Source organism: Hemicordylus capensis, chromosome 6, assembly GCF_027244095.1.
Source record: "Hemicordylus capensis ecotype Gifberg chromosome 6, rHemCap1.1.pri, whole genome shotgun sequence".
In the NCBI taxonomy this organism is placed as follows: domain Eukaryota; kingdom Metazoa; phylum Chordata; class Lepidosauria; order Squamata; family Cordylidae; genus Hemicordylus; species Hemicordylus capensis.
The window spans coordinates 33,827,952-33,898,704 of NC_069662.1; the positions used below are offsets into that span (position 1 = coordinate 33,827,952).

Consider the following 70,753-nt stretch of genomic DNA (forward strand, 5'->3'; position numbering starts at 1 on the left):
CATTAACTGCCCCCTTTACTAAGCAGGCTCTGCCCTAGTTGCATTTGAATGGGAGACGACATGTGAGAGAGATTGGGGCTGCTCTGGGAAGAGCATCCTGCATGCAGAGGGTTCCCAGTTCCCTCCCTGGCATCTCCAAGATGGAGCGGAGAGAGACTCCAGCCTGCAACCTTGGAGGAGCTGCTGACAGCCTGTGTAGACAGTACTGAGCTAGATCTTCCTATGTTCCATACTTATTCTGCCCATGTTGTTGTTTAGCATGTTTGTATATCACCCCAAGCTTTCCCAAGCTTTCCCAAGCATTGTATATCGCCCCAAGCTTTCCCAAGCTTCAGGCAGACAACAGAAATGGCATCTTGTTGGAAATTGCTGGAAAGTTTCGATGGACAGATCTGTCTTGGCAATCCTTCTGAAAGCTGTCAGAGATGGGGAGGCTCTTGTTTCCGCAGGGAGTGCATTCCCAAGCCTCAGGCTGACAACAGAAATGGCTTCTTGTTGGAAATTGCAGTGGGGTTTCTAAAACTGTGCCTGGGTTCCTGGAAGCCCCATTGACCTAGAACTCTTTCCATCAAATGCTGGGTGGGTGGACAGGATGTGAGAAAAGTGCACTTTACAGATGCTTGGAGGAACTGTTGCTCTTATGCCCTCGCATCGAGCAGTGCCATTCCAAAGATGAAACCTCAGGATGGATGGGAGAAAGATGGGCCAAAATAAGGCCTGTGCCTTTAAGAGCTGTGGCAGTGGGCACCAGTGCTGAACCTCTAAATCTAGGAGATAAGTGCCTTCTAAGCCACCTTAAGTGGCACAGTGGGGAAATGCTTGACTAACAAGCAGAAGGTTGCCAGTTCAAATCCCTGCTGGTACTATATTGGGCAGCAGTGATATAGGAAGATGCTGAAAGGCATCATCTCACACTGTGCAGGAGGAGGCAATGGTAAACCCCTCCTGTATTCTACCAAAGAAAACTACAGGGCTCTGTGGGCTCCGGGAGTCGAAATCAACTTGACGGCACACTTTACTTTAAGTGCTTTCTGCCATGGAAACCTTTCGGTGTGTGGGGGAGATGCATGGAGAGAATGGATAAGGTTTCTATGGCCCTATTCAGACATGCTGTAAGTGCATACAGGTTCTGGACACATGCATATTTTTGGTGTGAATAATTATGCGTGCATTTATTTTAATTGTCAATCTTTATTAGTCATTGACCAAAGAAAAAAATAAAAGGACAAATAGAAGAAATGTAAAACAAGCAAAGTAATAAAGTAATATAAAAATTCAGAGTAAAATAGTGCACTTCAGTTCAGTGCTTCTGAATATGCCTGCACATTGTCATTTTATCAGCAGTGAGTGAGCAAGAAAATTCAGCTTCCACAAGCAGCCAATATGGCTCCTAGGGCAAGCAATAATGCTTGTAAGTAGACTGACACCCAGAGTACTCTTTGGTGAGTTGGGGCATGGGGGAGCACTTCTGGAATATCTTGATCATCCTAGATAGTGAGCCAGAATCAAATGAACTTTTGTCTTCTCACCACACCGTTTCTGACATTTCCACTTCGTGGATTGTAGCTCCTGTTATTGATACCCTTGTTTTCTGTTTTCATTTCAGTCCCGCTTCCCTGTGTTTTCCCATTTATTTACCAACAAAAATCTTACTCCTCTTGTACTGGGATCAACAGTGAGAAACTATGGTGTGCCACAACTGCTAATTATGATGTGTCTCCCCAGTGGAAATATTGTTCCAGTGTCGGTAAGATGTGCAATACCTCTTTACAGTTCTATCCTGCCAGGTTCCATGGGCTGAGGATGACTGACGTTTTGACTGATATAAAGTAAAAAGGACCTCCATCATAATGTCTTGGAGTCAGCGTGGTGTAGTGGTTAGCAGGACCAGCCCAAGGATTTTTGGCGTTCCAGGTGAAGCCTTGCTGCCCCCGTCCCCATAGCCTGGCTGCAGACTGGATGTCCCAATGCCCACTGCCCCCATCCCTGCACTCATAGCTGCCCCATCTCTTCTGCCACCCCAACCTCCCCATCCCCACGCCCAATGCTGTACCCACCACCCCATCCCTCTCCCTGTGCCAGCCGCCCCATCTGCCCCTCTGTGCCCACCACCCCATCCCTGCACCTGCCACCATGCCCACCACCCCAATCCTCGTACCCACTGCACCATCCCTGTCCCCATTGCTGCACCTGCATCCCCACCAGCTGCATCTCCAGCCTCTTCTGCCTGCTGGCTGGTTTTGCTGCAGTCGGTGAAGCCTCTAATTGACACAGCACATTGTACTCAGGTTATTACCATGCGCCATGGCAGTTAGAAGCCTCGCTGACAGCAGAAGTAGGCAGAAGAGGAGGTGGTGGCAGGCATTCAGGCACAGCGGTGGAAGCAGCAGAAAGCACAGCGGGGACCCAGGCCATCGGTGCCCATTCCCCCTAGTCCTGCTAGTGGACAGCTGGCCCTGGCGGTTAGAGTACTGGACAAGGACCAGGGAGACCCGAGTTCAAATCCCTGTCCAGTCCTAGAACTCGCTGGATGACTGGACCAGACACTTATCTCTCAGCTGAATCTGCCTCATAGGGTTGTTGCAGGGATCAGCATAACCATGTGCACTGCTCTGGGCTCCTTGGTGGAAAAGTGGGATATAAATAAATAAAAATCAGCTGCATAGAAACAAAATGTAAAATAGGAGTTGCAATATGCATTTTCTCCGCTCTCTGCATTCTATAAGAATTTTCATTTGATGAGCCCCTGGTGGCGCAGTAGTAAAACTGCCACCCTGTAACCAGAAGGTTGCGAGTTCGATCCTGACCAGGGGCTCAAGGTTGACTCAGCCTTCCATCCTTCCGAGGTCGGTAAAATGAGTACCCAGAATGTTGGGGGCAATATGCTAAATCATTGTAAACCACTTAGAGAGCTTCCAGCTATAGAGCGGTATATAAATGTAAGTACCATTGCTATTGCTATTTCTTCAAGGTGGGCATGCTACTGTGTGCCAGCTACCTTCCTTCCCCCGGCATCACCCCCTTTCCATTACGGGGATGTGGCTGGATGCGGGGAACAAATGCATGGCAGCCCCTTGCCTTCTCCCGTCGGTGCAGTGCTTTCTCTGGCAGCTGGATGCTTCCTTCTTCTCCACCTCTCCCTCAGACAATTTGGAAGTAGAGCAGAAGTGGCCGCTTTACATATATGGGCCGCACATGACACGTCTGCAGCAGCTAGTCCCGGACAGCGGAACACTCCATCACGGACATTCTGTAACTGTCACTACAGCTACTGTACCTTTCAGAGAACATCATAGCAACTCAAGGCGGAAGCCAAAACATCTGGCACATTATATTTCTGTTTGTTAATCAACTATAAGTGTGTGTCTGTATGTGTATCGATATCGATATGGATATCTATAGCTCATCAAGCCCAAGGTAGGGAAATCAGGTTCGGGGGCACAGCACAAGGCAAGGGGGCTCTTCTGTAAGGCCATGTGAGGTGACAGCACCACAGGGTGGAAAGTGCAGGCACCCCATCCATTGCCACAAGTGTCACCCTGTAAGGGTTAAAGTTCATTATACAGGTGAAACTCGGAAAATTAGAATATCGTGCAAAAGTCCATTAATGTCACTAATGCAAATTAAAAGGTAAAACTGATATATGAGACAGACGCATTACATGCAAAACGAGATAAGTCAAGCCTTAATTTGTTATAATTGTGATGATCATGGCGTACAGCTCATGAAAACCCCAAATCCACAATCCCAGGAAATTAGAATATTACATGGAACCAAGAAGACAAGGATTGAAGAATAGAACAATATCGGACCTCTGAAAAGTATAAGCATGCATATGTATTCAGTACTTGGTTTGGGCCCCTTTTGCAGCAATTACTGCCTCAATGCGGCGTGGCATCGATGCTATCAGCCTGTGGCACTGATGAGGTATTATGGAAGACCAGGATGCTTCATTAGCAGCCTTCAGCTCTTCTGCATTGTTTGGTCTCATGTCTCTCATCCTTCTCTTGGCAATGCCCAATAGATTCTCTATGGGGTCAGGTCAGGTGAGTTTGCTGGCCAATCAAGCACAGTACACTGTATACTTTTCAGAGGTCCGATATTGTTCTATTCTTCAATCCTTGTCTTATTGGTTCCATTTAATATTCTAATTTTCTGGCATTGTGGGTTTGGGGGTTTCATGAGCTGTACGCCATGATCATCACAATTATAACAAATTAAGGCTTGACTTATCTCGCTTTGCATGTAATGCATCTGTCTCATATATCAGTTTCACCTTTTAATTTGCATTACTGACATTAATGGACTTTTGCACGATATTCTAATTTTCCGAGTTTCACCTGTAATAGGCTTTTAATTCCATTAAGTGTAATGGGTGGTTCAAGTGAGCTTGGCTCTGCTCAAGTGAAGATCCAGTTTAGGATTTGTAGATTCTATTTGGGTAATTTTCTTTCATTGACCTCAGGCAGTGATAAGACTTGGTAAGCTGTTCCCCCCAAAATACTCAAGAAAGAAACTTGGGAATATTTCTGCTAAGGCTTTATATCTATCTTGCCACCTTTCAAGTGTACAGAGCAAGACAGCTTTACAAACAACTGGGACTGACATATCCTATGTTGGAGATCCAGTCAGACCCTGAAGAATGTCATACAATCCATTTTATACCTTCCCCACAAACAGCTTGATGACAACAACAATTGCGTATCATATTGCAATTAGCAGTGCTTCTGATCATGTACTGTACACATTATGATCACGCACGTCACCATGATCATGAAAGCCCTATGAGTTATTCATGCCCAGTTTCTCACACATAATGCCTGCAGTTCAGATGTCTTCCTGTTTTTCTGTCCCATGTTGAAACCCTTCTAATGTTTCTACCTTTGGCATATGTTAATTTCCCACTTAGACAGCTTCTGACTCACAAACATCTGTGAGGTCACTCTTGAGGACAAGAGGCCTGCTGCTAAAGTTTGATTAAGTTTATATCTATATATTTAATTCTCTAAGGTATACCCATGGCTAGTCCCATGTGTGGCAACTCTTGCAAGAGTTCATGAGCAAAAGCACCTGATTGGGCAGTGGGGATTCCATATGCAGATAGGGAGGAGGAGCCTGTGACTATTAAAGTCAGTTGGAATGCAACTGTTACTGGTTGGAAGTTGTTAGTGGGCAGGGGTCTGCGAAGGGAGGGGTTGCGCTGGAGGAAAGAGCCCCTTCAGGAGAAGGAGGCTGCCGTTGTGTGAGTTAGATGAGGAAACAAGATCTGTTAACTCAGAAAGGGACAGAGAGAGAGAAAGGAGGGGAAGACAGACAGAGGGGGAAAGTGATTGGAGGGGAGAGAAAGGGAGGGGAATAGAGAAAGAAGGAAGGGCAAGTGATAGGCCCCGAGCCTGTCAGCGGCCAGAGGGGAAAGAGCGGCCATGGCAGCATCAGAAAGGAAGGGCCCAGTCAACCACTGCTGCTGTTTGGGCCATTGGCGGAAGGAGGCAGGCAGGCAGGCAAAGGATGAGCCCGGGCCCTTCAGCGGCCTGAGGGGAACGAGCGGCCATGGCGGTGGTGGCAGCGAGGAATGGCCTGGTCAACTGCTGCTGCTGCTCCTGTGAGGAGGAGCAGGGCTCCCCGAGGGTGGGGAGGTCTTTGGGGATAGGGGGCTACAGCTTGGCCAATAGGTGCCAGCAACGCTGCAGCTGCGGCCAAGAGGGGTGAGGGGGATGGAAGCAACCGGATGGAGGAGGAGCAGCAGGAGTGCAGCTCAGGGGAGGGTGGAGAGATCTCTGAGGTGAGGGGAGCTGTGGCAGGGGGTGAGGGGAGCAATAAAGTACTAGCGTTCAGATGCTCTGCATGGGTTAAGCTAGTTGATAACTATTGCCATTATGGATTAACGTAGAAATTGCACAGGAGAAAATCTAACTGTACCTGCTTGATGCCACCACCTCTCTACGTCCGCTGCATGTTTTCTGGACCTTTGCCTCTCTTTTCACTCACTCACTCTCTTTCCACTCACTTTCCACTCACCTCTTTTCCACTCACTCATCATCCATGCTCCTAGACCAGAGCTTGGCACTGATGCCACCCCTCTTCACCCTTGCTACCCTAATCTCCATTCCAGAGGACAGGGTGGGCCCAGCGATAGGGTAAGGGGTGACACGTTGCATTTGCCAGAAGTGGTGAGAGACACCAAGCAGCACCGGTTAACACTTTGCACCTGTGCCATTTTCACATTGACACACAGTCCCTGCAACTTCTATTCACCCTGAAAGCATCTGTATGCTGTGCTGGCCACATAACATTCTCCTTCTAAATGGTTATAGAAGAGTGAAGTAGATTGTATATGTCAGTACCATTAAGCTCTGTCTCAAACTCTTTCTAGAGTATGGCGGTAATTCCGGTGGACAAGCCTGTGTCTTCCCCTTCTCTTACAAGAGCCAGACATTCTACACCTGCACCAATGAAGATGCTGCCCAAGGGAGATTCTGGTGTGCCACAACCGGGAGTTACGATAAGGATGAGCAGTGGAGCTACTGTGCCGACACAAGTAAGCTAAAGTTCTGCCCTGCAACTTCCCCACCGGAATGTTGTTAACCTGCAAAACCATGCTGCCCAGCTTTCTGTCTCCAGCTGTGGTGTATAAAATGCAAGCAGAGAACCTGTGAAGAAAGCATTCAGGTTTTCTGAGCGCCACAGTCAATTGACAGCACCAGACAGGGAAGCACTCTTGTCATAAAAGCTGTCCATCTCTGTCTCCCTCTCTTTCCCCCACCCCTTCTAGGGCTAAGTTCAAGTCCGACAGGGCCGTGCATCTTCCCCTTCACCTACAAGGGCAACTCCTACTCATCTTGCACAACAGATGGAACACGTGATGGAAAGCCCTGGTGCTCTCTCACCAAGAACTATGATGTGGATCCAAAATGGACATACTGCGACCCCTCAGGTGCCAAAAAAGAGAAAGAAAGGGCAGGGAAAAAAGTACTAGGAAGTTGGTGTAGCCATTGATCCTGAGGGATCCTGATCATTGGGTGTAGGGGGCAAACATGTGCATGGCCACTGGTCTGTATTGGCTACTGCTCTGTATCTATGTGCATTCACAGATTTCAGTGGTTTTTAAACTGTAGGGTTTAATTCTGGAGAAATTGTGACCCCGGGAGGGTGCAGAGTTCTGGGTGTGGTCCTTTGGTACAGAGACACACCATATGACTACGAGAAATATTTATATACCACTTTTCAACAAAGGTTAACAAAGCAGTTTACACAGATATAAATAAATAAATATAATGTCTCCCTGTCCCCAAAGGTCTCATGATCTAAAAAAGAAACATAAGAGAGACACCACAGCAGCCTCTCTCTCTTTCTGTCTCCCCTCCTGGGTAGCCCCAGGTTTTAAGTGGGAGGCTGAGATTCCCTTTTCTTGTCCTCCTTAATACTCATCCTCCTTAATCCTATCACTGTCCCAGTGCAGAGATCCATATGCTCAGCTATGGGTTGCAAATTTTATTTTATTTATTTTATTTTATTTAGCACATTTACATACCACCCAAAACGTCTCTGGGTGTTTGACAGAAAATGGTGTGCATTCCCCTGCTTAAATTACAGTTGTCCGAGGATTTAAGGCGCTCAGGAGAAAGCACCCATTCCAAAGGAGGGCTGAGTGTTTCTCAAACGTTTCCCAAAAAAGGCCCCCTTTATCTCCTGAGCCCCCTAGATGCACATGATCATAGGATTTGCACACTGCTTTGTAGGGATCTGGGATATGGTCCTTAAAGGTGTCTAGTATATTCTTTCTCTTGGCATAATACAGTTGGACCTGGACCCCAGACCTTTTTCCTCCAACTACACCATTTCCAAGCGCTATTCCTAATATATTTTCTTTTCATTTCCCTTCCCCCCCTCCCCTGCCAATACTTCTGTTACCTCCTTAGAACCCCTCCCCTGCATTTTCCCTTTCATATTCCAGGGGAAATCCTACTCTGCATGCACCAAAGAAGGCGCTGCTGAGAACCAACTGTGGTGTGCCGTAACTGCTGATTATGACAAGGATAGTAAATGGAAGGCATGTGCAAGCCAAGGTAGGAGGCCTGGCAGTGGCCAGAATCTAAGTAGTGATGTGCCCAGACCGGTCCGGAGGCCATTCTACAGGCCTCCAAACCGGTCCGGGGACGTGCGGTTTGGGTTCGGATGGATTGGGGTGGGGGTTTCCATTAAGGGCAGGGGAGGGTTTACTTACCCCTCCCACTGCTTTCCACCTTTGGTGCCGTATTTTCTGTAGCGATGGGGTGGCAGGATACCTCCCTGCCGCCCCTTTCCCCGCTTGACTGCTCGCCTCTGTCCTGTAGCAATGGGGCGGCAGGATACCTCCCTGCCGCCCCTATCCCCGCTTGACTGCAAAAGGCTTTAACAAGCTTTTTGCGTGTGCGTGCTCAAATACCGACCTTTGTGCATGCGGGCGCATGCAAAAGGCTTGTTAAAGCCTTGGTGGGCCAAAACAGACTGTGATTTGGTGTGTGGGGGCCAAGGTCAAATTTAAAACAAGCAAAAAATTTAAATAATTAATCAATATCTAATAGTTTAATCATGTAAAATAATTTTGATTTGATTTTAAAATTTAATTTACATGATTTCTAGCTAGGGGAGGGTGGGCCTGTACTTCCCCTCCCCTGTCAGCCCCCATCCCCTTGCCTCACTGCTTGCAGAACTGTAAACTGGCCCTGGCAAGCTGGCTGGAGGACAGGGTGGCAGGATTGGTGGCGAGGCAGTGCGGGGCTGTGAGATGGGGGGTAGAGCCACGGGTGCTGCCGCTGTGCATTGCAAGCCACTTCCCTGCTACCGCTCCGCTCACCCTTGCTCTGGATCCCCTCTTCTGCTTTCAGGGCTGGGAGCTGGCCCTGGTGAGTGGGTGGAGGGGAAAGCGTGGCAGGCACAGTGGTTAGATGGTGCACGGCTGAGACTGAGGATGGATGCGCCACTTCCTTGCCAGCTCACTGCCACCACTCCCCCGGCTCCCGAACCCCTCTGCTGCTGTCGGGGCCGGGAGACTGAGGGACTGAGGGCACGCATCAACTCCCCTGCATACCTGTCACCTCTTCACCCGCTCACTTACCAGGACTGGATGGCTTCACCACGGGCTTCTAACACTCTTTGGAGCAAGAGGCACCAGGGGTCTGCCTCTCAAGCAAAGACAAACCAAAAAGCTTAAGACATGCAGATGTTTGGAGAACACAAGAATACAACGTTTTCTTGTAGCAGCCAACAGGAGATGGGACCCAGATCCTGTTTACCCCATACTGAACTAATATCCTGAACTGATTGAAATTTTTCAGGAAACAGGATCAAGAGGATAGCAGCAATTTACACTTTTGAGATTCATGACAGATGAAAAGGACCAGCTTGTATAAAAGAGGCCATCTCAGACATGGCAAAATCAGCAAGCTTTGCCTAACCAGCAGACCTTTGATCAAGAGCGATCCTCAGAGTTAGCTGCTCAAGGCGCAGGGCTAAACCCGGAATTTTGTCCATGGATAGGGACTATCTGACACTTCTGCTGCATAGTGAGAAGTCAAGACTACCCAACCGTGGCGCTTTCGCTCTCTCTCTCTCTGCCTTGCTTTGAGCATCTAGCATTAACTTGCTTGACTGCCTGAAGCCTCATCGTTACCAAGCCTCATGCCCAAGCTGCACACACTTGCTGTCCTTGCTAGATCCTGGTAAATATGCTGCTTCTACAGCCTTGGTCTCCACTTCCCTTCCCCTTTCTCCTCCCTCTACTAACTCCTCATTCCCAACCTTCCCATTCCTGAGTGTCTTCCTCACCCCCTCCGCTTCCTCTTTCCATCTGTCTCTGATTTGTGTTAGGTTTTAGGAAGATTTAATAGTGATCTTACCTGCATCCACACACATGTAATAGGAACACTATGTTGATGTTATTACTAGCTTTATTTGAGATATTACTAGTAGCTATGATTGATTGTTCTGTTTTCTGCTCAGACTGTTGCTGTTGCTCTGGTAATCTTTTATACTCAATAAAGCCCATTGAATTGAGAGTGTTTGGTCTTCTTTCTACCGTTGTGCCCAGACTATACATGGCCTTCATATAAAGAACTGGTCACTTTGTGACACTGGTGAAACAAGCCTAATTTCATATGCTATCTCCAGAGCACATCTAGTGTTCAAATCAGGCTTGGCTCACAACAGAGACCTGCCAGAATTTCGCAGTCATGGATAACCATGGTTGGGAAGCCCGCGGTTGGCCAGGGATGACTGTACTAATGTTGGCATGTAAACATTACAAGAACACCAACCACTTCTCTGAATGCAGAACATTCAGCCTCTTTCCTTTTTGACAAACCTGGGCTAAGACCTGACCTCCTTATTATTGTGTTCCTGCATCTGCAGAGTATGAGGGGAACTCCAAAGGCCGGCCATGTGTCTTTCCCTTCATCTACAAGAGCCGGACATTCTACACCTGCACCAATGAGAATAGTGACGGTGGGAGATTCTGGTGTGCCACAACTGGGAACTATGATAAAGATACGCAGTGGAGCTACTGTGCTGACACAAGTAAGCTAAAGATCTACCCTCCAACTTCCCAACCAGAAAGTTGTTAACCTGCAAAACCATGCTGCCCAGCTTTCTGTCTCCAGCTGTGGTGTATAAAATGCAAGCAGAGAACCTGTGAAGAAAGCATTCAGGTTTTCTGAGCACCACAGTCAATTGACAGCACCAGACAGGGAAGCACTCTTGTCATAAAAGCTGTCCATCTCTGTCTCCCTCTCTTTCCCCCACCCCTTCAAGGGCTAAGTTCAAGTCCGACAGGGCCGTGCATCTTCCCCTTCACCTACAAGAGCAAGTCCTACTCATCTTGCACAACAGATGGAACACGTGATGGAAAGCCCTGGTGCTCTCTCACCAAGAACTATGATGTGGATCCAAAATGGACATACTGCGACCCCTCAGGTGCCAAAAAAGAGAAAGAAAGGGCAGGGAAAAAAGTACTAGGAAGTTGGTGTAGCCATTGATCCTGAGGGATCCTGATCATTGGGTGTAGGGGGCAAACATGTGCATGGCCACTGGTCTGTATTGGCTACTGCTCTGTATCTATGTGCATTCACAGATTTCAGTGGTTTTTAAACTGTAGGGTTTAATTCTGGAGAAATTGTGACCCCGGGAGGGTGCAGAGTTCTGGGTGTGGTCCTTTGGTACAGAGACACACCATATGACTACGAGAAATATTTATATACCACTTTTCAACAAAGGTTAACAAAGCAGTTTACACAGATATAAATAAATAAATATAATGTCTCCCTGTCCCCAAAGGTCTCATGATCTAAAAAAGAAACATAAGAGAGACACCACAGCAGCCTCTCTCTCTTTCTGTCTCCCCTCCTGGGTAGCCCCAGGTTTTAAGTGGGAGGCTGAGATTCCCTTTTCTTGTCCTCCTTAATACTCATCCTCCTTAATCCTATCACTGTCCCAGTGCAGAGATCCATATGCTCAGCTATGGGTTGCAAATTTTATTTTATTTATTTTATTTTATTTAGCACATTTACATACCACCCAAAACGTCTCTGGGTGTTTGACAGAAAATGGTGTGCATTCCCCTGCTTAAATTACAGTTGTCCGAGGATTTAAGGCGCTCAGGAGAAAGCACCCATTCCAAAGGAGGGCTGCGTGTTTCTCAAACGTTTCCCAAAAAAGGCCCCCTTTATCTCCTGAGCCCCCTAGATGCACATGATCATAGGATTTGCACACTGCTTTGTAGGGATCTGGGATATGGTCCTTAAAGGTGTCTAGTATATTCTTTCTCTTGGCATAATACAGTTGGACCTGGACCCCAGACCTTTTTCCTCCAACTACACCATTTCCAAGCGCTATTCCTAATATATTTTCTTTTCATTTCCCTTCCCCCCCTCCCCTGCCAATACTTCTGTTACCTCCTTAGAACCCCTCCCCTGCATTTTCCCTTTCATATTCCAGGGGAAATCCTACTCTGCATGCACCAAAGAAGGCGCTGCTGAGAACCAACTGTGGTGTGCCGTAACTGCTGATTATGACAAGGATAGTAAATGGAAGGCATGTGCAAGCCAAGGTAGGAGGCCTGGCAGTGGCCAGAATCTAAGTAGTGATGTGCCCAGACCGGTCCGGAGGCCATTCTACAGGCCTCCAAACCGGTCCGGGGACGGGCGGTTTGGGTTCGGATGGATTGGGGTGGGGGTTTCCATTAAGGGCAGGGGAGGGTTTACTTACCCCTCCCACTGCTTTCCACCTTTGGTGCCGTATTTTCTGTAGCAATGGGGCGGCAGGATACCTCCCTGCCGCCCCTTTCCCCGCTTGACTGCTCGCCTCTGTCCTGTAGCAATGGGGCAGCAGGATACCTCCCTGCCGCCCCTATCCCCGCTTGACTGCAAAAGGCTTTAACAAGCTTTTTGCGTGTTCGTGCTCAAATACCGACCTTTGTGCATGCGGGCGCATGCAAAAGGCTTGTTAAAGCCTTGGTGGGCCAAAATGGACTGTGATTTGGTGTGTGGGGGCCAAGGTCAAATTTAAAACAAGCAAAAAATTTAAATAATTAATCAATATCTAATAGTTTAATCATGTAAAATAATGTTGATTTGATTTTAAAATTTAATTTACATGATTTCTAGCTAGGGGAGGGTGGGCTGGTGTTTGCCCCCCCCCCGGTCAGCCCCCATCCCCTTGCCTCACTGCTTGCAGAACTGTAAACTGGCCCTGGCAAGCTGGCTGGAGGACAGGGTGGCAGGATTGGTGGCGAGGCAGTGCGGGGCTGTGAGATGGGGGTAGAACCACGGGTGCTGCCGCTGTGCATTGCAAGCCACTTCCCTGCTACCGCTCCGCTCACCCTTGCTCTGGATCCCCTCTGCTGCTTTCAGGGCTGGGAGCTGGCCCTGGTGAGTGGGTGGAGGGGAAAGCGTGGCAGGCACAGTGGTGAGATGGTGCACGGCTGAGACTGGGGATGGATGCGTCACTGCTTTTCCAGCTCACTGCCACCACTCCCCCGGCTCCCGAACCCCTCTGCTGCTGTCGGGGCCGGGAGACTGAGAGACTGAGGGCACACATCAACTCCCCTGCATACCTGTCACCTCTTCACCCGCTCACTTACCAGGACTGGATGGCTTCACCACGGGCTTCTAACACTCTTTGGAGCAAGAGGCACCAGGGGTCTGCCTCTCAAGCAAAGACAAACCAAAAAGCTTAAGACATGCAGATGTTTGGAGAACACAAGAATACAGTGTTTTCTTGTAGCAGCCAACAGGAGATGGGACCCAGATCCTGTTTACCCCATACTGAACTAATATCCTGAACTGATTGAAATTTTTCAAGAAACAGGATCAAGAGGATAGCAGCAATTTATACTTTTGAGATTCATGACAGATCAAAAGGACCAGCTTGTATAAAAGAGGCCATCTCAGACATGGCAAAATCAGCAAGCTTTGCCTAACCAGCAGACCTTTGATCAAGAGCGATCCTCAGAGTTAGCTGCTCAAGGCGCAGGGCTAAACCCGGAATTCTGTCCATGGATAGGGACTATCTGACACTTCTGTGTAGTGAGAAGTCAAGACTACCCAGCCATGGCGCTTTCTCTCTCTCTCTCTCTGCCTTGCTTTGAGCATCTAGCATTAACTTGCTTGACTGCCTGAAGCCTCATCGTTACCAAGCCTCATGCCCAAGCTGCACACACTTGCTGTTCCTTGCTAGATCCTGGTAAATATGCTGCTTCTACAGCCTTGGTCTCCACTTCCCTTCCCCTTTCTCCTCCCTCTACTAACTCCTCATTCCCAACCTTCCCATTCCTGAGTGACTTCATCACCCCCTCCGCTTCCTCTTTCCATCTGTCTCTGATTTGTGTTAGGTTTTAGGAAGATTTAATACTGATCTTACCTGCATCCACACACATGTAATAGGAACACTATGTTGATGTTATTACCGGCTTTAATTGAGATATTACTAGTAGCTATGATTGATTGTTCTGTTTTCTGCTCAGACTGTTGCTGTTGCTCTGGTAATCTTTTATACTCAATAAAGCACATTGACTTGAGAGTGTTTGGTCTTCTTTCTACCGTTGTGCCCAGACTATACATGGCCTTCATATAAAGAACTGGTCACTTTGTGACACTGGTGAAACAAGCCTAATTTCATATGCTATCTCCAGAGCACATCTAGTGTTCAAATCAGGCTTGGCTCACAACAGAGACCTGCCAGAATTTCCCAGTCATGGATAACCATGGTTGGGAAGCCCGCGGTTGGCCAGGGATGACTGTACTAATGTTGGCATATAAACATTACAAGAACACCAACCACTTCTCTGAATGCAGAACATTCAGCCTCTTTCCTTTTTGACAAACCTGGGCTAAGACCTGACCCCCTTATTATTGTGTTCCTGCATCTGCAGAGTATGAGGGGAACTCCAAAGGCCGTCCATGTGTCTTTCCCTTCATCTACAAGAGCCAGACATTCTACACCTGCACCAATGAGAATAGTGACCGTGGGAGATTCTGGTGTGCCACAACTGGGAACTATGATAAAGATACGCAGTGGAGCTACTGTGCTGACACAAGTAAGCTAAAGATCTACCCTCCAACTTCCCAACCAGAATGTTGTTAACCTGCAAAACCATGCTACCCAACTTTCTGTCTCCAGCTGTGGTGTATAAAATGCATTCAGGTTTTCTGAGCGCCACAGTCAATTGACAGCACCAGACAGGGAAGCACTCTTGTCATAAAAGCTGTCCATCTCTGTCTCCCTCTCTTTCCCCCACCCCTTCTAGGGCTAAGTTCAAGTCCGACAGGGCCGTGCATCTTCCCCTTCACCTACAAGGGCAACTCCTACTCATCTTGCACAACAGATGGAACACGTGATGGAAAGCCCTGGTGCTCTCTCACCAAGAACTATGATGTGGATCCAAAATGGACATACTGCGACCCCTCAGGTGCCAAAAAAGAGAAAGAAAGGGCAGGGAAAAAAGTACTAGGAAGTTGGTGTAGCCATTGATCCTGAGGGATCCTGATCATTGGGTGTAGGGGGCAAACATGTGCATGGCTACTGGTCTGTATTGGCTACTGCTCTGTATCTATGTGCATTCACAGATTTCAGTGGTTTTTAAACTGTAGGGTTTAATTCTGGAGAAATTGTGACCCCGGGAGGGTGCAGAGTTCTGGGTGTGGTCCTTTGGTACAGAGACACACCATATGACTACGAGAAATATTTATATACCACTTTTCAACAAAGGTTCGCAAAGCAGTTTACACAGATATAAATAAATAAATATAATGTCTCCCTGTCCCCAAAGGTCTCATGATCTAAAAAAGAAACATAAGAGAGACACCACAGCAGCCTCTCTCTCTTTCTGTCTCCCCTCCTGGGTAGCCCCAGGTTTTAAGTGGGAGGCTGAGATTCCCTTTTCTTGTCCTCCTTAATACTCATCCTCCTTAATCCTATCACTGTCCCAGTGCAGAGATCCATATGCTCAGCTATGGGTTGCAAATTTTATTTTATTTATTTTATTTTATTTAGCACATTTACATACCACCCAAAACATCTCTGGGTGTTTTACAGAAAATGGTGTGCATTCCCCTGCTTAAATTACAGTTGTCCGAGGATTTAAGGCGCTCAGGAGAAAGCACCCATTCCAAAGGAGGGCTGAGTGTTTCTCAAACGTTTCCCAAAAAAGGCCCCCTTTATCTCCTGAGCCCCCTAGATGCACATGATCATAGGATTTGCACACTGCTTTGTAGGGATCTGGGATATGGTCCTTAAAGGTGTCTAGTATATTCTTTCTCTTGGCATAATACAGTTGGACCTGGACCCCAGACCTTTTTCCTCCAACTACACCATTTCCAAGCGCTATTCCTAATATATTTTCTTTTCATTTCCCTTCCCCCCCTCCCCTGCCAATACTTCTGTTACCTCCTTAGAACCCCTCCCCTGCATTTTCCCTTTCATATTCCAGGGGAAATCCTACTCTGCATGCACCAAAGAAGGCGCTGCTGAGAACCAACTGTGGTGTGCCGTAACTGCTGATTATGACAAGGATAGTAAATGGAAGGCATGTGCAAGCCAAGGTAGGAGGCCTGGCAGTGGCCAGAATCTAAGTAGTGATGTGCCCAGACCGGTCCGGAGGCCATTCTACAGGCCTCCAAACCGGTCCGGGGACGGGCGGTTTGGGTTCGGATGGATTGGGGTGGGGGTTTCCATTAAGGGCAGGGGAGGGTTTACTTACCCCTCCCACTGCTTTCCACCTTTGGTGCCGTATTTTCTGTAGCAATGGGGCGGCAGGATACCTCCCTGCCGCCCCTTTCCCCGCTTGACTGCTCGCCTCTGTCCTGTAGCAATGGGGCAGCAGGATACCTCCCTGCCGCCCCTATCCCCGCTTGACTGCAAAAGGCTTTAACAAGCTTTTTGCGTGTTCGTGCTCAAATACCGACCTTTGTGCATGCGGGCGCATGCAAAAGGCTTGTTAAAGCCTTGGTGGGCCAAAATGGACTGTGATTTGGTGTGTGGGGGCCAAGGTCAAATTTAAAACAAGCAAAAAATTTAAATAATTAATCAATATCTAATAGTTTAATCATGTAAAATAATGTTGATTTGATTTTAAAATTTAATTTACATGATTTCTAGCTAGGGGAGGGTGGGCTGGTGTTTGCCCCCCCCCCCCGGTCAGCCCCCATCCCCTTGCCTCACTGCTTGCAGAACTGTAAACTGGCCCTGGCAAGCTGGCTGGAGGACAGGGTGGCAGGATTGGTGGCGAGGCAGTGCGGGGCTGTGAGATGGGGGTAGAGCCACGGGTGCTGCCGCTGTGCATTGCAAGCCACTTCCCTGCTACCGCTCCGCTCACCCTTGCTCTGGATCCCCTCTGCTGCTTTCAGGGCTGGGAGCTGGCCCTGGTGAGTGGGTGGAGGGGAAAGCGTGGCAGGCACAGTGGTGAGATGGTGCACGGCTGAGACTGGGGATGGATGCGTCACTGCTTTTCCAGCTCACTGCCACCACTCCCCCGGCTCCCGAACCCCTCTGCTGCTGTCGGGGCCGGGAGACTGAGAGACTGAGGGCACACATCAACTCCCCTGCATACCTGTCACCTCTTCACCCGCTCACTTACCAGGACTGGATGGCTTCACCACGGGCTTCTAACACTCTTTGGAGCAAGAGGCACCAGGGGTCTGCCTCTCAAGCAAAGACAAACCAACAGCTTAAGACATGCAGATGTTTGGAGAACACAAGAATACAGTGTTTTCTTGTAGCAGCCAACAGGAGATGGGACCCAGATCCTGTTTACCCCATACTGAACTAATATCCTGAACTGATTGAAATTTTTCAAGAAACAGGATCAAGAGGATAGCAGCAATTTACACTTTTGAGATTCATGACAGATCAAAAGGACCAGCTTGTATAAAAGAGGCCATCTCAGACATGGCAAAATCAGCAAGCTTTGCCTAACCAGCAGACCTTTGATCAAGAGCGATCCTCAGAGTTAGCTGCTCAAGGCGCAGGGCTAAACCCGGAATTCTGTCCATGGATAGGGACTATCTGACACTTCTGCTGCATAGTGAGAAGTCAAGACTACCCAACCGTGGCGCTTTCGCTCTCTCTCTCTGCCTTGCTTTGAGCATCTAGCATTAACTTGCTTGACTGCCTGAAGCCTCATCGTTACCAAGCCTCATGCCCAAGCTGCACACACTTGCTGTCCTTGCTAGATCCTGGTAAATATGCTGCTTCTACAGCCTTGGTCTCCACTTCCCTTCCCCTTTCTCCTCCCGCTACTAACTCCTCATTCCCAACCTTCCCATTCCTGAGTGTCTTCCTCACCCCCTCCGCTTCCTCTTTCCATCTGTCTCTGATTTGTGTTAGGTTTTAGGAAGATTTAATACTGATCTTACCTGCATCCACACACATGTAATAGGAACACTATGTTGATGTTATTACTAGCTTTAACTGAGAAATTACTAGTAGCTATGATTGATTGTTCTATTTTCTGCTCAGACTGTTGCTGTTGCTCTGGTAATCTTTTATACTCAATAAAGCCCATTGACTTGAGAGTGTTTGGTCTTCTTTCTACCGTTGTGCCCAGACTATACATGGCCTTCATATAAAGAACTGGTCACTCTGTGACACTGGTGAAACAAGCCTAATTTCATATGCTATCTCCAGAGCACATCTAGTGTACAAATCAGGCTTGGCTCACAACAGAGACCTGCCAGAATTTCGCAATCATGGATAACCATGGTTGGGAAGCCCGCGGTTGGCCAGGGATGACTGTACTAATGTTGGCATATAAACATTACAAGAACACCAACCACTTCTCTGAATGCAGAACATTCAGCCTCTTTCCTTTTTGACAAACCTGGGCTAAGACCTGACCCCCTTATTATTGTGTTCCTGCATCTGCAGAGTATGAGGGGAACTCCAAAGGCCGTCCATGTGTCTTTCCCTTCATCTACAAGAGCCGGACGTTCTACACCTGCACCAATGAGAATAGTGACGGTGGGAGATTCTGGTGTGCCACAACTGGGAACTATGATAAAGATACGCAGTGGAGCTACTGTGCTGACACAAGTAAGCTAAAGATCTACCCTCCAACTTCCCAACCAGAATGTTGTTAACCTGCAAAACCATGCTACCCAACTTTCTGTCTCCAGCTGTGGTGTATAAAATGCATTCAGGTTTTCTGAGCGCCACAGTCAATTGACAGCACCAGACAGGGAAGCACTCTTGTCATAAAAGCTGTCCATCTCTGTCTCCCTCTCTTTCCCCCACCCCTTCTAGGGCTAAGTTCAAGTCCAACAGGGCCGTGCATCTTCCCCTTCACCTACAAGAGCAAGTCCTACTCATCTTGCACAACAGATGGGTCATCGGATGAAAAACCCTGGTGCTCTCTCACCAAGAACTATGATGTGGATCCAAAATGGACATACTGCAACCCCTCAGGTAGGAAAAAATACTGAAGAAGATGCAGACAGACCTGGTCAGTGCTTTGAAGTGTAGACTGGAGCAGGCATAAGTACAGGGAAGGCTGTGGGATTCTCCTACATGGGGAAACAGGAAAATACTGGTTTTGACAGGCGGAGGGTGTATGAGGGTTCCAAGGATCCAGATGAGCCTCTGTGCCCTTGTTAACTCTCACCTACCCAAGAAAGGCTGCTTGTGAGAATGACCTTTCTATGTCCATGGATGCTTAGACCAGAATCTCTTCTTTCCATTTCCTGTCAGGGGGAAAAGCATTGAACCTGAACACCCAAGATCTATTTATTTATTTATTTATTTAACATTTATATCCCGCTCTTCCTCCAAGGAGCCCAGAGCGGTGTACTACATACTTGAGTTTCTTCTGTCACAACAACCCTATGAAGTAGGTTAGGCTGAGAGAGAAGTGGCTGGCCCAGAGTCACCCAGCTAGTATCATGGCTGAATGGAGATTTGAACTCCGGTCTCCCCGGTCCTAGTCCAGCACTCTAACCACTACACCACACTGGCTTAGCTGGATCGCTCCTAAATTCCTAGTAGAAAACACACTCTCTTCAAATATGCCTACAAACAGTTTGGGGTTAAATAACACCTCAAGGATGAACCCATTACAAATGTGAATTGCAGTAGCATGTTTTTCATCGTTGGAACCTTCCTTATGAACTATCAGCTGGTCATTTGGCTCTTCATGGATTTCATGTTAACCAATCAGGCACACACTGCAGGATGTACAACCCCACTGCATCTGCAAAGTTGTGCAAGGAACCCAAATCCACACATCTCTGCAGGAGGTAAGCTTTCTGGCAGGAAAAAGGCTATCCAATAACCCCCTACGTCCTTCACAGGAAGATTGTTTCCGGACAAAGCATCTGGAAGCCTTGATGAAAACAAACAATGCTCAACAAGCGTAATGAAATCACCCTGGCTGGCATCTTAGAAAACTTGGGGAGATAGATGCCATCCCTCTTCCCAGAGATCAGAAACATTTTTTCCCCAGGGAAGAGGAACTTTTCTCTCACACTCACCCCTCCAGCCAGTTAGACGTAAACACAGGTGGGCTGGCTGCATCTCCCATTCTCAGCTGTGTTCAGCTCATGTTGGATGGTCTGTTTGGGGTTGATGTGTAGGGGAAACCTGTCTTCTTAGATACATAGAATTTGATGTTTGGGCTTTGTGGCATGGTGCTGAAGGATGATTTGACAGTGTCAGACAGCCGTGTTGTGATGGGTCACAGATTTTCAGCTTGTGGAGGCAGTTCTGCATCTGATCTTACAGGAGAGCTCCAGAAGAAGATACACATGTAAATGATGAAGTACATGTAAATGATGAAAGCCTGCTTCATAGTAACAAATAGAAGAGTCCTTCCCTTTTTCTAGTCCTTATGGCTTCTGGTTTCCAGCCCCAGGTTTTAAGTGGGAGGCTGAGATTCCCTTTTCTTGTCCTCCTTAATACTCATCCTCCTTAATCCTATCACTGTCCCAGTGCAGAGATCCATATGCTCAGCTATGGGTTGCAAATTTTATTTTATTTATTTTATTTTATTTAGCACATTTACATACCACCCAAAACGTCTCTGGGTGTTTTACAGAAAATGGTGTGCATTCCCCTGCTTAAATTACAGTTGTCCGAGGATTTAAGGCGCTCAGGAGAAAGCACCCATTCCAAAGGAGGGCTGAGTGTTTCTCAAACGTTTCCCAAAAAAGGCCCCCTTTATCTCCTGAGCCCCCTAGATGCACATGATCATAGGATTTGCACACTGCTTTGTAGGGATCTGGGATATGGTCCTTAAAGGTGTCTAGTATATTCTTTCTCTTGGCATAATACAGTTGGACCTGGACCCCAGACCTTTTTCCTCCAACTACACCATTTCCAAGCGCTATTCCTAATATATTTTCTTTTCATTTCCCTTCCCCCCCTCCCCCGCCAATACTTCTGTTACCTCCTTAGAACCCCTCCCCTGCATTTTCCCTTTCATATTCCAGGGGAAATCCTACTCTGCATGCACCAAAGAAGGCGCTGCTGAGAACCAACTGTGGTGTGCCGTAACTGCTGATTATGACAAGGATAGTAAATGGAAGGCATGTACAAGCCAAGGTAGGAGGCCTGGCAGTGGCCAGAATCTAAGTAGTGATGTGCCCAGACCGGTCCGGAGGCCATTCTACAGGCCTCCAAACCGGTCCGGGGACGGGCGGTTTGGGTTCAGATGGATTGGGGTGGGGGTTTCCATTAAGGGCAGGGGAGGGTTTACTTACCCCTCCCACTGCTTTCCACCTTTGGTGCCGTATTTTCTGTAGCGATGGGGTGGCAGGATACCTCCCTGCCGCCCCTTTCCCCGCTTGACTGCTCGCCTCTGTCCTGTAGCAATGGGGCGGCAGGATACCTCCCTGCCGCCCCTATCCCCGCTTGACTGCAAAAGGCTTTAACAAGCTTTTTGCGTGTGCGTGCTCAAATACCGACCTTTGTGCATGCGGGCGCATGCAAAAGGCTTGTTAAAGCCTTGGTGGGCCTAAACGGACTGTGATTTGGTGTGTGGGGGCCAAGGTCAAATTTAAAACAAGCAAAAAATTTAAATAATTAATCAATATCTAATAGTTTAATCATGTAAAATAATGTTGATTTGATTTTAAAATTTAATTTACATGATTTCTAGCTAGGGGAGGGTGGGCCTGTACTTCCCCTCCCCTGTCAGCCCCCATCCCCTTGCCTCACTGCTTGCAGAACTGTAAACTGGCCCTGGCAAGCTGGCTGGAGGACAGGGTGGCAGGATTGGTGGCAAGGCAGTGCGAGGCTGTGAGATGGGGGGCAGAGGCACGGGTGCTGCCGCTGTGCATTGCAAGCCACTTCCCTGCTACCGCTCCGCTCACCCTTGCTCTGGATCCCCTCTGCTGCTTTCAGGGCTGGGAGCTGGCCCTGGCGAGTGGGTGGAGGGGAAAAGGGTGGCAGGCACAGTGGTGAGATGGTGCACGGCTGAGACTGGGGATGGATGCGCCACTTCCTTGCCAGCTCACTGCCACCACTCCCCCGGCTCCCGAACCCCTCTGCTGCTGTCGGGGCCGGGAGACTGAGGGACTGAGGGCACGCATCAACTCCCCTGCATACCTGTCACCTCTTCACCCGCTCACTTACCAGGGCTGGATGGCTTCACCACGGGCTTCTAACACTCTTTGGAGCAAGAGGCACCAGGGGTCTGCCTCTCAAGCAAAGACAAACCAACAGCTTAAGACATGCAGATGTTTGGAGAACACAAGAATACAGTGTTTTCTTGTAGCAGCCAACAGGAGATGGGACCCAGATCCTGTTTACCCCGGACTGAACTAATATCCTGAACTGATTGAAAATTTTCAGGAAACAGGATCAAGAGGATAGCAGCAATTTACACTTTTGAAATTCATGACAGATCAAAAGGACCAGCTTGTATAAAAGAGGCCATCTCAGACATGGCAAAATCAGCAAGCTTTGCCTAACCAGCAGACCTTTGATCAAGAGCGATCCTCAGAGTTAGCTGCTCAAGGCGCAGGGCTAAACCCAGAATTCTGTCCATGGATAGGGACTATCTGACACTTCTGCTGCATAGTGAGAAGTCAAGACTACCCAACCGTGGCGCTTTCGCTCTCTCTCTCTGCCTTGCTTTGAGCATCTAGCATTAACTTGCTTGACTGCCTGAAGCCTCATCGTTACCAAGCCTCATGCCCAAGCTGCACACACTTGCTGTCCTTGCTAGATCCTGGTAAATATGCTGCTTCTACAGCCTTGGTCTCCACTTCCCTTCCCCTTTCTCCTCCCGCTACTAACTCCGCATTCCCAACCTTCCCATTCCTGAGTGTCTTCCTCACCCCCTCCGCTTCCTCTTTCCATCTGTCTCTGATTTGTGTTAGGTTTTAGGAAGATTTAATAGTGATCTTACCTGCATCCACACACATGTAATAGGAACACTATGTTGATGTTATTACTAGCTTTAACTGAGAAATTACTAGTAGCTATGATTGATTGTTCTATTTTCTGCTCAGACTGTTGCTGTTGCTCTGGTAATCTTTTATACTCAATAAAGCCCATTGAATTGAGAGTGTTTGGTCTTCTTTCTACCGTTGTGCCCAGACTATACATGGCCTTCATATAAATAACTGGTCACTCTGTGACACTGGTGAAACAAGCCTAATTTCATATGCTATCTCCAGAGCATATCTAGTGTACAAATCAGGCTTGGCTCACAACAGAGACCTGCCAGAATTTCGCAATCATGGATAACCATGGTTGGGAAGCCCGCGGTTGGCCAGGGATGACTGTACTAATGTTGGCATATAAACATTACAAGAACACCAACCACTTCTCTGAATGCAGAACATTCAGCCTCTTTCCTTTTTGACAAACCTGGGCTAAGACCTGACCCCCTTATTATTGTGTTCCTGCATCTGCAGAGTATGAGGGGAACTCCAAAGGCCGTCCATGTGTCTTTCCCTTCATCTACAAGAGCCGGACGTTCTACACCTGCACCAATGAGAATAGTGACGGTGGGAGATTCTGGTGTGCCACAACTGGGAACTATGATAAAGATACGCAGTGGAGCTACTGTGCTGACACAAGTAAGCTAAAGATCTACCCTCCAACTTCCCAACCAGAATGTTGTTAACCTGCAAAACCATGCTACCCAACTTTCTGTCTCCAGCTGTGGTGTATAAAATGCAAGCAGAGAACCTGTGAAGAATAGCATTCAGGTTTTCTGAGCGCCACAGTCAATTGACAGCACCAGACAGGGAAGCATTCTTGTCATAAAAGCTGTCCATCTCTGTCTCCCTCTCTTTCCCCCACCCCTTCTAGGGCTAAGTTCAAGTCCGACAGGGCCGTGCATCTTCCCCTTCACCTACAAGAGCAAGTCCTACTCATCTTGCACAACAGATGGGTCATCGGATGAAAAACCATGGTGCTCTCTCACCAAGAACTATGATGTGGATCCAAAATGGACATACTGCAACCCCTCAGGTAGGAAAAAATGCTGAAGAAGATGCAGACAGACCTGGTCAGTGCTTTGAAGTGTAGACTGGAGCAGGCATAAGTACAGGGAAGGCTGTGGGATTCTCCTACATGGGGAAACAGGAAAATACTGGTTTTGACAGGCGGAGGGTGTATGAGGGTTCCAAGGATCCAGATGAGCCTCTGTGCCCTGGTTAACTCTCACCTACCCAAGAAAGGCTGCTTGTGAGAATGACCTTTCTATGTCCATGGATGCTTAGACCAGAATCTCTTCTTTCCATTTCCTGTCAGGGGGAAAGCATTGAACCTGAACACCCAAGATCTATTTATTTATTTATTTATTTAACATTTATATCCCGCTCTTCCTCCAAGGAGCCCAGAGCGGTGTACTACATACTTGAGTTTCTTCTGTCACAACAACCCTATGAAGTAGGTTAGGCTGAGAGAGAAGTGGCTGGCCCAGAGTCACCCAGCTAGTATCATGGCTGAATGGAGATTTGAACTCCGGTCTCCCCGGTCCTAGTCCAGCACTCTAACCACTACACCACACTGGCTTAGCTGGATCGCTCCTAAATTCCTAGTAGAAAACACACTCTCTTCAAATATGCCTACAAACAGTTTGGGGTTAAATAACACCTCAAGGATGAACCCATTACAAATGTGAATTGCAGTAGCATGTTTTTCATCGTTGGAACCTTCCTTATGAACTATTAGCTGGTCATTTGGCTCTTCATGGATTTCATGTTAACCAATCAGGCACACACTGCAGGATGTACAACCCCACTGCATCTGCAAAGTTGTGCAAGGAACCCAAATCCACACATCTCTGCAGGAGGTAAGCTTTCTGGCAGGAAAAAGACTATCCAATAACCCCCTACGTCCTTCACAGGAAGATTGTTTCCGGACAAAGCGTCTGGAAGCCTTGATGAAAACAAACAATGCTCAACAAGTGTAATGAAATCACCCTGGCCGTCATCTTAGAAAACTTGGGGAGATAGATGCCATCCCTCTTCCCAGAGATCAGAAACATTTTTTCCCCAGGGAAGAGGAACTTTTCTCTCACACTCACCCCTCCAGCCAGTTAGACGTAAACACAGGTGGGCTGGCTGCATCTCCCATTCTCAGCTGTGTTCAGCTCATGTTGGATGGTCTGTTTGGGGTTGATGTGTAGGGGAAACCTGTCTTCTTAGATACATAAAATTTGATGTGTGGGCTTTGTGGCATGGTGCTGAAGGATGATTTGACAGTGTCAGACAGCCGTGTTGTGATGGGTCACAGATTTTCAGCTTGTGGAGGCAGTTCTGCATCTGATCTTACAGGAGAGCTCCAGAAGAAGATACACATGTAAATGATGAAGTACATGTAAATGATGAAAGCCTGCTTCATAGTAACAAATAGAAGAGTCCTTCCCTTTTTCTAGTCCTTAGGGCTTCTGGTTTCACTGATCCTGCTCATCAGATGTCATTCAGAATACTCCATTTTCCTCCTTTTTTTCTAGGCGACTCAAACAAAACAGATGAAGACTATGGATGCCTGTGATTCCAGCGGTGGCAATTTCCCAATAACCTGACCAACATTTGACTAGCTCTTCCTGGCTTCCCTTTGAACTGTAAAAATGTAGTGTTCCTCATAGTTTGGTGTGGCCCAGCCCCAGCCCCTCCCCCATTTCTCTTTCTTTCAATCTGTATGTTTTCTCAGAGCACAGGATATAGCTGTCTTGCTGAACCTAAGCAGTTCTGATCAGTGTCTAGATGGGACATCAACTGGGAACCTTTGGAAAGCCACTTGAATCCCATCATGGAATCCCGTGATCCCGGTCAGCTGGTGGCCCCACAGGGACGAGCCTTCTCAGTTTCTGCCCCGAGACTGTGGAATGCGCTCCCTACTGAGATACGATCTTCCCCATCTCTGACAATTTTTTAAAAGCATTTGAAAACCCACCTCTTCGCCCAAGCTTTGTCAGCTCTTTAAAATTTTTAGGTTTTAATCTGTGGTTGATTTTTAAATTGTTGAATTGTTTTAAGTTTTTGATTATGAGTTTAACTTGTTTTATGCTATTGTTAACCACCCAGAGACAAAAGTTTTGGGCGGGGTACAAATTAGATAGATAGATAGATAGATAGATAGATAGATGCACCTATGCATCCTTGCTCTGTGTCAGCCAGTGATTGTTCTTGGGACAATGACATGGGGCAATTGGGATCTTCCTCCTCCTGATACTTATTCCCCCCTCTCTATGACTTCTTCAGAAAAACAAATAAACATGGCAGAGCAAATTGTAAGTTGACCATGCCATGGATATTGTAATAACTTGACACCTTCTTTACTTACGTTATTTGTTTTAGCTAAGCCTAGTACTGCAATTATTGTCATTACAATATATTTGTGAGCATGACCCCACAATGTGTGATTTCTGGATTGGAGCCTTGCCTACTACAGTTTCCTGATAAAGATTGCAGTTAATTTAAATATCGGGGCGTGCTCCATGCCCTGGGGAGGGCCAGCCCCCTTCCACAACTGATTCCTGAAAGGTTGCCAGCAGCTTCTTCTCTGATCATACGCTTTGCAAGGAGTGTGAGGACAGGAAGGCAGCTGATCTGAGCCTTGGAAGGAGGTCAGGGAGAAGATCAGAGGTGGAGGACCATCCCAAAGGAGCTCTTTGCTAAGCAGCGGCTACAACAAAGAGCTGCTGAGATGGTGGCGGATAGCAGGAAACACATGAGGTGCTTGGGAGCATCTTTTTGCCCCACGGCCATCCCGATAATAAGCTGCTTGAAGTGGCTACTGCCTCACCTTGCCTCATGAAAGGACTGCCCCATCTCTGAGGAAAGCCTAAGGATGGTGCTACCCTAGGCTTTGCCAGCATGACTCTCAGGCTTCCCTTACCACCACCACCACCACATGAGGCAATAGGAGAATGCCTCCTGGGCTTCTGTAAGATTGTAGAGGCACCTTGAGCTCTGGGTTTTCTTTAGGGCAGCTGCTGGGTGTGAGGCATTGCTTCTGACCTGGCAGGAGCCCTGAAATCAAGTGACAAAAAGCTTTTCACAGGGTGCTCATGGGTTCAGATCCTGCACCTGTTCTGGTGCTTGCTCATTCTCAAGAGAGCCAGAGTGGTGTAGTGATTAGAGTGCTGGACTAGGACCGGGGAGACCCGAGTTCAAATCCCCCTTCAGCCAGTCACTTCTCTCTCAGCCTAGCCTACTTCATTGCTTGCTGTGTGGCTGTGGTTTTATGCATGACCAAGGAAATTTGGTCTTGGTGCTGAGGACACATAGGAACTGAGAGTATTGGGATAAATAATGTGTTCAGGAGAGTGGAAGATTGGGGAGGGTCTGGGCGCAGTGATTTCTCAGGTAGAGGGCATGTTGTCCAAGAACTGGGTTCTTGCCTGGTGTGCGTTGAGCCAATAAAACACACCAATGGTGGAGATCTAGAAATCAGCTTTTATTCTGCAGAATAAATGGTGCTAAAGGGAATGATTTCCAAAGCAAAAAGCACACCCGGAAAATTCAGCATCAGCATTATATAGGAGAAGCTACACAAAGTTTCAGCTTCATCATATTCTGTTAGTCCCCCTCCCTTTCTGCTAGTCTTGAAGCACTTAGATAAATGTAGGCAAACATTCTCCAGGATACACTATCCCTCCGAGCTTTTAGCATAACCTTTCCCCTCATACTGTTAGCTCTTGCATTTACAGAACAAGGAACCATTTTCTTCCTTCTTTCTCATGGGAACAGAGGTGATTCATACACCTAATGGTTAATTGGCAAGCTAGAAGCTATGCAGGCTTAGCTGACAGCTATGTAAGCGCTTTAGCTTAGTAACTTCACATACAAAAGGGGCAAAATGGCTGTACTCTGGCCCATCAGGCAGAGGGAGATATTAATTAATTAAATTAATTCATTAATTACATTTGTATCCCGTTCTTCCTCCAAAGAGCCCAGACATGGTACATGATTATGTTTATCCTAACAACAACCCTGTGAGGTAGGTTAGGCTGAGAGAAGCATGACTGGCCCAGAATCACATACGGCAGTGGGGCAGGCCGTTACAGAGGAAAGCGGTACAGACAACAGAGGTCTGTTCCTTTTTCTGGCTCTTCACCCAATCCTGCATCCCTAGGGAGCTCTGGGGACACTCTCTCAAGGATTAAGGTGCTGCTACTGAATGCCAGGTCAGTAAATGGTAAAACTTCTCTCATCCATGATTTGATTGTGCATAAGCACACTTGCTATGTGTGATGGAGACCTGGTTGCATGGGCTGGGTGGGATTGGTCTCTCTCAGCTTTGTCCTCCAGGCTTCCACATCTTGCAGCAGCCCCGCTTCGAGGGTTGGAGAGGGGGCTTAGTAGTCATTGATCATGAGACCTTTCCCCTTTCCAGGTGCCCAGTTAGGCAATCTCCAGGTTTCAAGTCTTTGTCCTTGAGGGTGGGCCTCCGAGATAGGCTGGGGATTCTGGTGATGCACCGAACACTCCTCTGCACTGCACTTCAGTCTCTCTACCTGAGCTGGCAGGGGAGGTCTCAAAGTTAGAATTGGGTTCCCCCAAACTTATGGTCTTGGGGGACTTCAATGTCCATGCTGAGGCCCCCCCTAGTAGGGACCACTCAGAACTTCATGGCCTCCATGGCAACCATGGGCCTATCTCAATTGGTATCGGGCCGGACCCACGTGGCAGAGCATACTTTGGATCTGGTTTTGATTCAAGGAATAAATGATCTGGAGGTGGGGGAGTTGGAAATATCTCTTTTGCCATGGACAGATCATTATCTGGTGGGGTTTAGTTTGACTGCTTTGTCTACCCTCTGCAGGGGTGCTGGACCAATTAGAATGATCCACCCCGGAGGCTTATGGATCTGTTCAGTTTCCAGACAGCCCTCGGGAAGTTTCCAGTGTCCAGAGCTGGTGACTCTGTAGAGGCCCTGGTGAATCTCTAGAACGTGGAGACAGTCCAGGCTACTGACACAGCTGCTCCTAAACACCCTCTCTGGCTTGGTGGAGCCCGTTCTGCTCCTTGATTTTCTGAAGAGCTTAGGGCAATGAAACAACTCGAACAACCGGCTGGAACGACACTGGTGGAAGACTCATGACAAATCCTATCAAACACGGGCTAGAACCAATTTTCGGGACTACTCCATGGTGGTGGTGCTGGGCAGCAGTGAAGAAACGTATTTTTTCCGTGTCCATTTCATCTGCTCAGTGCAGGCCAGCAGAGCTTTATTGTGTAGTAAAGTTATTGCTTCACACATCCCCATGTGTAATGGGGAATGAACCATCTATTGCCTGCTGTGACCAGTTTGCATGCCACGTTGCTGATGAAGTCACTCACATCCATGCAAACTTGGACAACAGGTTTGTGGCAGTTCCAGCAGACGTGCCTTGGGTACCGTCTGGTCCTGTTGTGCTGGATTCTTTTCAGTCGGTACAGCCTGAAGATGCGGATAAGATCCTGAGCAGTGTGCGGGCAAGGTCATGCACTCTAGACCCTTGCCCTTCATAGCTAATAAAATCTGCCAGGGAAGGTACAGGCAGGTGGATGGGGGCTAAAATCAATGCTTCATTAAGGGAGGGCAGGATGCCATCATGCCTCAAGAAGGAGGAGGTGAGACCACTATTAAAAAAGCCTTCACTTCATCCCTCCAATGTGAACAATTACAGACGTGTTTCTAACCTCCCCTTTTGAGGAAAGGTGATAAAGCGTGTGGTGGCATCTCAACTGCAGACGATCTTGGATGATATGGATTATCTAGATCCCTTTTGATCTGGCTTCCGTCCTGGATATGGGACTGAAACTGCCTTGGTCGCCCTAGAGGATGACCTACGCCAGGAGCCTGACAGGGGGAGTGCGTCCCTGCTGGTTCTGCTGAACCTCTCAGTGGTATCTAAAACCATCAACCATGGTATCCTTCTAGAACGCCTCTTGAGTATGGGGATTGGAGACACTGCTTTTGAGTGACTTCAGTCCTTTCTTGGGGGAAGGGTCACGAATGTGGTGCTGGGTGACTTCTTCTTCTTCTTCTTTACATTTTATATCTTGCTCTTTCTCCAAGGAGCCCAGAGCGGTGTACTACATACTTAGGTTGCTCCTCACAACACCCCTGTGAAGTAGGTTAGGCTGAGAGAGAAGTGACTGGCCCAGAGTCACCCAGCTAGTATCATAGTTGAATGGGGATTAGAACTTGGGTCTCCCCGGGCCTAGTCCAGCACTCTAACCACTACACCATGCTGGCCTGACAGGGGGAGTGCGTCCCTGCTGGTTCTGCTGAACCTCTCAGTGGTATCCAAAACTATCAACCATGGTATCTTTCTAGAACACCTCTTGAGTATGGGGATTGGAGGCACCGCTTTTGGGTGACTTCAGTCCTTTCTTGGGGGAAGGGTCAAGAATGTGGTGCTGGGTGATGACTTCTTCTTCTTCTTCTTCTTCTTCTTTTTTTACATTTTATATCTTGCTCTTTCTCCAAGGAGCCCAGAGCGGTATACTACATACTTAGGTTGCTCCTCACAACACCCCTGTGAAGTAGGTTAGGCTGAGAGAGAAGTGACTGGCCCAGAGTCACCCAGCTAGTATCATAGTTGAATGGGGATTAGAACTCGGGTCTCCCCGGTCCTAGTCCAGCACTCTAACCACTACACCATGCTGGCCTACTACTGCTTGACTCCTTAGCCATTGGATTGTGGAGTGCTGCAGGGTTCGGTCTTATCCCCCATGCTGTTCAACATGGACATTAAACCACTGGGAGAGGCCATCCAGGGACTTGGAATGCATTGTCAGCAATATGCAGATGACTCTCAGCTCCATCAGCAATTCTGCTCCAATTTTTCTGCTCCAAAGGAGGAGAAGTTATTCCAACAGCTCTAAAGCTGTTCACTGCCAAACCTCTGGCCCAGCTTCTATACGATGCAAAACTGGGCCCCTTTTCCAACTACAGATCACTGGAAAGTGTCCAATCTAAGCATATAAGAGCTGTATTCAGGGACCCCAGATGTATTTCTAATGCTGCACTAAGGTTAGAACCAGCCTTACAGAGGATGGAATCCAAAGAATGGATTTCAATTTTCAACTACTGGCTTAAGATCATTTTTTTCCCCTTCACAGTATGAGATGATGCCTTTCAGCATGTTCCTGCTGAAACTCTGCTACTCGATATCGGTATTTCCCATAGTCTGGGAAACATACCAGTGGGGATTCAAACCAGCAGCCTCTTGCTCCCTAGGCAAGTTACTTCCCCGCTGCACCATTAGGTCTTATTACTCCCTTGTTATTACAATACCCTGGCCAGACTGATGAATTTTATGTCACATTTCTCCCTGCAGACAATAAATGTTCTGTCACACTCAAGATAGCTAAATTTTGTGCAGCCACTGTTAAGATCCGCCCTTTAGATCTTACCATAAAAGGTTTACTTTGTTGGTGTATTGTAGGATAGATTTCTTATCTGAATGTTGTATAATTTGTTGTGTTTGTATCTATGATCATAATAAAGCTGTTCATTCGTTCGTTCATTCATTCATTCATTCATTCATTCATTCACACTCGGCTCGATCTCTCCTTATCACCTGATCCTAGGGAGGCAGTGGAGGACCTGAGTTGGGGCTTGGAGGCTGTGATGGGCTGGATGTGGGCTAGTAAACTGAGATCAAATTCAGATGAGGTGCTGTTGGTCAGTAGGAAAACCGATCGGGATGAAAGGATTCAACCAGTTCTGGATGGGGCTGCACTCCCCTTGAAAGAGCAAGTGTGTAGCTTGGGAGTACTGCTGGACCCGACTCTGCTTTTAGAAGCCCATCTGGAGGCAGTGGCACTGGCCAGAGATGCTTATGCACAGCTTCAGGCCTTCAGCTAGTGCGCCAGCTGCGTCACTTTCTCACAAAAGTAGATCTGGCCACAGTTACCCATGCCTGAGTCACATCATGGCTGCATTACTGTAACACGCACTACGTGAGGCTGCCCTTGAAAAATATTTGGAAACTGCAGCTAGTGCAAAATTGCGGGAGCTAGGATTTTATCCAGAACTGCGCGCTGGTATCATATTACACCCATTTTGAAAGAGCTGCACTGGTCTAACAATTTGATTCCGGATCCAATTCAAGGTGCTGGTATTGGTGCTTTAAAGCCCTTCATGTTTGGGCCCTGGATATCTAAGGACTGCCTGCTTCCAAGGGTTTCTGCCCACTTGACAAGATTTTCAGAGGGGGCTCTGCTCCACATGCTGACAGTGAGAGAGGCTCGGTTGTCAAGCACGCAGGACAGGGCCTTTTCAGTCATTGCCCCCAGGCTTTGGAATGTTCTCCTGGCTGGAATCTGCTCCTATGTTTAGTTTCTTAATACCTCTTTATTTGTTTTTTTTTTATTCTACCTACTGTCTCCAGATAACCTTTTGGGCTAAGCATTTTTACCACCAGGGGACTTTACTGTTAGCAGGGAGGAGTGGGCTCACACATCAAATTCCTGCCCCCACCCCATCAATTTGGCATCTCCTTCCTGCTCCAGCAAATGAACTTGTACTCTAGGTGACTGGTGCTATCTCCAGTACCCAAACAGGGAGTACAATTTTTGGAGGGGGCTTTGGTCCCTGACTCCCACCCTCGTCAACATACTCTCCAGCTGGCTTAGCAGGGAGGAGTAGGAGTGTGAAAAGTTTTGTACAGTAGGGAGATTTAATAAGGAACAGAGTTGTAGATATAGAGGGTGGGTGGGTGGTATGTATCAGTCCTCAACTATAGTTTGGGGAAGAGAGAGAGTCTTTTTCCTTTCTCCTCTAGGAACGTGCACGAACCGGTCCGGAGGCCATGTTAGAGACCTCCGAACCAGTTCGGAATTGGGCTGGTCCAGCGGTCTGGCACTGGAGGGGGGGGTCTTAGCTTTAAGGGTGGGGGGTAGTACTTACACCTCCCGCCGCTCTTCCCCCTCCGGCTCTCCACTCCTGTGCAAAGTTTTAGGGGCGGCAGCTTTCCTCTCTGCCACCCCTGGCCCCATCGTTGCCCAGAAAAAGGGGAAGTAGCCACCTCGCATGAGCCCATGACGGTGTGCACCCGTCACTGCCATGCGCGAGCACCTCACACATCACACATGCAATGTTGACGTGTGCGGCATGGGCGCGGCAGCGACAATGTGGGCACGCACCGCAACAGGCGCATGCGTGGCGGCAACTTCTCCTTTTTCCGGGCAATGATGGGGCCAGGGGCGGCAGGGAGGAACGCTGCCACCCCTAAAACTTTGCACAGGAGTGGAGAGCCGGAGGGGTAAGAGCGGCGAGAGGGGTAAGTACTACACCCCGCCCTTAAAGCTCGACACACACACCCCCAGTGCCGGACCGCGTCTCCGTCTTCTGTGCACATCCCTATTCTTGTCTTATTTTCCTAAGCCACCTAATAGTGCAGCGGGGAAATGACTTGTAAGCCTGAGGTGGCCGGTTCAAATCCTGGGGAAGCAGCAATATAGGAAGATGCTGCATCATCTCAAACTGTGTGGAAGGAGGCAATGGTCAACCCCTTCTGTATTCTACCAAAAGACCACCACAGGGCTCTGTGGTTGCCAGGATTCGGCAGCAACTCAGCAGCACACTTTACCTTATTTTATTATTTATTTATTTTATTTTGATACCGCCCTACCCAATTCGGCTCAGGGCGGTTATTTTCCTATACTTCCTTTCCTCCTCCCTTTTATCATCAGGGCTCTGTTCGTTCTCATTTTCCCTGCCCTATGTCATGTTTTCTCTCTTTCTTTTTCAGTTAGAAAAAGAGTGGGAGGTACTCGCAGAGTGGGGATGAGGCGAAGGGGGGGCGTGGGGGCTGTGCAGCTGGGACACAAACGCTTAGAAGAAACCCTCCTTTCTGCACGTGATCTCTCTGTCTTCCTTGCACACCTTTATAAAACGTCTGCAGGGGCAGGGCGGGGGGCGCATCTGTTTTTGGAGACAAGAAGTGTATCCTGCCAGGAATGTCTGCACTAGAAGCCACAAGCGCCCCAGGCCAGCAGCAGTCTGAACTGGCCTCGGCGAACTTGCCTGGCAATGCAGCAATTCTGCCCTCGGCGATAGCGAGTCCTTCCTGGACGGGCTGGCCCAGGGGCTGCTGGCTGGGCTCGGAGGAGGGATAAAAGACCCGCCAAGGGATGGAGTTGCTCCCAGCGCGCGTTTCAGCCCGAGAAGCCCAACATGAGCAGCGTGTGTCCTCGTGAGCCCTGCTTGGCGGCCCCGCGGCTGCTGCTGCCGCTCCTCCTCTTCCTGATGTTGGCCGTGTGCGGTAAGGCTGCGAGCCCCACAGTGGACGAGGGACTGGGCGAGGAAGAAGCAAAGCCGTCTTCAGCGGGGGGAGGGGTGTGCTCTCCTTACTTGGCAGTTTTCTCAGGTAGCTGGAGGAGAGCTAGCCTTGTGGTAATGTAAAATGTGCCGTCAAGTCGATTTCGACTCCTGGTGCCCACAGAGCCCTGTGGGGGGGGGGGTTTTGGTAGAATACAGGAGGGGTTTGCCATTTCCCCCTCCCTCTCAGTGTTAGATGATGCTTTTCACCATCTTCCTATATTGCTGCTGCCCAATAAAGGAGTTTCCCATAGTCTGGGAAACATACCAGCAAGGATTCGAACCGGCAACTTTCTGCTTGTTAGTCAAGCGTTTCCCTGCTGCGCCACTCAAGATGGTCTTGTGGTAGCAGCCATGAATTGTCCCCTTTACTAAGTAGGGTCTGTCCTGGTTGCATTTGAATGGGGAATGATATGTGAGAGAGATTGGGGCTGCTGTGGGAAGAGCATCCTGCATGCAGAGGGTTCCCAGTTCCCTCCCTGGCATCTCCAAAATGGAGCGGAGAGAGACTCCAGCCTGCAACCTTGGAGGAGCTGCTGACAGTCTGTGTAGACAGTACTGAGCTAGATGTTCCTATGTTCCATACTTATTTTGCCCATGTTGTTGTTTAGCATGTTTGTATATCACTCCAAGCTTTCAGCTTTGGGCAGTTTACAACAAAGATAAGATCACTTATAACAAGAATTAAAACATGGAAAACAGTTTTACAACAACCACAGTTGTACACATCATCTATATAAAAGTCTGGATGGACAGATCTGTCTTGGCAATCCTTCTGAAAGCTGTCAAAGATGGGGAGGCTCTGTTTCCGCAGGGAGCGCATTCCCAAGCCTCAGGCTGACAACAGAAATGGCTTCTTGTTGGAAATTGCTGTGGGGTTTCTAAAACTGTGCCTTTGTCCCTGGAAGCCCCATTGACCTAGAACTCTTTCCATCAAATGCTGGGTGGGTGGACAGGATGTGAGAAAAGTGCACTTTACAGATGCTTGGAGGAACTGTTGCTATTATGTCCTCACATCGAGCAGTGCCATTCCGAAGATGAAACCTCAGGATGGATGGATGGGAGAAAGATGGGCCAAAATAAGGCCTGTGCCTTTAAGAGCTGAGGCAGTGGGCACCAGTGCTGAACCTCTAAATCAAGGAGCTAAGTGCCTTCTAAGCCACCTTAAGTGGCACTGTGGGGAAATGCTTGACTAACAAGCAGAAGGTTGCCAGTTCAAATTCCTGCTGGTACTATATTGGGCAGCAGTGATATAGGAAGATGCTGAAAGGCATCATCTCACACTGTGCAGGAGAAGGCAATGGTAAACCCCTCCTGTATTCTACCAAAGAAAACTACAGGGCTCCGTGGGCTCCAGGAGTCGAAATCAACTTGATGACACACTTTACTTTAAGTGCCTTCTGCCATGGAAACCCTTAGGTCTGTGGGGAGATGCAGGGAGAGAATGGTTAAGGTTTCTATGGCCCTATTTAGACATGCTGTAAGTACATACAGGTTCTGGACACGTGCATGTTTTTGGTGTGAATAATTATGCATGCATTTATTTTAATTGTCAATCTTTATTGCAGTCATTGATCAAAGAAAAAAATAAAAGGACAAATAGAAGACATTTAAAACAAGCAAAGTATTAAAGTAAGATAAAAATTCATAGTAAAATAAAGAATAAAAAATCATAGTCAAATAGCAATTAACATTAACATTCATAATTTCTGGGTATTCAGGTTACGAGACAATCCCCCACTAATTATCTGTTCCAACTAACTGTGCCCAAATTTCGTAGAGCCATTACTCTAGCTCGTTGCAATGCTTTGTGCATGGCAATGCTAGAAGGCAGATATTATAGTATCCCTTGGGAAGATCGTGTATGTCCTTGTGGAACAGGGAAGATCAAAGATATGACTCATGGTCTCTTATATTGCCAGCTTTACAGAGATAGCAGATCTAAGCTTATTTCCCCAGAACTTGCTTCGTATCCAGACCTTGATCATAATTCTTATTTAACCCTTCTTTTAGCTGATCAGAATGAAGCCAGATTATACAAGGTGGCCAAATTTTGTTATATTGCCCATTGTCGACTGGAAGTTATTAATAACAGATAGTTAGCAGAAGGGTATGCATAATACTGAGAATGAGTATTTGTGCTATATCTGATGAGCTTGTAACATTGTCTTGTGGCCAATAGACTCAGTACTAGTGCTATAATTAGTCAGCTGCTTCTATTAATGTTAATGTTAATTGCTATTTTACTATGAATTTTTATCTTACTTTATTATTTTGTTTTTTAAAAATTTCTTCAATTTGTCCTTTTATTTTTTCCCTTTGGTCAATGACTGTACTAAAGATTGACACACATTTTAATTGTACAAGCCCCTCAAATGGAGGGTACAGATTACTATACTACTGTAAACCCTGTTCAGACATTAGGCTGGTGCAGATTAACATGGCCGCCAACCGGCCCCCTACACACAATGAAGGCTGGGATGCATTGAGAATGTGCTTGCCCGATTGTCACTCAAGGAGATGCCAACATGTCCCTGGCATGTCCTTTAATTACATATAAGGGATGTGCAAACCCAGGGTGTTGGAGCGCTTGTAGGGGACGATTGGAATAAATTTTCCTCACATGTGATTCAAGGTCATGCCAAGAACACACTGGCAGTTCCTTGACAGATGTGGCCTTTGTGTCACATTCCACCTCTCATCACATGTAGGGCTCCAGTGGGGACTGTGCAGGGGTATTGCAAGCTGAGTGGCAGCAGCCCAGAGACTGATCTCCACATGCCCCACTCCCCCAGCACCACACTGACCGCACCCCTTTGTCCTGCATCATGTTTTCCCAAGGTGTATGTGGCTGGCGCTGGGAAGGAATGTGCACTACCCAGACTCTGGCGCTTTCCAGATTACCTGCTCAAGGGCGGTATAATGCTTCAGTTTGGGCAGATCGGATTCAAAATATAAATAAAGGCTGTTGCGCAAAGCTACCAGCAGGCAGAGCAGAGCAGTCTTGCGAAAACTCCACAATTGGAAAAGACAGCTATGTTTTTCACTGCACATACATTATAGCACTTTATATCAGCCATTAAATCTGATACAAGGCATCCGAAATGCGGACAGCACTCTACTGACAGCATAAGGTCTACAGTGTCGCAACACAGGAAGTGTGGAAACTCACGTAGCAGATACGTCGTGACCCCGTTGTAGGGTCTAATCTGGAAAGCGCCTCTCTGAGGGAAGTCAAGTTTCTACCCGCCCTTCCAAGCTTGGAGACAGATTATCATTTTTGTTCCAGAGTATCACAGGTGTTATGATATAGGCACTGCTGCCTAGGATGTGCACACTTGTGTCAGAGCTACTCACTCCCACTTTCTCACTTCTCCCTAACCATTCCAGACGTAAATCCGAAAGAGCCATGTAGCTTTCCTTTCATCTTCAAAGGCAAATCTTACTCTCATTGTACAACGGATGGATCAGTCTTCGCCTGGCTCTGGTGCTCTCTTACCAGCAACTATGATGTGGATAACAAGTGGAGATATTGTGAACCTTTAGGTACGAAAATCAAATGCAAATGCAGGCAAAGCTTGCTGGCTTCCAGGAATATTAGGAGCCTTGCATGGATGAGAAGAGTAGAAAGATGGCAGTAGGGTATGATGCATTAGAAGCAGCCTTCATTTTCATCCAGACTTTGGCACTTTCCAGTTTACCCGCTCAATGGCAGTAAAATGCTTCAGTTTGGGCAGATCACATTCAAAACATAAATGAAGGCTGTTGTGCAAAGCTACCAGCAGGTGGAGCAGTCTTGCGAAAACTCCACAACTGGAAAATACCGCTATTTTTTTTCGCTGAACATACGTTAAAGCACTTTATATCAATAGCAATAGCAATAGCAATAGCACTTACATTTATATACCGCTCTATAGCCGAAGCTCTCTAACCGGTTTACAATGATTTAGCATATTGCCCCCAACATTCTGGGTACTCATTTTACCGACCTAGGAAGGATGGAAGGCTGAGTCAACCTTGAGCCCCTGGTCAGGATCGAACTTGTAACCTTCTGGTTACAGGGCGGCAGTTTTTACCACTGCGCCACCAGGGGCTCTTATCAGCCATTAAAGCATAAACAAGGCATCCAAAATGTGGACAGCACTCTACTGACAGCATAAGGACTGCGGTGTCACAAAACAGGAAGTGCGGAAACTCACATAGCAGATACGTTGTGACCCCGTTGTAGGGTCTAATCTGGAAAGTGCCTCTCTCTGTGGGAAGTCAGGTTCCTACCCGCCCTTCCAAGCTTGGAGACAGATTATCATTTTTGTTCCAGAGTATCACAGGTGTTATTATATAGGCACTGCTGCCTAGGATGTGCACATATAGGAACATAGGAAACTGCCATATACTGAGTCAGACCATTGGTCTAGCTAGCTCAGTATTGTCTTCACAGACTAGCAGGAGCTTCTCCAAGGTTGCAGGCAGGAATCTCTCTCAGCCCTATCTTGGAGAAGCAAGGGAGGGAACTTGAAACCTTCTGCTCTTCTCAGAGCAGCTCCATCCCGAGGGGAATATTTTTCAGTGCTCACACTTCTGGTCCCCCATTCTGATGCAACCAGGGTGGACCCCGCTTAGCTATGGGGCCAAGTCATGCTTGCTACCACAAGACTAGCTCTCCTCTCCTTGTGCCAGACGTACTCACTCCCACTTTCTCACTTCTCCCTAACTATTCCAGTCGCAGATATGAATATGCCATGTAGCTTTCCTTTCATCTACGGAGGCAACTCTTACTCTCAATGTACAACGGATGGATCAGTCTTCTCCAGGTTCTGGTGCTCTCTTACCAGCAATTATGATGTGGACTTCCTGTGGAGATATTGTGAGCCTTCAGGTAGGAAAATCAGATGGAAGTGCAGGCAAAGCTTGCTGGTGCTTCCAGGAATATTTGGAGGCTTGCATGTATGAGAAGAAGAGTGGAAAAATGGCAGTAGGGTATGATACATTGCAAGCAGCCTTCATTTTTCCAGTTAATTGATCAGTCCTTATGCACAATCTGTGCATTATGTCTGCACCAGAGGCGTAACTAGGGAAAACGGCGCCCGGGGCAAGCACTGAAATGGCGCTCCCCCCGCCCCCCCCGCCCCCACATACTACATTATACTTAGGTTTTTCCTAACAAGCGCCCGCCGCCGCCAAGCCAGGCCACTGACTGGCCCAGGTGCCAGCAAAGCAATGGGGGGGTGCGGGCGGCGCGGAAGGGACCGCTCGTGGGGGAGGGGGCGCCGACGCGCTCCCTTGACTGCTGCAGCGCTGCTGCACTGAGCAGGAAACATTTGTATTAACAAAAAATAAAAAATAATAAAAATAAAATTTTGTCATGGCAGCGCCCCCCCACGTGACCAGAAAAGATGGCGCCCAGGGCACGTGCCCCCCCTGCCCCCCCTATAGTTACGCCTCTGGTCTGCACTTATATTGCACCACTTTCTCCCTCGTTTGATTCTCAACAGATTTACAAGAACAACAGCAAGAACAACAAAAGCTGTAATAAAGACTGTGGAGGCATACACTCACCAGCAAAGTAAGTGTATTTCATAGCTGCCATTATTCCATCCTTTTTGTTTGTCTCTTTTGGCCATCATGTCTACATGTACAGTACAGACATCTGGGATTCCTACTGGTATTTTTAATCATGCTGTGATACTTAGGGTGTCCGTGTACAATGAATGGCAAAAGGTTTTTGCAGGAAGAAATTAGTGATAGGCAAACTCTCTTACGAACGCGATTCTGATTGGCAAAGATCAAGCTAGGAGGAGGGGAGAGTGATCTTGTGGGAGCTGGGTAGGATGGGCATGGCCAACCCACATTTTGTCCCAAGCTTTTTATCAAGAGAGGATGAAAAGCCATCCTACCCAGTGATCACTCTCCTCTCCTCCTTCCTTGATCTTTGCAAAGACACAACTGCCAATCAGGAATGCATGTGGCTCTTCTACGCTGACTAGACAATCCTCTTACCCTGAGTTTTTATTGTGAGAACACACCTTGTAAATAAATAAATAATACAATAGAAATTGAGTTGCGTGTTTTTTTCCTGAGTCCAGATCCAAAATCTGGACCCTCTGGCACCCCTGACAATATAGTGGGGAGTGCAACAGGGTCTGAATGTCTCCCTTGCCTCCTGTGAGCTCATGGACCTTGCCTTGCCACCCTTTTACTTTGATGGCAGCAGCACCATGAAGATAGCTCTCTCCCAGGCCTCCCTCCCTGTTTGGGCCTCTGAATGCTGTAGTGGCAGCACCCCAGGCATGAGGGACTCTTGGAAATGTGTCAAGGGTGCCTGAGTCTGTAATATGCCGGGTGCCCCCAAAATATATATATTTCTTGAGATCTGAGCCTACCGGATAGGTCCATCAATTTATGTAGGTTAAGTAGGTTATCTATTTCTCTTTTGGGAGCCAAAGATCATTGTGGCTAGGAATTATGGGAGTTATAGTCCAACAACATCTGAAGATTTGGGGAACCTTTGTCATACTTATATCCTATCATACTATATCATATGTATCAGTAGCTAATATATATGAAGCCGAACCCTTCTGTTGAGTGCTTTGAGCTACTGATTTAATTGAACTGGTTTCATGCCTTGTCAGACATGTTTTTGTGATCCTCTTTCCAGATTTCCAGTGTACCAAACCTGATCGACCAATGTTCTGAACATGCATATGTGATTCCTCAATATGCTAATTCATCGGTGGAATGTGACCAGTGTTTCTCTAGTTTTACTTTCTCCGGGCTATGCCTCAACTAGGAATAAGGTTTTTCTCCTACACTGTCAGCTTCAGATGCTGTTCATTTCTTCCCTTCAATTTCATATGGGTCCTACTCCTTGCAAATGCTTCATCTCCAACATCTATAAACAGCTCAGAAGCAAAAGCCCCAGTTTTACTCCAGATTTCTTAACTGATTTATGGGGGGGGGACCCCATCTCTTCTTCTCTTATTTTCCTGCACACCCACATGAATACTCTTCTTACAAGGAGTTGCATGCTTCTGGTTTGTACACAGTAGAATTGATCACACAACCCTAAACAGGATCAGAGGAAATCCAGGTAGGAGGAGGGGAAAGTAATGATCTGGGAGCCAGGAGCTAGGTAGGATGGTCATCGCCAACCCACATTCTGTCCCCAGCATTGAACTGAGGGTGAATGAAAAGGTATCCTGTTCCACTCCCAGTTCCAGACGTTCACTCTCCCCTCCTCTTACTTATTTTTGCAAAGACATGACTGCTGAATGGGGCTGTGCATGGCTCTCCTATCCAGACTGGGCATTCCTTCTACCCTGTTTAGGGTTGTTTGAAGAAGCCTAGTAGCTGACAGCCTGACTAATGGGGCAAGAGTGTTGTCCAGACTAGGGAATATATCCTCAGGGATGTATGATATTTTCAGGTGGTGCAGGCAGCTGCAGAAGAAGGGGGAGATCCTTTTTCCTTAGTCTGGAACACTGTTGCCCCAGTGTTTCGTTAGAATGCCAGCCAGCATCTCCCAGTTGTGTGCATCCCATGTTTTCGCCACCTTAATATATAATGTTGTATTATCCTCTACATCAAAGATAATCTGATGTTTCCAGTCCTTATGGCTATGTGGAAGAGCTTAAGAATGATAAGCCAGTGCCTAGTGAAATGTTAGAAGGTGGGGTGGGATAAGGGAATGGCTCAGTCTTATGGAGAGAGGAGTGCCACATCCCCAAATCTTATCTTTATCGATGGCTGCTGTTCTCTGGCTTTTGCTTGTTGGAATGAAATATTTGAAGGCAAAAGGTTCCGCTGGGATTGACTCCGAAATAATTCAGTGAGGCTGAAAAGGTGGTACTGTGTAATCCAGGCTGAGTAAAAACTGAGGAGGTTATTTATTGTATACTAGGTACCTGCATAACTGGCTCTCCTGTACCACTATAGGATCTTAAACTTCAATGGAGTAAGGTTATCTTAAGTATGAGTGATATAATTTTAACTGATGTACTATACACACACATGGGTAATTGGCAGATGATTGTGGTGAATGACTGATCACATCCTTTTAATGGCATTCTCATTTAATGTTCAATGGCTGTATAATTTTTGGAGACTGGATAAACTTTTAAAGCTGTAGATGAAGCATTGATTGCTGATGATGTGGTAAATTCTGCCCATTCTCTCTTGTAGAGATTAAATTGATTACTTTCTTTGCCTTAATTAAGCCTATCTTTGCATACAAATATGAGGCTGGCTTTATGATCTGTGAACCCAAGTGATGAAGAGGAAAATTTCCACCAGAGTCATAGGGAACAATGCTGCCAGTAACTATGAGTTCTGGAATACTCCTGCAGATGACTTATCAGGAATTCTAACCTCCATTCGTTCCATAAATATGCCTAATCTTCAGCTCCATTATGCATATTCATAATGCTTGTTCATCTCACCTCAGAAATCTGGCCTTGGATTTCTGGACAATTTCCCATTGTGTACACAGAAAACCTCTCTCTATGCTGTCATGATAATGCAATTTTTGCAAACTTTATAAAGCCTGTGATCAGCTGTGTAGAAACCAAGAAGTTGCTGCCTTATTCTTCTGGGAGACCATATAGACAATATAGGGACATAGAAAGCTGCCTTATACCAAGTCAGTCCTTTGATCCATTTAATTCAGTCTTGTCTAAAGGGCAACCATTATTACACCGGAATGATTGAACGCATGTCTCTGAGGTAAATAGGAAAACAGGCTCAAACTCACTGAGCTATTCACACACGTGTGCAAAACTGGGTTAAAGGAGCCCAGCCCAGTTTTGCATGTGTGGATTTCTCACTAAACAAAGTTTCCTCTTCTCAGCTACCCAAGCTTTCCATTGCTTCTTCTCTTTAGGTATATGTACACACAAAACATTTTCTGGTGTTCCTTTTGTTGTGCTCTTGCATAGAGGTACTATATACCCCTTGTACCTTCCGGATTTCTCAAAATCATGGTTGTTTTTTGTTAGATTATTGCAAGAAACATCACAGTGTTAGGGTTGCCACCTGTCCCTCATTACACGGAACTTCCCTCATTTCAGGTGAAAATTTATCTAATCAAGAGATGAGCTACAGGGAGAATCTCTCCCTTTTAAAACAGGGATGAAATATTGGTCCCTAAAGGGACAGCATTTGTCCCTCATTTTTGGTGGTGGGGTGAGCAGCTTCTTATTTTGAGAAGTTTTTGGTTGAAAAGTGGTATAACTTGAATATGTTCTAAATTTATTTCTTGTTTACACAGTCAGAAAGGTGTTATTGACTGGTTTGTTTTTTCCAATCATTGAGTCCTCCCCAAGGGCCTGGGATGGCTGAATTTTATCATCAGTACTGTTGGTTATTATAGATATCGTCGCAATTATATTATTATTATTATTATTATTATTATTATTATTATTATTATTATTAACAATAATTTATTTACTCTATTTTTATACCGACTTTCTGCCTTGACAAAGGCACCCAAAGTGGTTTACAATATCTGCAATGTCATGGCAGCGTGTCATACCAGTGTGGCATACCATGGCAGCATGTCATACCAGCGTGGTATAGTGGTTAGAGTGCTGGACTAGGACCGGGGATACCCGAGTTCAAATCCCCATTCAGCCATAAAACTAGCTGGGTGACTCTGGGCCAGTCACTTCTCTCTCAGCCTAACCTACTTCACAGGGTTGTTGTGAAAGAGAAACTCAAGTATGTAGTACACCGCTCTGGGCTCCTTGGAGGAAGAGCGGGATATAAATGTAAATAATAATAATAATAATAATAATAATAACTTAGCTGCTGCCTGTTTGGGGGCCCATGGCCAAAGAGGCATTTTGAGCCTTGATTTTAGTTGCATATGAGCAGATTTCAGCAAAAAACAAACAGACGACTTGTAAGCATTTATTGTTGAGAACTGAACAATAATGTTGTTTTAGGAGATATCCCCATTAAAAGGGAAATATACAAAATGCATGGAGCACAGGCGCGTAACAATGATAGGGCAAGGGGAGACAGTTGTCTGGGGGCCTCACTGCCTGGAGGGGCACCCCAGGGGCACCTCGTGTGACTCCCCATTGCCCCCTGCCCAGCCCCATAGCCTCTCAGCCACTTGCCCTCTTCGCCGTCTCTCCTGCTTGTTCTGCTGGCCGCAATCGAAGCAGCAGGCAAGCTGCCAAGAGCTCCTTTTCTCCCGCCTCTCAGCTGATCGGCGGGTGGGCGGGGCTTCCACGGAGGCCTCCGTGTAGGCCGCAGTGAAGCCTGAACTCGAGTAGGGCCCAAGCAAGCCAGGAAGGAGGAGGCAGCCAGAGTGTTCTCTGCAGCAGAAGACCCCTTGCTGCCCTGCTTAACCCAGACCAGCATTTGCCAGGTAGAGTGTGAACTCCTTTTTGTGGTTACCTTTCCCGCCCCACCCCCATATATAGGGATCTGCTTGCCATAGGGCTTGGATGTGGGGGGGGGGGACGGGACCGAAAAGTCTCTGAATATTTATTTTGAAACAGCTTGGAAAATTTGCTGACTTAAAAAAAACTATATAAAAAGTCCTATAAGTGGCTTGTTTCATGGCAGAAAATTGCAAAAACTTCTGGAACAGTATTTTATTAATTTTATTTATTCATTCATTCATTTATAAATGCACTTATGTTCAAGTTGTTTTGCAACCCAGAAGGTCTGAGTGAGAACTGTGAAGCATGTGTGGTGCTTTTATTTTATTTTTCTTGTGTGTGAACTGCTCCCCAATAACTTGCAGGGACTTCAGGGTAAACCTGGCCAACATGTGAATGCAGCACCTCCATTCCAGAGGAGATGTGTCTTAAAGGGCTTTAAAAGCCTCCTGTGAAAAACCTCCTGCAATCAAACTTGACTGAATTTGTTCAGAATTCTGAGAAAACAAACATAGGTTCACCCTGCATGGTTGAAAGTCTCCTTTGCTAATCTGCAGCGAGGGGCCCATTTTAATAATTCATCTTTCTAGTGTGTTCTAGGCATTAAAAGTAATACAGATGTATAGTACTCAATGTATATCACTATATATTGTGACGTGTGTGTGTGTGTATTCAGTGAAATGTATTTGCAGGCAGCATACTTATTTTGGAATATCAGACTTAAATCCTTGGGGGCCTGGGGTGTGCGGAGGCCCTGGACTTTGGGGGGGGGCATTTTAAAATCTTGTCTCTGGGCCCACTCCAACCTTGCTACGCCCCGATGGAGCATTCATACTTTCTTCTGGATCTAGATGTTATTTTGACACCTTAAAAAACGGAATAAGCTCGATCTAAAAAGTGACTAGAGTAATATGAAAGATCAGGGATAATTACAATATAATCCTAGGTTAACTATCTATCTATCTATCTATCTATCTATCTATCTATCCATCCATCCATCCATCCACATACAGGCACACACAGACACACAGAAGAAAGATATCAATGCATATTTTAATAACAGTTTATGCTACTTAATCCATATAAATACCTGAGAATCCTTGGCAAAGACTTAAAAAAATAGATGAAAGGTTATTATGTGTCAATAAATATAATACAAATATTGATAATATGAAAGCCTACAACAATTAGTAGGCCACAATTATACAAAAATGTAATCAACTTTCATAGCTTTCTAAGATTACTAAAAGAAACTTTGGAGAAATTGGGGAAATCTCTTTGGGCTAGAAGGAGATTAGAGATGCATTGTCCTCGTGAAAGCATTAAATGAAAACAGTCACTGGGGAAGACCATGGATCAAAATGCATCTGCCTTGACCTGGAAGCACAAGAATCAATGATTCAGTCAGCATATGTTTGAGGACTTTTTTGGTGTTCTACAACTTGACCAGAATTATAAGAAGTAAATATATATATTTGAAGAATTTCTGGACACTAATGGCAACTATGGGAGTAACCGTGGCCTACTAATTGTTGTAGGCTTTCATATTATCAATATTTTAAGTGTATTTATTATTGTCTTACACATTAATGACATTTTATCTAATGTTATTTTTTTCTCCATACATGGAGAGTCTTCCAAGCAGACAGAAACCCTTGTTTATAGGTAGCCCCATTTCATTGCCCTGCTGGTTGATAGCCTTCCATTCCATGGAATATTTGCTTGATCATGGTTGATCTCAGCTCAGTTATTGCTAGTTCCTGATAGCAAAAAGCTCAAATTGCTGTATCAATAATGGCCTTTATGCAAATCTCATTTATGTTGTTTGCATTGGATCTCATTTGCTTAAATGCTGTTTGTTTTCAATATCCTTTGTGTACTAATGTCACTTGCAGCTCTCCACACCCACATAAATACACTTTCATAACATAAAGAGGAACTGTGTGAAGTGCAGGTGCTTTTTAATTGCTCAGCTTATGCTCATTTTAATCATTAATGTTGCTTGACCAGTTGCATGGCTGTGTGGTTTATACACATGCAAATACCTGAAGCACTGTACAGGCAGAACCATCAAACAGAACAATAGAAGAGTCACTCTCCATATAGTATTGGTTGATTTCAGCCTCCTAACATTCAATTTTGTATCTGATATGTAATTAATTATTCTGAGTGTTGGTTTCAATTTTCTTTTAGAAGCTAGCAAGCCATTTTGGAAGGGCAGTAGAAAGAAAGAAAGAAAGAAAGAAAGAAAGAAAGAAAGAAAGAAAGAAAGAAAGAAAGAAAGAAAGAAAGAATAACAAGATACTAGTTCTCATGATTGTGCAGAAAACCTTACGAATGGATGGACAGCAACAGCTGCAATATTAAAAGCTAGAATGAGTGTAGTTTCCAATGATCAAAAGATTAGGTAGCCATGTAATCATGAGCAATAGATGCAGAATATTGTTTCAGGCTCAGCTAAATTTTGCTAGTGAACTTTATCAAAAGGGATTGTGGCGGGCAAAGGCAGTGGTGTAGTCACCATTTAAGCTAGGGAGGACAACTGTCTCTGGCTGCTAAAGTCTGGGAGGGGGGGCTGGGGGCACCCCCACTTTTCCAGGGCTGCCATCTAGCAAATGAAGTGCTCACCAGCTGGGAAGATGCCCATGGGTGGCATGTTCCTGCCCTGATGCATGCCAGAACCCCTGCATCAGCATACTTCTGACATCAGCACAAGGGTTGTGGCCAGCATGGAATTGGGGCTGAGTATGGCGCTTAGCCTGAATAAGTATGTGACAGTGGTCCCACAAAGGTGGTGGAAGTATCAGCGAAAAGGTAACTCAAACCTTTCTACACCCTTGGGCAACGATTTTGTGAAAGTCTCCTGAAAACTAACGTTTCCCACACTTGTACACTAGTTTTTGCAACCCCAACCAAATGCTGCTTCAGCACTTTTTCTATTTTCGGATTTCTCTGGAGTGGGCGACAAAGTGGCAAATGCGGTTCAGTGTTGGCAGGTGTAAAGTGATAAACATTGGGACAAAAAACCCAAACTTCAAGTACGGTATACGCTGATGGGATCTGAGCTGTGGGTGACTGACCAGGAGAGGGATCTTGGGGTCGTGGTGGACAACTCATTGAAAGTGTCGACTCAATGTGTGGCAGCCGTGAAAAAGGCCAATTCCATGCTAGGGATCATTAGGAAGGGGATTGAAAATAAAATGGCTAATATTATAATGCCCTTATACAAAACTATGGTGCGACCACACTTGGAGTACTGCGTACAATTCTGGTCACCACATCTTAAAAAGGACATTGTAGAACTGGAAAAGGTGCCGAAGACGGAAACCAAGATGATCAAGGGCCTAGAGTACCTTTCTTATGAGGCAAGGCTACAACACCTGGGGCTTTTTAGTTTAGAAAAAAGAAGACTGTGGGGAGACATGATAGAGATCTATAAAATCATGCATGGTATGGAGCAATTGGATAGAGAGAAATTCTTCTCCCTCTCCCATAACACTAGAACCAGAGGTCATCCCATGAAATTGATTGCCGGGAAATCTAGGACCAACAAGCGGAAGTACTTTTTCACACAACGCATAATCCACTTCTGGAAGTTTTTGGGAGTTTGTGGTGTCTCACAAAAGTTCCAAGCACAAGGGCAGTGATTAAAGAAAATGAAAGTGTTACAGGGGAGTAACAGCAGAAGAGAGGGCTGAGAGGTTGTCAGTGACCCAGCACCAGGTCCTTGGTGCCACTCAGAATTAAGTCCAAGGTCGCCTTCTCTCTGTTTGTTCCAAGACCAACTGTTCTAGGGCACAATAATTTAGCATATCTAGAAATCTGACCTCTTTGTCATTGGGGCCGGTGTACCTGTCGGACCACATCGGCCCATATGATTCTGCCAGGGCCCTCCGCTTATCATCTCAGGCCCTGCTCATGACTCTGCCACTAACAGAGATCTGGTTGGTGGGGATTAGAGACAGGGCCTTTTCGGTTGTGGCCCCTCGGCTTTGGAATGCCCTCCCTCAGGTTTTGTTTTTTTTTTTTTTAATCTTAAAACACACCTTTTTAAGGAGGCTTTTAAATGCTCCATTATTATATTTTTGTTATATCTGGTAGGTTCTTTAGCTTCTTTAGATTTTTATAATCTTCAGTTTTAATTTGAACCTGATGATTGTGGTTTTTAATCTGACAACTTTTTTCTTTTCTTGTTTAATTTATTTATTATTTATTTATTATTAAAACTTTTATACCGCCCTTCCAAAAGGCTCAGGGCGGTTTACATTAAAACAACATTAAAATCAGTTAACAATTAAAACAAAAATCATAAAGCATAAAACAATGATTAACAATTAAAAACATCATAAAACAACAATTAAATAATCAAAACAATTTAAAAACAAGTTTTAAAAAACTGAGAAAGCCTGGTTGAAGAGATGTGTTTTCAGGTGTTTTCTGAAAATTGCCAGAGATGGGGAAGATCGTATCTCAGCAGGGAGCGCATTCCACAATCTCGGGGCAGCAGCCGAGAAGGCCCGTCTCTGTGTAGCCACCAAACGAGTGGGTGGCAACTGGAGACGGACCTCCTCAAGAGACCTCAGCGGCTGGTGGGGCTCATAGCGAAGAAGAGGTTCTCTTAAATACCCAGGGCCTGAGCCATTTAGGGCTTTATAAGTTATAACTAGCACTTTGTATTTTGCCCGGAAACCTATTGGCAGCCAGTGTAACTCCATCAACAAAGGGGTAATGTGGTCTCTCTGAGATGACCCAGAGACCAACCTGGCTGCTGCGTTCTGAACCAACTGAAGTTTCCGGACTACGTACAAAGGCAGCCCCACGTAGAGCGCATTACAGAAGTCCAGTCTGGAGGTTACCAACAAATGTACCACTGTTTTGAGGTCACTGATCTCGAGAAATGGGCACAGCTGGTGTATCAGCCGGAGCTGATAGAAAGCACCCCTGGCCACCGCCTCAACCTGAGAAACCAAGGAGAGACGTTGATCCAGAAGTACTCCCAGACTGCGAACCTGTTCCTTTTGGGGAAGTGTGACCCCGTCTAGAACAGGCAGATCAACATCGTCTCTAGAGTTCCGACCCCGCACAATAAGTACATCCGTCTTATCTGGATTCAGCTTCAGTTTATTCTCCCTCATCCAGCCCATTACTGCTTCCAGGCAGGCATTTAGGGAGGATATGCCAGCTCCTGAAGAAGTTGACATAGAGAAGTAGATATGGGTGTCATCAGCATACTGGTAACACCCAGCTCCAAATCCCCTGATGATCTCTCCCAGTGGTTTCATGTAGATGTTAAAAAGCATTGGAGAGAGTATGGAGCCTTCAGGAACACCATACTTAAGCTCAGATTTTGAAGAGCAACAGTCTCCAATTGACACCATCTGGAATCTGTCCGAGAGGTAGGAGCGGAACCACTGTAAAACAGTGCCTCCCAACCCCCTCAGACATTCCAGAAGGATACTATGGTCGATAGTATCGAAAGCCTCCGAGAGATCCAAGAGGACCAACAGAGTCACACTTCCTCTGTCAATTCCCAATTGGAGATCATCCATCAGGCCGACCAAGGCAGTCTCCACCCCTAGCCTGCCCGAAAACCAGTTTGAAATGGGTCTAGATAATCAGTTTCCTCCAAGACCGCCTGTAGCTGAGAGGCCACCACCCTCTCAATTACCTTGCCCAGCCATGGGAGATTGGAAACTGGCCTATAGTTGCTCAACTCTGAGGGATCTAACACAGGCTTCTTTAGAAGAGGTCTAATAATTGCCTCCTTAAGACAAGGAGGCATCCTGCCCTCCCTCAGAGAAGCATTTATGATTTCTACCAGGCCACCTACAACAGCCTCCCTGCTAGATAGAACAAGCCATGTTGGACAAGGATCAAGAAGACAAGTGGTAGGCCTCACCGCTCCAAGCAGCTTGCCCACATCGTCAGGAGTCACAAACTGAAATTGATCCAGTCAAATCGTATAAGAGGAGTTGTCAGACACTTCCAGTTCAGACATCAAATTAATTGTGGAGTCTCCATCTAAGTCAGCCCGAATCCGAGAGATTTTATCTGCGAAAAATTCATTAAACACACCACAGCGGGTAACTGATGCCTCCAAATTCTGGTTCAAGGGAGAGGGAACAGATACCAGTCCCTTGACAACCCTGAACAACTCCGCCGGACATGAACTCTCAGAGGCAATACGGGCAGAAAAGAACCGCTTCTTTGCTGCACATATCCCCTGAGCATAGATCTTTAAATGTGCTCCATGTCGTAATCTGTTGGATTCGAGTCGAGTTTTGCTCCACTTGCGCTCCAGTTGCCTGCCTTGCCGCTTCAGCCCCCATAGATCTTCCGTATACCAAGGGGCCAATTTTGAAGTGGGTCTGAGGGGACGCTTAGGAGCAATCGTGTCTATTGCCCTGGTGAGCAAGTTGTTCCAGTTCTCAACCAGGGCATCAACAGGATCACCAGCAGAGCCAACATTAAATCCCTCCAAGGCTTCTTGGAATCCTACCGGATCCAGTAACCTCTTCGGGCGGACCATTTTAATAGGCCCCTCGCCCCTGTGAAGGTGGAAAGCGGTTGTAAGTCCAGCCTTAACCAGATGGTGGTCCGTCCATGACAACGGGAAGATCGTAGGAGTCCCCACCCACGGAACACCACCCTGATCAGAATAAAAGACCCAATCAAGAGTGTGACCTGCAATATGCGTCGATCCAGAGACCGCTTGGGATAGGCCCATAGTTGTCATGGCCGCTATGAACTCCTGAGCTGCCCTGGACAAATTGGTCCCAAAATGAACATTGAAGTCCCAGAGCACCAAAAGTCTGGGAGACTCCAACGCAAGTTCCGCGACCAAGTCCGTGAGCTCAGTAAGGGATTCCGTTGGGCAGCGGGGTGATCGGTACACCAACAGAAGTCCCAATCTATCCCTGGTCCCCAAACTCAAGTACACACATTCGATATGGTCCGATACCCTAACAGGGACCCTGGTAAGGGAGATGTTATCCTTATAGACCACAGCCACTCCACCTCCCCGCCCACGTCCCCTCACCTGCTCCTCTACAGAATATCCTGGCGGGAGAAGCTGGGACCAAACTGGACCACTAGCCTCCCCCAACCAAGTCTCAGTAATACACACCAGGTCGGCCCCTTTCTGATTTATTTTGGACCGACCTGGCATTGCAGAGGAGCAAGGTAAGGTTATGTGGGATGTTGGCAGTGCTCCTCGAGGTCAAAGAGCTGGCAGGACAGCCGGAAAGGGGTACAGCTATTAGATTTCTGACCACCTTTCCCCTGGAACAGCCTGCTGACCTGCCTGCGTTTCTTCTTCTATTCCCCACCACCACAGGAATAGCTGCCCCACCTTCAACAAAGGCACTCCCTACCTCCCCATCTCCAGACAAACCCATACACATTACAACTTCAACCCAACCTCAGCACAACTTAAAACTGATTAAGCAGAAGCCCCACTATTGAATGCCTCCCACTATACAAATGGTTGGACAAAGTCTCCAGCTCTCGCCCTCGTTTCTCCCCCGAAGTGGCTCCCCCAAAGGGGCAACCCCCTTTGGTGTCGCCCCTTCAGTGGCGGACCCGCCGCCACTGGCAGTCTTCCTATATAGGCTGAGCAGTAAGCTCAGCAGGTGGAAACCAGGAAAAACTGCCCAGGCACCCTTACAGCCCCAGTCCTGCAAAGCCTCTCCACAAGCAGTCCTGGGGGGAGGCAGATGGCAACCAGGGAGGGCAGAAGAGAAGAGGCAAGCACCCCAGTCTCACACCCTGGGGGAGATGGAATCCTCTTCTCCAGCAGGCTTTATTACTTTTATTGTATCTTGTGTCTATCTTATTGTTGTGAGCCCCCCCGAGCAGTAGGGCACTGGAGGGGCGGGGTATAAATATTTCAAATAAATAATAATAATACATAAATCTGGTGGGCCACTGTGTGAAACAGGATTCTGGACTACATAGGCCCTGGGCCTGATCAGCAGGACTGTTCTTATGTTCTAAGGCAGGAGAGTGATAAAAGTAACATACATTTAATGCAGTGATTAAATTTTACTATATCCAGTTGCATGAATTAATCCAATAGCTCCCCTTTTCCAATTTTAGAATAGCAGCTTTAGCAGGAAGTAACCCTTTTCTTAACACTTCTCATGCCAAATACCCTCCCCTGCAGCTTCCTCCTCCATTGTATTAAAAATTCATCTTTTCCCTCACAAAGATGTCAAAACACTGGAGGGAGGAGAAGCTTCAGGAAAAGACAATTTGGAATTAAGGCTTCAGAAACCACATGTTCCATACTGTTTCTCAATCAACCCTCCCACACTGGTTTTGGTTTTGAAAATGGGGCCTTGGAACTCTAATATCCATATTTGTGCACTATGTGCAGTTGGACTCTGATGTCGGGAAGAAAACAGGTTTAATTCTCCCAGTGAGACCTGTGTCAACCTCTGGATAGAGCCTATGTCTAATGTGCAGTGCCCTCCTCCCCAGAAGATGGAAGGGAATCAAATTACGGAGGTGATTTTGAAGGACAACCATCTCTGTTTCCCTTTGTCTACCTGCATAAGGCATACTACACCTGCATCAACGAACTTGAACATAAAGGGAGATTCCAGTGTGCCACAACTGAGGCGTATGATAAAGACAAGGAACAGAGTAACTGTGCTGACAGCAGAATGTAAACTGAGAGACTTGTGGATTAGAAGCCATAGTTTGGTTGTTGAAAGGTAGTTAGTTATAGATGAAGTACAGTGAAGGCATTTTCATACCTGGGCAATAATATTCCTTATTCATATTAGAAGTACCCGGTTTTGTCTTCGGCCTCAAGTACAGTCAGATAAAGAGATGTATGGAACACTCTTGCCCTATACAGACATGATGTTTTACCTGCATTGGGGGATGGGACCGTCACTCAGTGGTAGAGCATCTGTTTTGCATGCAGAAAAAAAATAGTCCCAGGTTCACTCCGCAGGCTCTCATGGCAGGGCTGGAAAAGACCCTTCCTTGAAACCTCGGAGAGTCACTGCCCTTACTGTGAACAGTACTGAGCTGCATGGCCCAATGGTCTGACTCGGTGTAAGGCATATTTTTATGTGAATGATTGCACCTGCATTTATCTTAATGGTGAACTTTAGTACAGACTCCTTGGAATGCAGGATATAGACAGAACAGATTTTCAGAGCAGCACTGCCCAGCCAATGCGATAAGGTCAAGGACATTTAAGCAGTGGTTTGGAGTGCATGTAGAGGGGTGCTTCAGATGAACCCCACATAATTAAGAGATGGCCTGGAATGTGTCAGGACAGGTTGCGCTCCCAGTACATCTTTGACCTCACTGCATGTGCTGGGCAGTGCTCATGCAAACCAGCCCACTGGATGGCTTCTGCTGTCCCTGCATTCAGCATGGTTTGTGAATAACTGTACCTGTGTACAGCTCTGTATATGTGTACACTGTACCCAGATTGTATGGATGTTGGATATAATGTGCGAACAGGACTAATAAGAATTTTTTCATCTGTAGTTCATACTAGATCTTAGGTGGAGAGTTATTCAAGTCCAAATGAAATTATGAACATGGAAGTTTACTGGATCCTGCCAAAGTTATGTATTCTTGGAGAACTGAGCATGTGTTTAGATTTCCCCCGCTGAAATCAATGGGATGCATTTTTTGTTTCTTTGTTATTGTTTTTATTCGGGGGGCGGGGCTTTATCTAGTTCATGACCCAAGGACATGATTCATGTAATGTTGATCCCCACTTGCACCTCAAATATTCACACATCGCCTTCTCACTTTGGGGTGGACGACTTCATCATAAACTACATCATAAACTGTTGAGGTGTCCTTATGTGTCACCACAACTCTACCAAATGTGGTTCAAATCAGTTAGGCGATTGACAGGTGCCTCAAACCTTCATACGTCCACCATCTTGAATTGTGGTAGATGACATCATCACAAACTACACCATTGAGGTGTCCCTAGTTATCACTACAATGGTACCAAATTTGGTCCAAATCATTTTGGTGGTCTACAAGTTAGCACACTTGTGCCTCAAATGTTCATGCATACACCATCTTGAATCTGGGTGGGTGACATCATTACAAATGAAACCTCTAAGGCAGGTGTCCCCAAACTGCGGCCCTCCAGATGTTGCTGAACAACAACCCCCAGCATACCCAGCCACAATTTGTTGTTGCTCGGGATGCTGGGAGTTGTAGTTCAGCAACATCTGGAGGGCCGCAGTTTGGGGAAGCCTGCTCTAAGGTGTCCCTTATGTGTCCATACACCTGTACTAAATTTGGTCCAAATCGCTCTCCACTCAAACCTTCACTCCACTCAAACCTTCATAAGTTTGGTCCAAATCGCTCTCCACTCAAACCTCAAATGTTCATTCATCTGCCATTTTGAATTGGGGTGATGACACCATCACAAGCGATGCCACTGAGGTGTCCCTATTGTCCCTGCAACTTGGTTCAAATCGGCCCAGGCATTGAGATGTTGATAGCAACACACACGCGCACACAAACACACACACACGCACAGAAAGCCGGGTGAGCTCATAAACTTACTTTCCTTTTTTTAAAAAAACAGGCTTTAAAAGATGTGATGATTGTGGGAGATGGACTTGTATAAGACACTTGACCAGCAACCAAACCTGTTATGGATGCCTTTAGGTCAGTAACAGTGTGTTCTTTCAGCTGAAATATTGAGAAATGAGATGTGGTAGTTTGGATCTTTATTATGTTGGGTCTGAAATGTTCATTTTTCTTAGCCCGCAGCTCACATTCTCTGGAGTTGTTCAATTGAATGGGGCACCATGCCTGCGGTTTGAGGGTCACCACTGCACTCCCCTGAAGTGAAATACTTATTGTAGATTTTGTAGTCTGGAAAAGGAGGTGGGAAGGCATCCAATGTAACCAATGGGACTACATGGGAGTAAGAAATCCTATCCATAACTAAAAAAATCATGACTCAGGATGAGGGTTAAGCTGATGTTTTCTCTCTCCCCTGTGGGTCTGGGCAGGTGGATATTATTCTTTATGTATTCTATTGCCCTTGGTCTGAGTCAATTAGAGATAAGACCTTAAGACAGATTATTAACAACTTTGGGGGTTCTGTTATGGATGTTTGATATTTCTTTTGGCAGATGTATTCCCCTATGTCACCCACCAGGTTGCTAGCTTTGCCTTCTTATCCATGAAAACGAGGGGGGGGGATTACCAGCAATAGGCATTGTCCTAAACTATCATTTCTGTTTCATTAGGATGGTTATATTGTGGTATGTACTTTTCCTTTTTGTTACGACCTGCTGTTACAACAATAAAGTTATGACTGTCTTACTGATGCTTTCTCTCATTTCAGTGTCCTACCTTTTCTTCATGTTCCATTTGATTTGTGTACATCTTTACTAGAAAACATTGCAGTTCTGACCAAGCACATCCAGAAACCTTGCGCTGTCTTAAACACTTTAGGGAGTGAGGAACCTTGTACTTGTATGGCCGTGCTTCATAGAATGGACATCCCTAGCTCTGTAAAGCTCAACTACCTTGTATCAGCAGAAACTCTTTTGGAAGTGCTCCATGACTACCCGGAATTTAGCACTTTGGAAGGACACTGTGCACCCAAACCTTTCGGTTTCCTGCCTTCCCTGGTGACTGGGGAGGCATAAGGAGATGGATGCTTCTTCCTGAAGGCAGCCACTCGCCGCCTCTCTAGACAGTGCCGCTCGTTTGCCCCAGCCCCTATGGAGGAGCACGTGACATTGGGAGCCAGCTCCCATTCGTCAGGTGTGCTGCCGGGGGCGTGGCCGGGGCAGTCAAGCCTCCAGTGGGGCTGTGGCAGGTACAGTGCGGGGGGGGGGACACACAGATGAATAATCGGTGCAGCACCTTAGGTAAGTGTTTGGCTTCAAGGAGGAGGGGCTGATCCCTTGAGGCTTGACAGATACAGCTCAACTCCTACCTCTCTGCAAGCAGCATCCTCCCATATGGCTGGACAGCATCGGAGGGGTGGCGTTGGCAGCAGAGACCTGACATTAGGTCAGCCGCGAAGGGCATCCCCGCTTTATAGCGGTGGATCCGCCTTGAGCCAAGGTGCCAGTGCCATAGGCATTTAGCTGAGGGCGGCCACGCTTGTAGCTGGCCTGATAGGGTCCGCACTGCGGGGGGTGGAGCGCCAATCCCAGCTGAATGCCTCGCAGGCCCATTGCAACTGGAATTTTAATAAAAGTGGCCAATTTCACCCAGAAGTAACGTGTGTCCATGTCTCCTTGGGTCTGGGTGCAAGTAAGGAGTTGCAAAACAAGTTATCAACCTCACACAAAAGGCCCTTCCCATCTATATAAGGAAGCTGAGGTCACAAATCATGGCAAGGGCTGTTCAAATTTCTAAACATGGGATTTCTAAAGAAAGGACACCCCTACAGTTGATTGTGGCATTAAGGGAAACCACCGCCACAAATGAAATACCAAAGAGAACTTTCACAATGCTTGGTTGCTGTTGCTCCAAAAACAATGAATGCCATTCCATGTTTCCCACTCCCCTGAATGACAAAAACGTTTCAGGGGCAGCCTTTGATGAGATTCATTCATTCCTTTCCGAGGGGACAGTACAGGAAACTTAGGAAGGTCTACAAATAAATGTGCAGAGGGCAGGAATGGAGTGCCAGAAATTCTCTGGCTGTCAGGGTGGGCATGGGCATGGGAGCTATTGTGTCTGCACTTCAGAATTTGCAACTACACCACTGGCAGAGGGGAATGGGCAGGTAGCACAAAGGCAGTAGTCCTTTCTGGAGGAGCAGAAGCCTGTCCCAAGGCAAACACCGGCTGACATTCAGACTAAGTTACTCATCAACAGCACTACTCACGAGTTACTCTAAAGAATCCTGCACTGCAGGAGAGAGCAGAGGAGGGACAACATCTGCTCCTAGGTAGACCCCAAAGTGAGAGACTGGGTGCCTGCCTGTTTGCTTCTCCTGCTGCCCCCCTGCTTGTTATCTGCCCCCCAGGACTGACTGCTGTGCTGAGATGAGGCCTTGCAGGATTGGGGTCTGGGGAGAAGGGTGATTTGGCAGTTTCCTGGATTCCATCTGCCTTGAGCTGCCTCCTCAGGGCTATATAGGGTTCTGCCAGTGGCAGTGGACCCACCACTGGCGGGGTCGCCACCAAAGGGGCAACACCAAAGGGGAAAACCCGTTTGGGGGAGCCGCTTCAGGGGACAGCGAGGGCTAGGGCCAGGTCTCCTGGCCCAGGTATTTGTATGTGGGGGTGGCATTTAATAGTGGGGCTTCTGTTTTAATTAGTTCTGGGTGAGATAGTCCTAGGATGTGTCTGGGCTTATCTGGAGATGGGGAGACAGGGGGCGTGCCCACTGACTGTGGGGTGGCCATTCCGGCAGTGGTGGGGAACAGAAGAAGTAAAGTTGGCAGATCAGCAGGCCATTACAGGGGAAGGGGACTTGGAAATCTAATAGCTGTTTCCCCTTCTGGCTGTCCTGCCAGCTCTTTGACCTTGGGTAGCAGTGCCAACCACCCTTGGAACCTCACCTTGCTCCTTTGTAATGCCAGGTCGGTCCAGAACAAATCACAAACCATCCATGATTTGCTTCTGGATGAAGATGCCGACCTGGTATGTATTACAGAGACCTGGCTGGGGGAGGCTGAGGGCCCAGTGTGGTCCTAGCTTCTCCCTTCAGGGTACTTGGTTGAGGAGCGGGTGAGGGACCGTGGGTAGGGAGGTGCAGTGGCTGTGGTCTATAAGAATAACCTTTCCCTTATCAGGATCCCTGTTAGAGTGTCGGACCATATCGAATGTGTGTACTTAAGCCTGGGGACCAGGGATAGACTGGGACTTCTGTTGGTGTACCAATCGTCCTGCTGTTCAACAGAGTCCCTGACTGAGCTGACAGACTTGGTCTTGGACTTGGTGTTGGAGTCCCCCAGGCTTGTGGTGCTGGGGGATTTCAATGTTCACTTTGGGACCAGTTTGTCTGGGGTGGCTCAGGAGTTCATAGCGGCCATGACAACTATGCGCCTATCCCAAGTGGTTTTGGGGCCAACACACATTGCTGGTCACACCCTTGCTTTGGTCTTTCACTCTGATCAGGGTGGTGTTCTGTAGGTGGGGACTCCTGTGATTTCCCCATTGTCATGGATGGACCACCATCTGGTTAAAGTTGGACTCACAATCACTTCCCACCTTGGCAGGGGCGAGGGACCTATTAGGATGGTCCGCCCAAGAAGGTTATTGGATCCAACAGGATTTCAAGAAGCCTTGGAGGGATTTAGTGTTGGCACTTCAGGTGATCCTGTTGATGCCCTGGTGGAGAATTGGAACAGCAAACTCACTGGGGCAGTAGACATGATTGCTCCTAAGCGTCCACTCCGACCCGCTTCAGAACTGGCCCCTTGGTATACAGAAGAACTATGGCGGCTGAAGCGGCGAGGTGGACGACTACTAGAGCACAAGTGGAGAAAGACTCGGCTTGAATCCTACAGATTGCAACATAGAGCTCATTTGAAGACCTGTGCTCAGGTGATACTTGTGGCAAAGAAGCTATTCTTTTCTGCCCGTATTGCATCTACAAGTTCACATCCAGCGAAGTTGTTCAGGGTTGTGAGAGGGCTAGTAGGTGCCCATCCTTCCTTAAATCAGAATGTGGAATTATCGATTACCCGCTGTGATGTGTTTAATGTATTCTTTGTGGGGGAAATCTCTCATATTCGGGCTGACTTAGACTCTGTCTCCACAATTACTGCAGTGTCTGAATCGGAGGTGTCCAGCAACTCCTCTTGTGTTATTAGGTTGGATCCAGTTTGTGACTCCTGAGGATGTGGACAAGCTGATTGGAATGGTGTGGCCTACCACCTGTTCTCTTGACCCTTGTCCAACATGTCTTATACTATCCAGCAGGGGGGTTGTTGTAGAAGGCCTAGTAGAGATTATAAAAGTGTCTCTGAGGGAAGGTAGGGTGCCTCCTTGTGTTAAGGAGACAATTATTAGACTGCTTCTGAAGAAGCCTACCTTGCATCCCTGAGAGTTGAGCAACTACAGGCCTGACTCCAACCTTTTGTGGCTGGGCAAGGTAAATGAGAGGGTGGTGGCCTCCCAACTCCAGACAGTCTTGGAGGAAACTGATTATCTTGATCCATTTCAAATTGGCTTTCGGGCTGGCTGTGGGGTGAAGACTGCCTTTGTTGGCCTGATGGATGATCTCCAGTTGGGAATGGACAGAGGAAGTGTGACTCCGTTGGTCCTTTTGGACCTCTCAGCAGCTTTCGATATTGTCGACAATAGTATCCTTCTGGAGCGTCTGAGGGGGCTAGGAGTTGGAGGCACTGCTTTGCAGTGTTTCCGCTCCAACCACTTGGGAAGGTTCCAGATGGTGTCCCTTGGAGACTGCTGTTCTTCAAAATCTGAACTTTTGAACGGTGTGCCTCAGGGCTCCATATTGTCTCCAATGTTGTTTAACATCTACATGAAACCGCTGGGAGAGATCATCAGGAGATTTGGTGTAGGGTGCTATCAGTATGCTGATGACACCCAAATCTATTTCTCCATGTCAGCATCATCGGGAGAGGGCATAACCTCCCTAAACGCCTGCCTGGAGGCGGTAATGGGCTGGATGAGGGATAAGAAACTGAGACTGAATCCAGATAAGGCAGAGGTACTCATTGTGCGGGGTCAGAACTTGAGAGACTTTTTTTATCTGCCTACAAGGTGTTGGCTATAACCTATAAGGCCCTAAATGGCTTGGGCCCTGGGTATTTAAGAGAACGTCTACTTCGTCATGAACTCCACCACCCACTGAGATCATCTGGAGAGGTCCGTCTGCATTTGCCACTTGCTCATCTGGTGGCCACTCAGGGACAGGCCTTCTCCACTGCTGCCCTGAGGCTTTGGAATGTGCTCCCTAGTGAAATAAGTGCCTCCCCATTTCTGACAGCTTTTTAAAAGTCTTTAAAGACACATCATTCACCCAGGCTTTTAATATTAATAATTAATATTAATTATTAGCTAATTAATATTATTTTAATGGTTTTAACGCTGTTTTAAAATATTCTTTTAAACATTTTAAATTGTTGTAATGTTTTAAACTTTTCATTTTTGTTTTAACTTATGTTTTACTTTCTGTTTTTATTTTGTTGTAAACCACCTAGGAACATAAGTTTTCGGCAGTATAAAAATATGTAAATTTATAAATAAATAAATAAATAAATAAATGAATGAATGAATGAATGAATGAATGACTTTAATTTCTATAGGACTTCCATCAAGTAATTCAGTCAGGATGTCAGCCAGTATATTTATTTATTTATTTATTGTTCAATTTATATGCTGCTTTTCATTTATTTATTACATGTGTATCCTGTTCTTTCTCCAAAGAGCCCAGACATGGTTGTGTTTATCCTAACAACAATCCTGTGATATAGGTTAGGCTGAGAGATGCATGACTGGCCCAGAGTCACATTCGGCAGTGGGGCAGGCCGTTACAGAGGAAAGCGGTCCAGACAACTGAGGTCTGTTCCTTTTTCTGGCTCTTCACCCAGTCCTGCATCCCCAGGGAGCTCTGGGGACACTCTCTCAAGGATTAAGGTGCTGCTACTGAATGCCAGGTCCGTAAATGATAAAATATCTCTCAGCCATGATTTGATTGTGCATAAGCACACTTGCTATGTGTGATGGAAACCTGGTTGCAGGGGCTGGGTGGGATTGGTCTCTCTCAGCTTTGTCCTCCAGGCTTCCGCATCTTGCAGCAGCCCCGCATCGAGGGTTGGAGAGGGGGCATGGTGGTCATTGATCATGAGACCTTTCCCCTTTCCAGGTGCCCTGTTAGGCAATCTCCAGGTTTCAAGTCTTTGTCCTTGAGGGTGGGCCTCCGAGATAGGCTGGGGATTCTGGTGATGCACCGAACACTCCTCTGCACTTCAGTCTCTCTACCTGAGTTCGCAGGGGAGATCTCAAAGGTAGCATTGGGGTCACCCAAACTTATGGTCTTGGGGGACTTCAATGTCCATGCTGAGGCCCCCCTAGTAGGAGCCACTCAGGACTTCATGGCCTCTACCCTCTGCAGGGGTGCTGGACCAATTAGAATGGTCCACTCCGGAGGCTTATGGATCTGTTATGTTTCCAGACAGCCCTCAGGGAGTTTCCAGTGTCCAGAGCTGGTGACTCTGTAAAGGCCCTGGTGATTCTTTGGAACGTGAAGACCATCCAGGCTATTGACACAGCCACTGCTAAACACCCTCTCCGGCTTGGTGGAGCCCGTTCTGCTCCTTGATTTCCTGAATAGCTTAGGGCAATGAAACAACTCGGACAACGGCTGGAATGACACTGGGGGAAGACTCATGACAAATCCTATCAAACACGGGCTAGAACCCTTTTTCGGGCCTACTCCATGGTGGTGGTGGTGGTGGTGTGCGGCAGCAGTGAAGACACGTATTTTCTCTGTGTCCATTTCATCTGCTTAGTGCAGGCCAGCAGAGCTTTATTGTGTAGTAAAGTTATCGCTTCACACATCCCCATGTGTAATGTAGAATGAACTATCTATTGCCTGCTGTGACCAGTTTGAATGCCACTTTGCAGAAAAAGTCACTCACATCCATGCCAGTTTGGACACCAGGGTTGTGGTAGTTCCAGCAGATGTGCTTCGGGTACTGTTTGGTACCATTATGCTGGATTCTTTTCAGTCGGTACAGACTGACGATATAGACAAGATCCTGAGCAGTGTCCGGGCAAGGTCATGCACTCTAGACCCTTGCCCTTCATAGCTAATAAAATCTTCCAGGGAAGGTACAGACAGATGGATAGAGGCTAAAATCAATGCTTCATTAAGGGAGGGCAGGATGCCATCATGCCTCAAGAAGGCAGTGGTGAGACCAGTATTAAAAAAGCCTTCTCTTCATCCCTCCAACGTGAACAATTACAGACGTTTTTCTAACCTCCCCTTTTGGGGCAAGGTGATAAGAGTGTGTGGTGGCATCTCAGCTGCAGAGGATCTTGGATGATATGGATTATCTAGATCCCTTTCAATCTGGCTTCCATCCTGGATATGGGACTGAAACTGCTTTGGTCGTCCTAGTAGATGGCCTATGTTGGACGCTTGATGGGGGGGTGCGTTCCTGCTGGTTCTGCTGAACCTCTCAGTGGTATCCAATACCATCAACCATGGTATCCTTCTCGAACAGCTCTTGAGTATGGGGATTGGAGGCACTGCTTTTGAGTGACTTCAGTCCTTTCTTGGGGGGAGGGTCCATGAGGTGGTGCTGGGTGACTACTGCTTGACACCTTGGCCATTTGCTTGTGGGGTTCTGCAGGGTTCAGTCTTATTTCCCATGCTGTTCAACCTGGACATGAATGCGCTGGGAGAGGCCATCCGGGGACTTGGAGTCCATTGTCAGCAATATGCAGATGACTCTCAGCTCCAACAGCAATTCTGCTCCAGTTTTTCTGCTCCAAAGGAGGAGTGGCTGTGCAGTTGGGACACAAAAGCTTAGAAGAAACCCTCACTTGTGCACAGGATCTCTCTTTCTTCCTTGCACATGTTTATAAAACGTCTGCAGGGGCAGGGCGGGGGGCTCATCTGTTTTTGGAGACAAGAAGCGTATCCTGCCAGTAATGTATGTGGTAGAAGCAGCCTTTCCGGTCAAGCGCCCCAGCAGCAGCAGCCGCCCACACGCCTCACGTCTGAACTGGCCTTGCCCAACTCGTCGCATGCTTGCCTGGCAATGCAGCAATTCTGCCCTCAGCTGCGGCGGCGACTCCCTCCTCAACAGTGGCCCAGGGCTCCCGCCCCTGGCTTCCTTCCACTGCTGGGCTTGGAGGGATAAAAGATCCGCCAAGGGATGGACTTGCTCCCAGCGTGCTTCAGCCCGCGAAGCCCAACATGAGCAGCGTGTGTTCTCGAGAGCCCTGCGCGGCTGCCCCGCGGTTGCTGCTGCCACTCCTCCTCTTCCTGATGTTGGCCTGAGCAGCACTTTCCAGAGCGGTAAGCACTTTCCAGGATGAGGGTAAGGCTTCCAGCCCCGGAGTGGACGAGGGACTGGGCGAGGAAGAATCAAAGCCATCTTCAGTGGTGGGGGGTGCTCTCCCTACTTGGCAGTTTTCTCTGGTAGCTGGAGGAGAGCTAGCCTTGTGGTAAAGTAAAGTGTGCCGTCAAATCGATTTCGACTCCTGGTGCCCACACAGAGCCCTGTGAGTTTGTGGGGTTTTTTGTAGAATACAGGTGGGGTTGGCCATTGCCTACTCCCCCGCAGAGTGAGATGATGCTTTTCACCATCTTCCTATATCGCTGCTGCCCAATAAATGAGTTTCCCATAGTCTGGGAAACATACTAGCAGGGATTTGAACTGGCAACTTTCTGCTTGTTAGTCAAGCATTTCCCTGCTGCTCTCAGGGGCGTAACTCTAATAGGGCAAGGGTGTTGCCTGGTTGCCAGAACCTGAGGGGTATAGTCGTGAGTCAAATGGGCAGTAACCCAAAATTTGGCTTTAAAAAAGCCAAATCTGGCAACAGAGTGGGGGGCCAGAGGCAAGTCACGTGACGGACTCCTCTAGCCACATACCCGCCTGGGCTTCCTTCAGTCGTATTCACCCTCCGAAACTGATGTGAGTGTTAAGACCTGGAGCTACCAGAACAGCATGTCTTTCTCTATTACCGTTAAACGACTTGCATCGCCCACAATTTACAAAACCTTTTAAATAATAATTTAGGATGATGTTCTATTGTGGCACATAGGATGGATGTGTGTGTGTGTGTGTGTGTGTGTGTGTGTGTGTGTGTGTGCTTTTTGTTTCCACTATTCAGCTTCTTTTAAGATTTGTTTACTTCATGATCTAAGCTTCAGTGAGGGGGGCCATTTTAAAATCTTGTCTCTGGGCCCACTCCAACCTTGCTACACCTCTGGAAATGGTCTTGTGGTAGCAGCCATGAACTGCCCCCTTTACTAAGCAGGCTCTGCCCTAGTTGCATTTGAATGGGAGACGACATGTGAGAGAGATTGGGGCTGCTCTGGGAAGAGCATCCTGCATGCAGAGGGTTCCCAGTTCCCTCCCTGGCATCTCCAAGATGGAGCGGAGAGAGACTCCAGCCTGCAACCTTGGAGGAGCTGCTGACAGCCTGTGTAGACAGTACTGAGCTAGATCTTCCTATGTTCCATACTTATTCTGCCCATGTTGTTGTTTAGCATGTTTGTATATCACCCCAAGCTTTCCCAAGCTTTCCCAAGCATTGTATATCGCCCCAAGCTTTCCCAAGCTTCAGGCAGACAACATAAATGGCATCTTGTTGGAAATTGCTGGAAAGTTTGGATGGACAGATCTGTCTTGGCAATCCTTCTGAAAGCTGTCAGAGATGGGGAGGCTCTTGTTTCCGCAGGGAGCGCATTCCCAAGCCTCAGGCTGACAACAGAAATGGCTTCTTGTTGGAAATTGCAGTGGGGTCTCTAAAACTGTGCCTGGGTTCCTGGAAGCCCCATTGAGCTAGAACTCTTTCCATCAAATGCTGGGTGGGTGGACAGGATGTGAGAAAAGTGCACTTTACAGATGCTTGGAGGAACTGTTGCTCTTATGCCCTCGCATCGAGCAGTGCCATTCCAAAGATGAAACCTCAGGATGGATGGGAGAAAGATGGGCCAAAATAAGGCCTGTGCCTTTAAGAGCTGTGGCAGTGGGCACCAGTGCTGAACCTCTAAATCTAGGAGATAAGTGCCTTCTAAGCCACCTTAAGTGGCACTGTGGGGAAATGCTTGACTAACAAGCAGAAGGTTGCCAGTTCAAATTCCTGCTGGTACTATATTGGGCAGCAGTGATATAGGAAGATGCTGAAAGGCATCATCTCACACTGTGCAGGAAGAGGCAATGGTAAACCCCTCCTGTATTCTACCAAAGAAAACTACAGGGCTCTGTGGGCTCCGGGAGTCGAAATCAACTTGACGGCACACTTTACTTTAAGTGCTTTCTGCCATGGAAACCTTTCGTTGTGTGGGGGAGATGCATGGAGAGAATGGATAAGGTTTCTATTGCCCTATTCAGACATGCTGTAAGTGCATACAGGTTCTGGACACATGCATATTTTTGGTGTGAATAATTATGCGTGCATTTATTTTAATTGTCAATCTTTATTAGTCAGTGACCAAAGAAAAAAATAAAAGGACAAATAGAAGGAATGTAAAACAAGCAAAGTAATAAGGTAATATAAAAATTCATAGTAAAATAGTGCACTTCAGTTCAGTGCTTCTGAATATGCCTGCACATTGTCATTTTATCATCAGTGAGTGAGCAAGAAAATTCAGCTTCCACAAGCAGCCAATATGGCTCCTAGGGCAAGCAATAATGCTTGTAAGTAGACTGACACCCAGAGTACTCTTTGGTGAGTTGGGGCATGGGGGAGCACTTCTGGAATATCTTGATCATCCTAGATAGTGAGCCAGAATCAAATGAACTTTTGTCTTCTCACCACACCGTTTCTGACATTTCCACTTCGTGGATTGTAGCTCCTGTTATTGATACCCTTGTTTTCTGTTTTCATTTCAGTCCCGCTTCCCTGTGTTTTCCCATTTATTTACCAACAAAAATCTTACTCCTCTTGTACTGGGATCAACAGTGAGAAACTATGGTGTGCCACAACTGCTAATTATGATGTGTCTCCCCAGTGGAAATATTGTTCCAGTGTCGGTAAGATGTGCAATACCTCTTTACAGTTCTATCCTGCCAGGTTCCATGGGCTGAGGATGACTGACGTTTTGACTGATATAAAGTCAAAAGGACCTCCATCAAAATGTCTTGGAGTCAGCGTGGTGTAGTGGTTAGCAGGACCAGCCCAAGGATTTTTGGGGTTCCAGGTGAAGCCTTGCTGCCCCCGTCCCCATAGCCTGGCTGCAGACTGGATGTCCCAATGCCCACTGCCCCCATCCCTGCACTCGTAGCTGCCCCATCTCTTCTGCCACCCCAACCTCCCCATCCCCACGCCCAATGCTGTACCCACCACCCCATCCCTCTCCCTGTGCCAGCCGCCCCATCTGCACCACTTTGCCCACTGCCCCATCCTTGCACCATGCCTGCCACCCCAATCCTCGCACCCACTGCACCATCCCTGTCCCCATTGCTGCACCTGCATCCCCACCAGCTGCATCTCCAGCCTCTTCTGCCTGCTGGCTGGTTTTGCTGCAGTCGGTGAAGCCTCTAATTGACGCAGCACATTGTACTCAGGTTATTACCATGCGCCATGGCAGTTAGAAGCCTCGCTGACAGCAGAAGTAGGCAGAGGAGGAGGTGGTGGCAGGCATTCAGGCACAGCGGTGGAAGCAGCAGGAAGCACAGCGGGGACCCAGCCCATCGGGCCCATTCCCCCTAGTCCTGCTAGTGGACAGCTGGCCCTGGCGGTTAGAGTACTGGACAAGGACCAGGGAGACCCGAGTTCAAATCCCTGTCCAGTCCTAGAACTCGCTGGATGACTGGACCAGACACTTATCTCTCAGCTGAATCTGCCTCATAGGGTTGTTGCAGGGATCAGCATAACCATGTGCACTGCTCTGGGCTCCTTGGTGGAAAAGTGGGATATAAATAAATAAAAATCAGCTGCATAGAAACAAAATGTAAAATAGGAGTTGCAATGTGCATTTTCTCCGCTCTCTGCATTCTATAAGAATTTTCATTTGATGAGCCCCTGGTGGCGCAGTGGTAAAACTGCCGCCCTGTAACCAGAAGGTTGCAAGTTCGATCCTGACCAGGGGCTCAAGGTTGACTCAGCCTTCCATCCTTCCGAGGTCGGTAAAATGAGTACCCAGAATGTTGGGGGCAATATGCTAAATCATTGTAAACCGCTTAGAGAGCTCCGGCTATAGAGCGGTATATAAATGTAAGTACCATTGCTATTGCTATTTCTTCAAGGTGGGCATGCTACTGTGTGCCAGCTACCTTCCTTCCCCCGGCATCACCCCCTTTCCATTACGGGGATATGGCTGGATGCGGGGAACAAATGCATGGCAGCCCCTTGCCTTCTCCCGTCGGTGCAGTGCTTTCTCTGGCAGCTGGATGCTTCCTTCTTCTCCACCTCTCCCTCAGACAATTTGGAAGTAGAGCAAAAGTGGCCGCTTTACATATATGGGCCGCACATGACACGTCTGCAGCAGCTAGTCCCGGACAGCAGAACACTCCATCACGGACATTCTGTAACTGTCACTACAGCTACTGCACCTTTCAGAGAACATCATAGCAACTCAAGGCGGAAGCCAAAACATCTGGCACATTATATTTCTGTTTGTTAATCAACTATAAGTGTGTGTCTGTATGTGTATCGATATCGATATGGATATCTATAGCTCATCAAGCCCAAGGTAGGGAAATCAGGTTCGGGGGCACAGCACAAGGCAAGGGGGCTCTTCTGTAAGGCCATGTGAGGTGACAGCACCACAGGGTGGAAAGTGCAGGCACCCCATCCATTGCCACAAGTGTCACCCTGTAAGGGTTAAAGTTCATTATACAGGTGAAACTCGGAAAATTAGAATATCGTGCAAAAGTCCATTAATGTCACTAATGCAAATTAAAAGGTAAAACTGATATATGAGACAGATGCATTACATGCAAAACGAGATAAGTCAAGCCTTAATTTGTTATAATTGTGATGATCATGGCGTACAGCTCATGAAAACCCCAAATCCACAATCCCAGGAAATTAGAATATTACATGGAACCAAGAAGACAAGGATTGAAGAATAGAACAATATCGGACCTCTGAAAAGTATAAGCATGCATATGTATTCAGTACTTGGTTTGGGCCCCTTTTGCAGCAATTACTACCTCAATGCGGCGTGGCATGGATGCTATCAGCCTGTGGCACTGATGAGGTATTATGGAAGACCAGGATGCTTCATTAGCAGCCTTCAGCTCTTCTGCATTGTTTGGTCTCATGTCTCTCATCCTTCTCTTGGCAATGCCCAATAGATTCTCTATGGGGTCAGGTCAGGTGAGTTTGCTGGCCAATCAAGCACAGTACACTGTATACTTTTCAGAGGTCCGATATTGTTCTATTCTTCAATCCTTGTCTTATTGGTTCCATTTAATATTCTAATTTTCTGGCATTGTGGGTTTGGGGTTTTCATGAGCTGTACGCCATGATCATCACAATTATAACAAATTAAGGCTTGACTTATCTCGCTTTGCATGTAATGCATCTGTCTCATATATCAGTTTCACCTTTTAATTTGCATTACTGACATTAATGGACTTTTGCACGTTATTCTAATTTTCCCAGTTTCACCTGTAATAGGCTTTTAATTCCATTAAGTGTAATGGGTGGTTCAAGTGAGCTTGGCTCTGCTCAAGTGAAGATCCAGTTTAGGATTTGTAGATTCTATTTGGGTAATTTTCTTTCATTGACCTCAGGCAGTGATAAGACTTGGTAAGCTGTTCCCCCCAAAATACTCAAGAAAGAAACTTGGGAATATTTCTGCTAAGGCTTTATATCTATCTTGCCACCTTTCAAGTGTACAGAGCAAGACAGCTTTACAAACAACTGGGACTGACATATCCTATGTTGGAGATCCAGTCAGACCCTGAAGAATGTCATACAATCCATTTTATACCTTCCCCACAAACAGCTTGATGACAACAACAATTGCGTATCATATTGCAATTAGCAGTGCTTCTGATCATGTACTGTACACATTATGATCACGCACGTCACCATGATCATGAAAGCCCTATGAGTTATTCATGCCCAGTTTCTCACACATAATGCCTGCAGTTCAGATGTCTTCCTGTTTTTCTGTCCCATGTTGAAACCCTTCTAATGTTTCTACCTTTGGCATATGTTAATTTCCCACTTAGACAGCTTCTGACTCACAAACATCTGTGAGGTCACTCTTGAGGACAAGAGGCCTGCTGCTAAAGTTTGATTAAGTTTATATCTATATATTTAATTCTCTAAGGTATACCCATGGCTAGTCCCATGTGTGGCAACTCTTGCAAGAGTTCATGAGCAAAAGCACCTGATTGGGCAGTGGGGATTCCATATGCAGATAGGGAGGAGGAGCCTGTGACTATTAAAGTCAGTTGGAATGCAACTGTTACTGGTTGGAAGTTGTTAGTGGGCAGGGGTCTGCGAAGGGAGGGGTTGCGCTGGAGGAAAGAGCCCCTTCAGGAGAAGGAGGCTGCCGTTGTGTGAGTTAGATGAGGAAACAAGATCTGTTAACTCAGAAAGGGACAGAGAGAGAGAAAGGAGAGGAAGACAGACAGAGGGGGAAAGTGATTGGAGGGGAGAGAAAGGGAGGGGAATAGAGAAAGAAGGAAGGGCAAGTGATAGGCCCCGAGCCTGTCAGCGGCCAGAGGGGAAAGAGCGGCCATGGCAGCATCAGAAAGGAAGGGCCCAGTCAACCACTGCTGCTGTTTGGGCCATTGGCGGAAGGAGGCAGGCAGGCAGGCAAAGGATGAGCCCGGGCCCTTCAGCGGCCTGAGGGGAACGAGCGGCCATGGCGGTGGTGGCAGCGAGGAATGGCCTGGTCAACTGCTGCTGCTGCTGCTGCTCCTGTGAGGAGGAGCAGGGCTCCCCGAGGGTGGGGAGGTCTTTGGGGATAGGGGGCTACAGCTTGGCCAATAGGTGCCAGCAACGTTGCAACTGCGGCCAAGAGGGGTGAGGGGGATGGAAGCAACCGGATGGAGGAGGAGCAGCAGGAGTGCAGCTCAGGGGAGGGTGGAGAGATCTCTGAGGTGAGGGGAGCTGTGGCAGGGGGTGAGGGGAGCAATAAAGTACTAGCGTTCAGATGCTCTGCATGGGTTAAGCTAGTTGATAACTATTGCCATTATGGATTAACGTAGAAATTGCACAGGAGAAAATCTAACTGTACCTGCTTGATGCCACCACCTCTCTACGTCCGCTGCATGTTTTCTGGACCTTTGCCTCTCTTTTCACTCACTCACTCTCTTTCCACTCACTTTCCACTCACCTCTTTTCCACTCACTCATCATCCATGCTCCTAGACCAGAGCTTGGCACTGATGCCACCCCTCTTCACCCTTGCTACCCTAATCTCCATCCCAGAGGACAGGGTGGGCCCAGCAATAGGGAAAGGGGTGACACGTTGCATTTGCCAGAAGTGGTGAGAGACACCAAGCAGCACCGGTTAACACTTTGCACCTGTGCC

At 47.1% G+C, this 70,753-nt stretch overlaps 3 protein-coding genes and 1 long non-coding RNA gene across 5 annotated transcripts in view; all 4 read left to right on the plus strand.

Moving 5' to 3' along the window:
• Positions 1–4,371: 4,371 nt before the first annotated feature.
• On the plus strand, positions 4,372–10,524 carry LOC128331298 (matrix metalloproteinase-9-like). Its single transcript, XM_053264650.1, has 6 exons — positions 4,372–4,384; positions 6,374–6,538; positions 6,773–6,934; positions 7,920–8,066; positions 9,318–9,701; positions 10,390–10,524. The coding sequence occupies exons 1-5, from the start codon at positions 4,372–4,374 to the stop codon at positions 9,371–9,373; spliced, it is 543 nt and encodes a 180-aa protein (XP_053120625.1). The 3' UTR covers positions 9,374–9,701; positions 10,390–10,524.
• Positions 10,212–26,094, plus strand: LOC128331299 (fibronectin-like). The gene is made up of 13 exons (XM_053264651.1): positions 10,212–10,224; positions 10,390–10,554; positions 10,789–10,950; positions 11,936–12,082; positions 14,405–14,569; positions 14,780–14,941; positions 15,927–16,073; positions 18,397–18,561; positions 18,772–18,933; positions 20,917–21,063; positions 23,385–23,549; positions 23,785–23,946; positions 25,436–26,094. Exons 1-13 carry the CDS (start codon positions 10,212–10,214, stop codon positions 25,474–25,476), a joined length of 1,803 nt encoding a protein of 600 aa, XP_053120626.1. The 3' UTR covers positions 25,477–26,094.
• Positions 26,095–33,969: 7,875 nt separating this feature from the next.
• On the plus strand, positions 33,970–42,453 carry LOC128330338 (seminal plasma protein HSP-1-like). Its single transcript, XM_053263029.1, has 5 exons — positions 33,970–34,189; positions 37,636–37,791; positions 38,966–39,121; positions 39,738–39,808; positions 40,901–42,453. The coding sequence occupies exons 1-4, from the start codon at positions 34,102–34,104 to the stop codon at positions 39,773–39,775; spliced, it is 438 nt and encodes a 145-aa protein (XP_053119004.1). The 5' UTR covers positions 33,970–34,101; the 3' UTR covers positions 39,776–39,808; positions 40,901–42,453.
• Positions 42,454–69,703: 27,250 nt separating this feature from the next.
• The window catches only part of LOC128330339 (uncharacterized), a 7,801-nt gene continuing 6,751 nt past the window's right edge, over positions 69,704–70,753 (plus strand). For both annotated transcript variants that reach the window (XR_008310051.1, XR_008310050.1), the window contains exon 1: positions 69,704–69,774. This is a non-coding gene — a long non-coding RNA (uncharacterized LOC128330339). The remainder of the gene's footprint in view (positions 69,775–70,753) is intronic.

Coding starts and splice junctions, on each gene's coding strand:
- LOC128331298 (XM_053264650.1), top strand. Junction 6,935..7,919: donor GACATACTGCGACCCCTCAG/GTGCCAAAAAAG, acceptor TTACCTCCTTAG/AACCCCTCCCCTGCATTTTC. Junction 8,067..9,317: donor GAAGGCATGTGCAAGCCAAG/GTAGGAGGCCTG, acceptor GAAATTTTTCAG/GAAACAGGATCAAGAGGATA.
- LOC128331299 (XM_053264651.1), top strand. Junction 10,951..11,935: donor GACATACTGCGACCCCTCAG/GTGCCAAAAAAG, acceptor TTACCTCCTTAG/AACCCCTCCCCTGCATTTTC. Junction 14,942..15,926: donor GACATACTGCGACCCCTCAG/GTGCCAAAAAAG, acceptor TTACCTCCTTAG/AACCCCTCCCCTGCATTTTC.
- LOC128330338 (XM_053263029.1), top strand. CDS start 34,102: ATGAGCAGCGTGTGTCCTCGTGAGCCCTGCTTGGCGGCCCCGCGGCTG. Junction 34,190..37,635: donor CCTGATGTTGGCCGTGTGCG/GTAAGGCTGCGA, acceptor TAACCATTCCAG/ACGTAAATCCGAAAGAGCCA. Junction 39,122..39,737: donor GAGATATTGTGAGCCTTCAG/GTAGGAAAATCA, acceptor GATTCTCAACAG/ATTTACAAGAACAACAGCAA.